This window comes from Apium graveolens, chromosome 5 (genome assembly GCF_009905375.1).
Source record: "Apium graveolens cultivar Ventura chromosome 5, ASM990537v1, whole genome shotgun sequence".
Classification (NCBI taxonomy): Eukaryota; Viridiplantae; Streptophyta; class Magnoliopsida; order Apiales; family Apiaceae; genus Apium; species Apium graveolens.
In genome coordinates this window covers 35,535,134-35,607,222 of record NC_133651.1, presented here as the reverse complement: position 1 = coordinate 35,607,222, position 72,089 = coordinate 35,535,134, and the positions used below count along the sequence as shown (strand labels likewise).

General features: G+C 34.1%; 2 protein-coding genes across 3 annotated transcripts; both read right to left on the bottom strand.

The window, feature by feature from the left end:
- Nucleotides 1–38,701: 38,701 nt before the first annotated feature.
- LOC141723825 (D-glycerate 3-kinase, chloroplastic) lies at nucleotides 38,702–42,218 on the bottom strand. The gene is made up of 12 exons (XM_074525740.1): nucleotides 41,900–42,218; nucleotides 40,588–40,973; nucleotides 40,363–40,442; nucleotides 40,196–40,247; nucleotides 40,078–40,119; nucleotides 39,902–39,980; nucleotides 39,784–39,815; nucleotides 39,632–39,700; nucleotides 39,448–39,522; nucleotides 39,234–39,350; nucleotides 39,095–39,145; nucleotides 38,702–39,009 (listed from the first exon to the last, which is right to left on the bottom strand). The coding sequence occupies exons 1-12, from the start codon at nucleotides 42,144–42,146 to the stop codon at nucleotides 38,866–38,868; spliced, it is 1,374 nt and encodes a 457-aa protein (XP_074381841.1). The 5' UTR covers nucleotides 42,147–42,218; the 3' UTR covers nucleotides 38,702–38,865.
- Nucleotides 42,219–42,632: 414 nt separating this feature from the next.
- Nucleotides 42,633–49,217, bottom strand: LOC141723824 (cyclin-A2-4-like). Of its 2 annotated transcripts, none has more exons than XM_074525738.1 (12): nucleotides 49,061–49,217; nucleotides 47,473–47,820; nucleotides 46,757–47,012; nucleotides 46,266–46,399; nucleotides 45,520–45,612; nucleotides 45,115–45,248; nucleotides 44,678–44,753; nucleotides 43,764–43,840; nucleotides 43,652–43,685; nucleotides 43,394–43,543; nucleotides 43,172–43,306; nucleotides 42,633–43,068 (listed from the first exon to the last, which is right to left on the bottom strand). In XM_074525738.1, exons 2-12 carry the CDS (start codon nucleotides 47,758–47,760, stop codon nucleotides 43,015–43,017), a joined length of 1,431 nt encoding a protein of 476 aa, XP_074381839.1. In that variant the 5' UTR covers nucleotides 47,761–47,820; nucleotides 49,061–49,217; the 3' UTR covers nucleotides 42,633–43,014. The 2 variants fall into 2 exon arrangements, with proteins under 2 accessions (XP_074381839.1, XP_074381840.1); XM_074525739.1 differs by having other exon boundaries at nucleotides 46,266–46,396.
- Between the last annotated feature and the right edge of the window lie 22,872 nt (nucleotides 49,218–72,089).

Below are 72,089 nucleotides of genomic sequence, written 5' to 3'. Positions count from 1 at the left end.
TGTTGAGAAAAGGTTAGATATATGAGATCACCTTGCAACGATATTTTTATACATTTATAAACTGGAACTCTGTGTATATTATGCCTGGCAGAGTATTTCAAAGATTTTGAAAAGTATTTATGTATATGCTGAATATTTTGCGACTTGGTCGCGTTAAGATATCAACTTGGTTCATTTCTTCTTAACCAAGACCTTATTGAGTACTATGAGAATGCTCATATATTGTAAATTATTATACATACTATTTCGGTGGGCTTGTTGCTCACCCTTGCTTTCTTCTTTCATCACACAACATCAGATAGACAAGATGAACAGGACCAAGCTCCCAATTCGCGAGCGGATAGGAAACGTTCCGCAATTTCCTATAGGCGTTGATGTCGCTGTAGCTGAGGTAGGAACTACCAATAGGCTAGGCTTTCAACTTTTGATGTACCAGACTTATGTATCTTTATGAATTGTAATAATGGCAAAGAAATGTAAATTTATTCATAAACCCTTTTAAGGTGTAATGGCATATAATTGTGGAATAAAATGACTCGTGTTAATTTTGGATATTCATCTCTGAGACTATAACTTGTGGTGTGTGTGTTTATTGTGGGGTCACAGTACGGAGTAGTTGATTGTTTATTAAGATTGGGTGTTATTAAGGGAAATGGAACTCGTGACAACCCGGATCCCCGACCCCGGATTTCTCGGTCAGGTGGTAATCCTGGTAAGTTCTCTGGAAATACATCCTCGAATTCATTTACTACGGGTATGTCCTGTATATTAGGGACTTCCTTCTTGGTATCTATCACATAAGCCAAATAAACCTCGTTACCTTTCCTTAACAATCTTTTTGCCTGTAGCATGGTTAGAAATTTCCGAATCTGTCGTTGACCTTTAAACATTACTTATTTTTTCATTTTGCAATCTTATCTTTACTCTCTTCCATTCACAATCTATTTGCGTTCCGTTATTGGATAACCAATCCATTCCTAAGATAACATCAAATTCTCCTAACGTAAATGGGATTAGGTCAACCTCGAAGATCTTCCCTTCTAACTTCAACTTGCACTTAGGGTGTACTTGATTTACAGGAATTATTTCTTTGTTTGTTATTTCCACTCGTAATATCTCACGTAAGGGTATGGCATTAAGTTTTAACTTTTTAGCAAAATCTTGAGATATAAAAGACTTGGTTGCTCCAGAATCAAATAGGACATTTGCATGTTCGGAATTTAAGAAAAGGGCATGCTATCACGTCAGTGTTTCGGACAGCATCTTGAACAGTCATGTTGAAGGTCCTAGTAGCTGGGGGTCGGTTGGATGTATCTCTGCTCATACCTGAGACTGGGGGCTTCATTATCAGGCAATCATTCCTCATATGTCCTACTTTCCCACACTGGAAACATGTCTTGCTATATTGGGGACAGTTGTTGGCAAGGTGTCCGGGTTGGTCGCACCTGTAACATTTCAGAGGGGCTCTTGCCTGATTACATATCCCAAGGTGTCTTCTCTTACAGGTCTGGCACTCTAGTATTGGGGCACGGGATTGGCTATGAAATGTGGCCCTAGATTGTCTGCCGCCCTGGCCAACACTCTCACTCGGGGCCTTTCTGAATCTGGGGCCTCGTGCAGGTTGGGACACCATTCCCCTGACGAACCTGCTCGGAAGGCTCCTGTTTCTGGTTCCTATTCCTTGGCTTCCTATCTTCCTTTCCTATTTTCCTTCTCCTTCACACTCTGCTCACTGCCAGCTTCAACAATCGAGGCTTTCTGTACTAAGGTGGCATAGTCTGTCAGCTCTAACACTGCCACTCGGTTCTGTATCCACTATTTCAGACCAAGCTGAAACCTTCGCGCTTTCTTCTCTTCGGTGTTCACAAATTCAGGCACAAATCTCGACAACTCATTAAATTTGGCCTCATATTCTGCTACAGTCATCTTATCTTGTTTCAACTCCAGAAACTTAATCTCCATCTGGGTTTCCATAAACCTAGGGAAATAATTGTCTAAGAACAGTCGAGTAAATCTATCCCATGGAATCATAGCATCAATTTCTAGGTTTCGTTTAGACTCCCACCAGTAGTTAGCTTCTCCTTTCAGCATGTAAGAAGCGAAAATGGTCTTATGTCGTTCCTTAGCTCCTCGTATCTCGAAGGACTTTTCTATCTCCTTGAGCCAGGTCCGTGCTTCAACGGGGTTGGCAGATCCTAGAAACTCTGGGGGTTTGAGAGATTTGAAGGCTCTAAAGGCAGTGGCTGCAGTCTGTTGGGCAGCATGTGGTTGTGGTGGAATAGGCTGTTGGTTCAGATTTGCTCTTGACAGTTCCATAAATTCATTCATGGGGTTTCCGCCCTGATGGGTATCCTCAACCTCTTCTTCTACATATTCTTCCTCATCATATTCATTATAGTCTAGGTCTTCTTCACTTTCCTCATTCAGTACAGGGTCAGGTTCACCTCGTTGTTGGTTAACAGATTCTGCAGGCTGTGCTCTGGTTCCTCTTCTACGGGGTGGCATTGTTCTGATATTGAAAATTGATCAATAATTGTAATTATAACAGTTGGAATATTTTATTCATATGCAAGCATATCATTTATTACTTAGCAGGTTTTTATAAAGTGCAATAATATAGACATCATTTCTTAATAACTGCTTAGATATATATTAATAAGATCTCCCATTTATATCTTGGGGGACGAAACAACTAGCTGAGTTCATACATGCCTGATTATAATACATCACTAGTAGTCCTGAATACTGAAATGAAAATACATAAGTCGTGTACCTTGAAGGGCTAGGAACGCTATCTACTACTAGCTATCCTATCAAAATTGGTGACAAGTCACCTAGCCTTCTTCAAGGTCCATATCTCGTCACTAGTCTCTCAGTCACTATCACTGCGAGTGAGGTCACGCACCCTCCTCATCGCTCCTGCAATCATCATCTCTGCATCAACTACCGGGATGTATCTTCCCACCACTGTCATCCTCATCTGAACCCTGGTACGGTGCTCGATCCCATCGATCTCTCTGCGGGCTATGGCTGGGGAAGCAGCTCTGAAATCTCATGGGTATCCTAGTCGGGTGGCTCTCTCAACTGTTAGTGCCTGACGTAACTCCGCAATGCGAGCAGATGCCGCAGTGATCTCAGCATTAAGCTGACCCACTATCCAGCCGTGTATGGCTACATGCATGGTCGCCGGTGGTGGTAGAGGTGAATCTGGGTCGCTAGAGGAAATGTCATGAACTTCGTGGAACTGTGCATGTATCGCCTCCTCCTCATCATCATCAGTATAGGGCATAGGGCTCTGAATCCCTAGGGGTGGTGTAGGAGAGCGAATAGGCGGGTGAGGGTACATCTCTACATCTCTCCAGACTACGCCATTAGCTATGGGGACAGGAAGTTCATTATCCTCCTCTAGGACATCCTCAGTAGGGTCATCATCTGAATCATCAATGGGTGGGCTCTCTGGCTCAGGAATAGGGTCACGCTCAGGGACCATGACATCATCAACAGGATCAATCTCCCCTCCTAGGCTCCACTGGTACCTGACACAATAGGCAAGGTATTACTAACTTAGAGTCGGAATTCCCTTGAGGGTAAAATAGTCAAGACTACCCGTGTAGCCCGACGACGAACTCGACTTGAGTTCTAATTGATTATTTTATTATTCCTATGTCTACGTATTTTATATCCTATCGTTTCTAAGATTTGATAACCTAAGGCTCTGATACCATTTATGTGGCGCCCCAAAACCCGGGGTCAGGAGTCTCGGAGGCCACGCCATCTAAACTCACATAATTCACACTACAGTATATAAATATTCACGCTTCATGACCCCACACTTATCACACACACACACTTACAGGTTATTGTCTTGGAAACGAACCATCATAACTAGAGTAATTGTCAACCATCAAGTGATATTTATTACAACCCAAAAGTAATTAACCTTACCGGGGAGTGACCTTTAGGTAAGGCTAGTCCGCCGGCCAAATATAAGTTTCTTGTTTCTTACCTTACATAAGTCATACTTATAAATAAGCTGAACTATAAACAACGGAAAACTAATCCAGCTTATTCTGACTACCTGTGGTACAACACCAAACAATCTACGGAACATCTGGCCATTTCCTACCCGTTTCCTGGTTCTCATGGCAGGCATCTTGATTCATTGTTATGTTGTGTCAATTTAAGAAAATAAGCGTGAGCTATAATGCCCAGCATAATAATGTACAGTATGAAAATGACTGTATGATAACATCATATATGATAATTATGTTTTATTCGAAAATAGTTTTCCTTGGTGATACACACCTTCTTATGAAAACAATTCTTTAAGGGATTTTAATATCATGTGAATACCTTAATAGTAATCCCAGCACCTAGGCTTGGGTTACGGTATTGCATCTCAATTCCAATTGGAAGAATTAGGACATTCGTTGGAGCCACCGCATACGATGATCAGTCATACTGCGATAAAAGTAACCTTTTATACTGGTAGAGGGACGACACCTTTACATCTCGGTTATCACCCTTGCCGCATACGGGCTATGTGTCCTCATTTCGGGTGTACACACACTTCGCAGGTCCATAGGTACATATTGTACCGTCTCCTACGGTACCAGTAGTCTATCCAATACACGAAGTACTTGGATCCTACCCCTCCCTTGTCCTTTAGGAAATCCTATCATATCTCGAGAACTCGAACCACATCGAATTTCCTCCAAGCATTTTGCTTGTTGATAGGCATAGCTTTACTGTATATATATATATATATATATATATGTACTTCCGAAAGTCTCGGAGGAAGTACTAAGGATGTGAGTTGACCGTTGTCAACAGATAATTAAATAAGGGGAAAACTTTCTCCTTAAAACTATATTCAAAATATTAAATAAGTCGGGATAATATTCCCCGACGATCTGAAATTACTCGGATGATTTCCCGAAATCAGAAAGTATGTTTTAAATCAGGATCTATGATTTTAAATCAAAATAAACTCTTTAATTAAATAATAAATAATTAAATAATAATCGATATAAAATTAAACCTCGAATGAGTTTACTCTTCAAAAGAGTATTTAAAATAATATTCCTGAACTAGTTTATGTTTACGCAATTAATAATCTCTAATGATTAATCAGGTTTGAAATAAATAATTGATGGGGTATACTATGCCCATGATAAAAGAATAAGTATATAGTATTTATTATTCGAATCAATAAAATATAGTTGAGGAAATATGATCGTTGGGAAATCGTTTTAATAAAAGTTCGAGGGGTTTTAATGTTTCGTAAGTGGACGTTGAGTCCCTTTTAAAATGTACTACTATGTACTTATAACCGTCCTATAATATCACCGGAATGATTCCAGGGTTTTATCTTAAATCCCGACCGACTCTCGGTCTCATATAATATGTCACTCTTAAAGCGAAATAAACATTTCACGATATATACTTATCGTACAACATCGCTACATTATACGAAAATTCAACAACTATGTATCATGGCAAGCATGGTATTTATGCAATGATAGTAAAACAATCCTTTCACAACACAACAGTAAAATGGAGTTAATTTCGTAAACTTGCCTGGATATCTCGAGGTGGAGGATGCTGTAGGTTCCGCTCGAAAATCTATAACCATAAACATATTTCATTTCGTTGGGTTCCGTTCTAATTTACGGCAACTCGCACTCACTCTACTTATTATGCACCCTCTCAGCTTATATTACCCTTATTATCCTTTTAAGTCCTTATTCACATCTTAGGTTCATTCTTATTATCGTCGTCGGCTCCGCTTATGGATTCTTACGGTTTCTACTCGCGCGGTCTCGGCTCCGATATTTTTATAAAATTGAAAAATAATTATTTTCACTTAAAATTTTTATGGAATTTAGGAAACTCAATATGTTACTCTCTGTAAAAATTTCATGATTTATGAACACTTTCAAGTCGATCCTTTATATTTTGAAAATTCGTAATTTGTAGCAGTTTTTGTCGCGTAAATCACTTTTAGTAAAACGGCCATAACTTTTGATCCGTAAATCGGAATCAAGCGATTCAAGCGCCTAAACGATCCTTATAAAATTGTCTATAATAAACAAGGGTTATTTTTCAAGAAACTAAAGTTTATAACTTCGGGACTTTCTGCAGAAACTTAAAATTACGATTTATTGGTTTTAACGAAGTTACATTTACGATCGGGGTTTCGTTTACGCCCTAACTCTTAACACAACCACCAACAATCATCATTCCATCATCAACACACAAACTCCTCTCAAGAAAATCATGTTCTTGAGGCAACAACAATCAACCTTAAATCTACTTAACTTAAACACCAAGATTTCATCAATACCACTCATTAAACTAGGTTCACTACCACATACTAAATGGATCTTAAAAATGAATCTTAAATAAAGTTGGGAAAAAGATTTTTACCTTTCTTAAAATCTTGAGATGTGTTCTTGAGGATGGTAGAGGCTTGGAAGTGCTTGGTATGATTTTTGGAACCTAAAACCACCATTGAAATCAAGAAACCAAAGAGAGGTTATTATTCATACTATTCACTAGTGAGTTTCTTGATTTTATTTCACCCATCAAACCTTGATAAAAAGAGATGAAAGAATTTTATTACCTTAGTTTAATTTCTAGGAGGCTTGAAAATTAATGGGAGAATTTAACAAGGGCTAGAACTTTGAGTTTTGAATTTGAATTCCCCTTCTTTTTCATCAATGGCCGAATGGAAGCATCAAGGGGGTATTTATACTTCTCTTGGTTGCTTAGCTTGGTTGATTTGATAGATTGCTTCTAGGAAGATGGGATGATATCTTTCCTTGATCTTTATTCTTCCTAGTATAGCATTCTAGGTTTATTCTTTGTAGCAAATCTTGGGGACAAATCTTAATAGCTTGCTAGGTTACAAGCTAAACTACATGGTTAGCTTCCTTAGCACACTATTTTGCTAGCTAGCTTGATCATCCTATGGTTAGATCACTATTTGATGAAGTAACCATTGTTACTTACTTACTATGGTTTAGTTAGTGCGTTATGTTTATTTAATTGTTTACGCGTTCGCTCGGTTGCTTAAACGTTTATGTAATACTTACTCGTAAATGGTTCGCGACGTAATTCCTTTCGTATTCATTCCTTATATTTTTAATTATCCTACTTGAATATAAATCCGTAGGGATTTAATCTCATAATTATATTGTGATTCCCATAATCCTCGATGAGTCGTAAATACGGTCGTTTTTTAAAGTTCGTTTTCTTTGAAAACTAATAGCGTTTACATACACTCATTTGATACGTATAATCGTAATATCAACTCCGAAACTCATTTTCTCATGCACTACATAGTGTGGGCTCAAAAGTTTTTCCCGTCCGTCAGGGTTACTATTCATTTAAACAAATTTTACAAGATCTCAAAAATTCGAGTTATTACAGTTAGGATAATCAATAAATTATTTTGGCATATACTCACTGTCACACTACTATCCCCAAACTGTTGATCATTTGTATAGCCTTGATAAGTCATATCAGGCAATCCTTTTAGTTCTCTACTTTGAACTTCTGATATGACCATCTTGAATAGTCTTTCTCCGCATCAGAACTTGTTCAATTCCTTTAGTTAATCCATGAACTTTCATTCATAGATTATGAACTTCTTGTTCGGCTCAGAGCTATTTACACTTTATTTCATTTATCCAAGGGATTTTTAATAAATTTTCCTTAAGTCATTGATGAATATTCATAATGAGTATATTTATTTGATTCTTCTTTCATACTTACTCTTTTCGGGCGAGATTGTAAATATTTAACAAATTATTAAAAACATTGATGATCTAATATCCATAGATTCCTCGGGAATCCTTTTCTTCGATTCGGGATGAAATTGTATATTGAACTTTGAAATCATAGTAAGGGTATCAATTTGATATTGGTATTCTAAATTCAATTCTATTTGAGAATATGATAAAGTATGTGAACAAGGGCACTTCTGAGTGTACCATTTTATTAGCAAGAAATATTTTATAAGAGGCTATCGATCGTTCTGATGCCAAGACCACTCGATATAGAGTTATAATTGTCTTTCTCGGCCCAAATTTGAAAACTCTTTATTTCAAAATCGTCATCCGGGTAGCCACAAATTTTCTCAGTGGTTACGATGTTGAGATTTATTTTTACAAACAAAATGAAATATGCTTAGTTGCATATGTTCTCATGAATGACTAGTTAATTGTCCTAACTAGTAAAAATTTTAATTAATACGACGGAAGCCTGGCTAATCATCCTAGCTAGTTGCCATGGGCCAAACCAGTTGAGCCGGCCATTTTCTTAGCCGGTTGATAATATTGCTTGATATGGACTAGTTATTATTTTTCTAGTTCCATTTCCAATCAAATTTTTTGTTATACACGATGCATTATATATGCAAGAATAATTGTTGATGAAATTTTCAAAGAATGATTTAATTGAGACCTAACTAGGTCACCCACTCAAACGAGAATTCATATTCAGTTTTATCAAATATTTTATTCATGAAATATTCTATTCTTTCATTAATATAATGAATATCAAATTAAAATCCTAAAGTGATTGAAGAACAATATACTTCCTTATTTGTTAATCATTGAATAAATTTCCTTCTTTCGAAATAGCATCTCTTTGAAACCTCAATGGTTAACTTTTGGTTGAGGATGTTATTTCAAATTTCCTTCATTATTCGAAAAAAAAATATTCTTTCAATGGGGAAATCTTACAAGTATCATTCGTATGATGTTATTATTCAGAAATCATTGCTTTCAAGGGATATTCTCTGTGACGTCCTCCAAACCCGGGGTCTAGATTTGGGGGTCACTTGCCACTAAACTGTAATAAAATAGTCACAGCGGAATAATATAATAAATACGACCCCTTTACCTGCACTGGATCGATCACAGGTTATAGTATGGAACAGGCACTAATACAAACCAACTGTTATTACAGACCATAAGTCTAATTAGTTTTACAAATTATTCAAATTTTATTACAAACCTCTAGACTATCCAAGCGTCCCAAAACAGTCTACCTGGAATACACACCACTATTTACAAGCACTCGACTTCTGACCAAACCTGGATCTCAAGCCTGCTCTGGCTTAGCTGAAAGATTAGATTGATAAACAAGTATGAGCGAAAGAAATGCTCAGCAAGCAATATAAAATGTACTTGAAATGATAAACCACATTCTGATAATAACTGAACAAAAGGGATGAAAGCAGTAATATTTGATCAATAATAAAGCTTCACAAGCTATCAACAATAAATGATAATTTTTAGATTGGAATCTAACTCCGACGGACATACTATCACATGCTGATCAGCCCGTGTGATAGCACAAGGTCATGATTCATAGAAACATGTCCCCAAAATACGAGTACTCAAATAAAAAGGCAATATACCTACCTGTGGCAAAAATAGTGTCATAATATTTCATACAACACATAGAAATAGCCCTCCGCAGGACCGTCCGTCCCGGTCACTTACGCACTCATCCAACCCATAAAATATTTTGATCAAAGGAGCCGAATCAAAGGACATCCTTAACCATATAACTCCCCATTTCTCATGGTCCAGAGTTATCTCGACAATCGATGGCGAAATAACTAGAACAATTAGTTATTCGCTAATCTCAATTCAATGTTCTACTGTATAGAGTAATTTATAGCGAAATATAAAACGTTGAACTATTCTGAACTTAGAATAGTATGGAAATTGAAAGAATAAAGTTCAGAGTCAATTCCAATGGAATGATAAATGAAGATAGAGATACTTGCATAATATGATTCAAAATAACCGTCACTTGAACAATAAGTGAAGTTAGGGGTACTTGCCTGGTATGCTTGATAACTTCTTACTATAACTCAGCTTATAACTGATGGCTACTATCTCCGTCTAACACTTGACTGCACTCCTTGCTACTCGATTCTATAAACAAAAGAACTATCTTAATTGACAGAACCAAACTCAATCGACGTAATTATACGTCTGGACATCTATCCGATCGTTTATAACTAGCATGGCATTTTAAAACTGTAAACAGATAGCATGCATATCATGCAACACCTAGTCATGGCATTCATATAACACATAATCACATATTTCATGTAACACATAAGTCAGATCATTAAAAGATACATTCTAAGGCGTTCAGAATTAAAATCAGGTCAATATTAGCATTTATCGATCAAATACCGACTCAAACTGATGCACAAATCAAATGACATTGCAATACAAAAGAAATTAGGTCTTAAAAGTATTTTTATTGGAAGCGCAACATTTTTCTGAGTCTGTACGCGTTTGCTTCATATTAAACGGACAAACGGTTGATTTATTATGAATTTTTGAACATTTTTCGGAATAAAACGGGTCTCCGAATCATTTAATAATTAAATAATAAGGCTCGAACACTCGAAAATAGTTTTATAAAAATTATCGAGCTTGGAAAATAATTTAAAATAATATTTTAAAGCTCGAATTTATTTTTCGGAATTTTTAAATCAATTTTAAATCATTAAATCTAATTATTAAATCAATTAAGATCAATTAATAATTAAATTAATTAATTAATCAATTAATTATAAATTAATCGATTAATTAAAATAATTAAAATTAATTAAAATTAATTAATAAAATAATTTTGATTTATTTTTGAATAAATAAATAATTAAAATAATTTTCTGAATTAAATAAATAATTTTTTTCTAATTTTTAAAATAATAAACTATCATTTCTTAAATATTTTTAAACAGAAATCTAATTTTTGTAATATTTTAAAACAGAAATCCATGCTTTGCAAGATTAGCAAAAATACAGGTACCAACCTGCATTTTTGCCATCTTCCCCGTCCCCGTCGCCGGTTGCCGGCGATCGCCATTAACGGCGATCCCGAGCTTTTCCGGCGAGTCAAAACCGACCCAGAAATACACCAAATCAATAGGGATTGTTCACTACGTTGCCAGGAACTCATTTACACAGCCAGAATTTTCAATACATCAACGAAACAGCCGGAATCATTGCCTGAAAATTCCGCCGCCGTTTCGACCCGTTTTCCGATCACCACCTTCCCGACACCGTCTGTTAAAACCAGTGGTACCATTCGATTCGTTGCACAACGATCTACTTAACCATGCAATCAATTTAAACAAATAACCCCCACAGCAAAAACGCCTAAATCCAATTAAGAACATTCAAAGCTTCAAAACCCTAATTTTCATATCCGAGAATCAAAGTCACTTTTCTACATGATGCAGAACTCAAAATCTGACATATTATATACCAAATTGACCAGAAAAACATACTCTACAACATGGAAGCATCAAATCACATTAACAACATCAAGAACAAATTTTCATAATTTAATTATCAAATAATTCGAATATAAATAATTAAATAAGAAAATTACTGTGATTTCTGGGCAGAAACTGATGATTGATTCAGAAACAAGATTTCGAGAGCTTCGTTTTGATATGCTGCACGCCCGAATCGGAGTTCGATAACGCCTTCGTTCGTGTTTTTGATTCTCGTGAACGTATCGGTTTCTCGGGTTTTTCTCTGTATTTACGGTATTTTAACTGGTTGCAAATGAATAAACGGAATAAACGAAATAATAAATAGGCTATTTATATTTATGAAATATTGGATCGTTTTGGATCGTTAAATTAGTTGCTTAGCCGCTAAGTAACTGTAAAAACGATACAATTCAATACCAGAATTGGATAATTATCAAAACTGGGCTTTTTATAAAACACCATATACGAAAATAACATAAAAATATCCCGTCTTTTAAGAATACGGGTTTTGTTGATTACCGAAATGATTAGCGTATTGAAAATATTGCGTCGGGCCGTGCACGGGTCAAACCGTAATCCGGATCGAAAAAGTCAAAACACGGAAAATGTCCGGAATTACCAGATTAGGTTAGGAAGGAGTTTTCGGAAGAGTTTCGGGTGGTAAAAACGCAAAACGGTTGAAGTTGGAAGATTCCCGGCTCTATAAAATAATTTTATAATTATTCTGAAAATAATTAATAATTCATAAATCATTATAAAATCATATAACACTCCAAAAATTACCAGAAAAATACCACAATTATCTATATTTTATTTTGGACATATAAAAATTCAAATATTCAAATAATGTCACATATAAACATTCAGATATCAATTCCACTTTTCAGATAATTCACCAAAATTCACATAAAATCACATAAACAATTCTGAATAATAATAATAATATTTGAAAATATATGGGATATTACATTCTCTATAAAATCATAATATAAAATTCTAAGGACATGGAAGGATAATCTTTGTTGTATTCTTTCTTCCAAGTTATTTGAGTGTTGCGACTCTTTTATTCAGAAGTCATTATTTCTTCAGATTTAGATTTTGAAATCTTGCTAAGATTGTCTAAATAACATTGATATCGTGAAAATCATTCTTCCAAGGATGATTGCCTTCCGAACAAAGAGAGTTTTAGTTGAGAACCGAATGTTGTAATATGAGACTGAAAAATCAGTGCTATGTTGGTCCAATCGAAACATCGTAATGAGTAAGTTGTTTTAAAAAGGGAATAACATGTTTAATTATTATCATAAGGATCTTTAACATGGTTATAGAAGAATGATAATAGATATACCAACTTGATTAGTGACGTACACTTCTATGAAACATTATCGAGATAGGTACTAATGAATTCGGGAAAGACCAAGCATGTATGAATTCGAGGAATAAGATTTTCAAAAAGTGAAGGTAAGATTAATAACAACCCCGTGTTAGAAATGCTCGACGATAAAAAGAGGATTTTGTGTGAAGTATAATGATATGTCTATGCGTCTTAAGGATCGTGACACAAGGTGTTCTAATAATAATCTAGAATAATCGCAATAAGGTTCGCACTGAAAGGGACAAAGAGTTTAACTTATGACGAAATTTTGGAATTTTTTTTTCTTACACTGAACACGAGATAGAGGCTATAGTCAAATTCATCAAGGGCTGTGATTGAGAAATCTATTATCATCAAGGAAAGACCAATATGGTGGCCGACACTTTAAGTAGGAAAAGATATATTGAGGATGAAATATTTCAGAATAACTGATGAGAATGATCGAATGAATGAATTTTAAAGTTAAGACAATGTGAAGAGAACCCTTTATTATGTAATGGGAAGGATTAAAGACAACTAGAAACTTAAGAGGATACTAGTCATGACCGAATATGAAAAGGGATGTCATTGAGTAGGTAAGTAAGTACTCGACATGGTTGAAAATGAAAACAGAATGGCGAGGATTAAATTTTTTAGCGATTGTGACTTGTAAATGACCCAAATGGGAGTAAGAGTTTATTATAATAAATTCCGGAGTTGCATTATCAAGAACCAAGTAAGCCATCGTGCTAGTTTAGGATTTTGAGTAATGGGTTAAATAAGACCGCTTATTTTATAATGCAAATGATAGATCTCCGCTTTATAAAATTGTTATGAACGCGTAAGAGATAATTGGTGATAGAGAGACCCCGTGATATCGCGCCACGCAAGGACCCAAGAATTAATTTCACAACCGGATTATTTCCCAAGATATTTTGCGAGAAAGGATGAATAGAGGCACGACTTAGAATTTTCAAGTCGACAAGAAGGGCGAGAGAACTATCCAGACCGTTGAAGATGCGTCTAGCGACCTGCCTTTTATTTGGAACGGTTAGGAGAATCGCCAATCGTTGACATAAAATTTGTGTAGATATACTTACCACGCTAGCATAAGTAAAATAACCGTTGATATCCCTTACGAAGGACAACGTGGAAGAATGAAGGATGTCATTTTCAGAGCTGATAGAAGGCAAAGAAGATCGTAGACGCCCTTTAAAAGGCCACTAGTAATAGTTCCCAATAAACACGAATACGTATAATGCGCTAGCGAGAATAATGAATACGACCCATAAGGTATCGTAGTACTATAAATATTATACGGGGAATGATTAAAGAAGTCTGGCCGATAACGGAAGCTGAGTGTTCCACGATTCTAAAGCGTATCAATCAATTACGTATGAAATGGTGCTTCCTTCAAGATGGCAATAGGACCCGATGTCCCTTACGTTACTACAGGAAGAAATGTTAAATTTGGAGCTAAGCATGTAGCAGGAGATGAGCGTGTAAAAATGCAAGGAGAACTTCTTACATAAAATAATCGACAGAGATTATGCGCCGAAATGAGCAAACGTTAAGGAACAAAACTCTAGCACTAGTAAGAGTGATGGAGGGGAAATGAATAAGTTGAAGGAGCATTCCAAACACTAGAAGATGCGCTAATAGTCCATATTATATATTTTTAAGGAAGATGAAGTGACCAATTGACGTAAATCGAATTACCGACAATAACAAGTTATCATGCGGGAACGGCTACAAAGCTTTGTACGGAAGAAAGAATTGTTCTCCTTTAGATTGGGAAGAAGTTGGTAAGTGGAGGATACTTAGACCATAGTTAAGTCAACAGACCAAAGGAATTTCTAGAACTTATCAGAACCCGGCTAGTGGCAGCCTAGGATGAATAATAGAGATATGCGGACCAGAACTATAAAGACAGAAAGTACGAAGTTACAGACCAAGTATTGCTGAAAGTGCCTCCCGGGGAGGGAGTGATGAGATTCGAAAGAGAAAGAAATGTTGAACCCAAGGTTTATTGGACCGGTTGAAATCTTTAAAGGACTAAGAGATTTGGCTTATAAATTTGCACCATCGTCGAACAGTCGCCAAGTTTAGAACGAGTACCACAAATCGATGTTAGGAAATTTAACCGACAACACCAGATATATGATTGGAAGTGATAGGTCTACAGGAACGAGTACTCTGAAATATATTTGACGGATGAGTGAAAATTTTATGAAGAGATCAAATACTACAAAGTCAATGTGAGAACTCGAGGTTGTCATGTGAGAAGCATATCTCTGCCTGTTTCTAGAATGATTCCGAGAGGAAATCCTTTTAAGGGGGGGAGACTGTAAAAACCCAATTTTTTGGCATCAGTAAAAGACCTTTATGAATAGTAACCTTGCGGTTTAATAAAAACTTTTGCAACCACACCTTATACGAGTTTTTAATTTAAGATTCTGAGTTGATATTGTGATTATACGTACCAAATGAGTGGACGTAAACACTATTAGTTTTCGAAGAAAGCGAACTTTGAAAAACGACCGTATCTATGAACCATCAAGGATTACGAGAATCACAATATAATTAAAAATTTAAAATCCTACAAATTCAAATCCAAGTATGATACTTCAAAACATAAAGAATGTACAAAAAAGGATTTACACAACGAACCGTTTACGAGAATTTATTACGAAAACAAATAAGCGACCGAGCGAACACGTAAACGAATAAATAAACGTATCAAACCAAGCTAACTATACTAGCTAACTATGGTAAGAAACTAACCATGGTCAAGTAACCAAATAGTAACCTAGACTAGATAGAATGATAACCTAAAGGCTAGTAATAGTAAACCTAAAGTCTAAACTAAGTAGAATAGCTTGCAAACCTAGGATGCTAGCCAAAATATTTATTGATTTAGTAGTACTAGGATATATACTAAATCATATCTCACAAATCTTCCGAGAGAAGTGTAATATCCGGAACATGACGTGTAATTATCTTTATCAATAAATATTTTTTATGTGATTTTATGTGATTTTTGGTGAATTATTTGATGATTGGTGTGGTCATGTGGATGTTTATATGTGGTAAAGTCTAGGTTGTTAATTTTCTTATGTCCAGAATAAAATATAGATAATTAAGGTATATTTCTGGTAATTTTTGGAGTATTATATGATTTTATATTAATTTATGAATTTATTAATTATTTTCTTAATAATTACAAAATTATTATATAAAGCCGGGAATCGTCCAACCTCAACCGTTTTTACATTTTTACAACCCAAAATTCTTCTAAAAACTCCTTCTTAACCTGATCTGGTAATTCCGGACATTTTCCATGTTTTGACTTTTTCCATCCGGATTACGGTTTGACCCGTGCGCGGCCCGGCGCAATATTTTTGATACGCTAATCCTTTTCGATAACATTATCTTCGTACAATCATTTTATAAAAGCCCGGTTTTGATAATTATCTGAAATAGGATAATGTTTATCCAAAACAGGATAGTGCTTATCCAAAACAGGATAATGTTTATCCAAAAAGGATAATGTTTATCCAAAACGAACATATTTATCAATCCAACACGATCCAGAACGTGCTAATATTCCGTAAATATAAATAGCCCCTTCTTATTTCATTTTCACGCGTAAAATCATAATCAGACAGTACAAACCCCTGAAAACCAGAGAAAACCTTATTAAAATACTGTATTCTTGAAAATCAATCACACAAACGAAGGCGTTATCGAACTCCGATTTGGGCGTGCAATATATCAAAACGAAGCTCTCGAAAACCTCTTTCTGAATCCACCATCTCTATTTGTGCAAGAATCAAGGTTTTTTCTGATTTAATTATTTTAATTCGAATTATTTATGGATTAAATTAGGATTTTTTGTTTTTGATATGATTTGATGACATAATCATGTAGATCTTTTCTTCCTGGTCATTTTAGTATATTATATGTAAATAACCGAGTTCAATAACATGCTTAAAATGATGTTTGATTCTCTGATTGAAGAACTAGGGTTTATGTTCTTGAATGTTCTTGATTGAAAATTAGGCGTTTTTTCATTAGGGGTTATTATTCGATTTGGATGATTGGATTATGTTTCTTGCTAGATTTGGAATCGATTCATGTATATTTATGCAAAAAAACGATTCCTGGATATTGCTCGTTCAATTCTTGAATATTTCGTCGGAGTTCTTGGTCGATTTGACCAGCGCTTGAATTCCATGAATCAGTTGAGTGTTTGGTTGATGGATTTGAGTTCCTGTGAGAGTTTAAAATGAAAACCCCAATCGAATCGAGTCAAATAACCCTGATTTGGTCGAAAACGGAGCTTCGCCGGAGAATTTCTCGGCCGCCGGTTTCTGCAGATTTCGGGTCGGGTTCCGGTGTTCTTCCCGACCCGTTTTTTTTATTTCCTGACCCGGTTTTGATTCATTTGATTGCAAAAATATTTCTGAAATGTTGTTTTTACAGTTTAGCCCTCAAGGTTTCTGTATTTTTGCAAAATCAAACTCATGTTTTCATAATTTACAAAAGTTATATTCTCTTTTTACAAATTAATTTCAGAAAATGTTTTTATTTATTTAAAAATCCAAAAATCAATATTTTTAATTCTGAAAATTATTTTTATTCTAAAGTACATCTTAATTATTTAATTAATTACTATTAGTTAATAATTAATTATTTAATTAGTGAATTAATTTAAATATTAATTGATTAATTAATTTAATTAGTTATTAATTAATTTTAATTGATTATTTAATTGGATTTAATTATTTAAAAATTGATTTAAAATTCCGAAAAATAGTTTTGACTTTTAAAATATTATTTTAAATTATTTTTAAGGCTCGATAATTATTATAAAATTATTTTAAAGTCATATTCGGGTGTTCGGACCATATTATTTAATTATAAAATGATTCGGAGTCTAATTTTAATTCCGTAAAATATTCAAAAATTCGTATTTAATACCTGGAAAATCAGTTTGACCCTGAATTTTCTTTGAAAAAATATTTGGATTGAATATCTCACATGCTACGTGTTATACGTGACCTGATTGCTGTATAAAATGATTGTTTGTGCATTGCTTGATTATTTTGTTGTAACTTTCAATCCGTACGTCGGATTTGGGTGAAAGGAAAGGTAGATAGAAGCTTGTATCGAATAGATGGAGTTGAGAAGTAGTGTTGATGAGTATATATGATGTCTAATAGAGGAAGCGAGACGTAGAAAAGGAAAGCAAGTGATTAGTGAGTGGGAACCAATTGACAAGTGTTAGTGAAGTGAACGCGAATTGATAAGGCAGGTGTCCCTGAACTTTCTTGTAGTATACTTGCGAATACTTTTGAACTCCTTTGATTATGTTACAATTATTCCCGGTAATTCCTGTTCTATATTGCAAGTACTTTGAAGTACTTAACCCTAAACCTTGATTCTTATTGATCTTGAGCTGCAAGCCTGATTTCTTGTAAACCACTGATTATTGAATTCTAGGATACAAACCACACATATCCGATACTACTCCACAAATACATATATACCATATACTGATCTTTGATATGAGATTTCGTATCAGACAATCATTTATGCCTTATATAACAAAAGACTATTCTTTGTAACCTTTGCATCCTTGGTCTTCTACACTTTGATTCCTTCCCTAAATTGAAAGTCAATCTTCTTGTTTACCTTGTTATACCTTCATGGTATTGTGAATCACCTTATGCTTCAAGATAAATATTGTTTATGATTCAGTTTATTAAATTACATTGTTTATCATGTTAGTATTATAGAATTGGATTGTTTTTAAATATGGACCAGATTCATGGTCGGACCAGATTCGTGGTCATAATAGGCCAATATGTGCCTTGGAACCAGTATATAGAGCAAAGATGGGAGCCTTGATCGGGGTTAGTGCGTGACTAATCAGCAGCCTAACCTTGGTTTTTAAAATAAAAGTGAATATCCAATTCTTATCATTGTTTATCAGGAAACTTGATTCCCTATATCATCTCAATTGATCATTATTTAATCTCAGTGTTGTCATTATGACTTGCTGAGCTAGTTAGCTCACTCTTGTGAATTTGTTTATATTCTTTTCCAGTTAAGAAGGAAACTGGTAATGGCGAGGATCCCCAGTCGAGTGTGCCATCTAGGTTTTCAAGTTGAAATGTAATAAGCTAGCGGAAGTTGTGTGACTTGGTGTGTGCTAAAAAGTTGTAATAAAGTTTGACTTCAGATGTAAGATAAATAAATTTGGGTTTTGGTACGTTTGTAATAAATAAGATTGTGGCTTGTGGACATACTTTAAACTGTTGCGATCCATGGATATGGTAAGTAGGGTCATTGCACATATTATTATATTCATAAATAGGTTTAAATATGGTGTGTGTGTGTGTGTGTTGTGGACCCCAAACTTCTGACCCAGGTTTGGAGGGCGCCACAGGTTTGGCATTAGAGCTAAGGTTTAAAGTCACTGTCACAAGCCTAGATTGTCGGGAATAGGTAGAGGATTAAGATTAGTATTAGAAAATAAAGAAATAGAACGTCGAGAGGTTGAGTGATTATATAGTAGGTTTTAGTATGATTCGTGGCGAGATTCGAGATTCTTATCTAGAAGCGTAATTTTCAGATAGCGACGATGGCAGATTTCTTTATTTAGATCTCATCTGATCACTCGAAGCCGTCAGTGGAGAACCATCAGCTGATCCACGCCCTGCTCTTCCACCGGTGTCAGCTATAGTACCAGTTGTGATGGTTGCACCATTACAAGCTATTTCACTTCTTAGCGTGAGACCACCTATTCGAGGACCCCCACATGCTGATTCTGACTCTACCAGACTCTCGATGGCGGGTGCATCTTTTCAGTTTACTCCACACCCTGTTCCCTACTATAAGTATAAGGCTATTCTATTAGAACGAGAGGCATTGTAGGCCCAGATTCAGGAATTACAGCATATCATAAGAACTATAGATGTTAACAGGAAAGTAAAGGAGCTTCGGAATGAGATTCAGGTGACTCGTAAAATACTTGAGGCTAGACTTCATGGAGCTACTTGTGAGTATGCAGCCCCAGATGCTCTTATGGGGTGGGCTAGAGAAGCATTGGAGGATTTTGAAAGACTTGGTGGACCAGAGTTTTCATAACGCTAAATGACAGGAATGATGTGATAAGTGATATATATATATAATAGTGTATAGTGTGTATTATCAGACTTTTGTTAGGAGTGTGAATAAACTAGACCTGCTGAATAAGGAATAGGCATGTTGTACCTTTGCCTTTAATAAAATGTTTTGTGCTTGTACCACCAAACTTTGATATATATTAGTACCCTTCCTTTCCAGCATTGTCATTTACTTTACCATACATGTTTTATCTTACTGCACCAGTTATGAAACTCTTGTGATAACATGTACCCTATTCCCTTAACTGTTTACATTCTGTAAAGAAGCATGCAATTTACTTAGTTCAACTATTGAAAATGTTTTCAAAAAGAGATATTTCTGTTTTACAAAATCTTTTCATAAAAAAAGATTTTGTTTTAAAGGCTAAATAAATTGTTTGATTTTTTACAGAAAATGTCTACCAGAAGAAATACCCGTTCCACCAACGAGAATGAAAAAACCAACAACAACAACAACACCCAAGACAGCAACAACCAGAATGCCAACCCAGGTCCCATAGACCCAACTGTAGCCCAGATTCTTCAGATCTTGGCTCAACAAACAGTTCACCTGACTCAACAACAGCAAAGGCAGACCAACCCTCAGGTAACCTTTAAGACCTTTCAGGCGATGAATCCACCAGAGTTTAAGGGTATGTAGGTCCTATTAAGGCAAGAGTCTGGTTGAAGGAAATTGAGAAGGCGTTTGCCTTAGTCAAAGTGAGAGAGCAGCAGAAGACTGGGTTTGCAAGTTACTACCTGAAGAATGAAGCCACCTACTTGTGGGAAACTGTTAAGATGTTGGAAGGTACAGATGATGTTACGTGGGATAGATTAAAGGAGCTGTTTTTAGATTCTTTATGATGCTTGTTAACCATCTTATCGAGAATATTGATGTTGAGAATCCAACCAACAAACTGAATTGTTGGGTTCAAAAAAGGAGAATCATTGCTGATCTCAATAGGGCAAGTCACCACAAAGAAGTGCCCCTCTTCTACTTTCCAATCATATGGGACCTCAGGTAAGTGAGGTAAGAACTACTGTCTCCACTCTTCCACCTCACACATTTCTTTGCCTTCAAGTGTAGCAAGGGCATCTGTGTCAATGAACCAACAGATGCCTACACAAGCTACCAAAACAACAATTTCTAAATTCAAAGCTAAGAAAGCCCCCTCTGGTTTCTCTCAAAATAAATCAGTTGCAAAATATACTAAACACAAAGAGGGGAGTGTGAAGGAGAGTGAGCAAGGTGAGGGACAGAGTGAAATCAAGAAAACCCTAAGGATAAGGCTGGTGAGTTTAGTTTACCCAAGCCTAGTCACACCACAGTTTCCCAACAAACTGTGGTTGTTAATAAGGATATAAGCTCAATTCTAGTATCATCCTCCCAAAAGGATGTTACTATTAAAACAAGCTCCCAACCAGGAGCACACGTCAAGAGGGTTAGGGACACAAGTTTACCACAGACTTATGCTAGAAAGAAAATATCAAAAACCCTTGGGGATGCACAGGGAACACACACAGTGCAAACTGGTGCTAAAGACCCAGTCACTGCACCATCTCAAAATCAAATTGATGTGGCTCCAATAAATGTAGAGTCACAGCCAAAATTATTAATAATTGAAGCACCTGAAACACCAAATTCACCCACACACTAACTGGATGTTGACATGATCAATACATCTCTTCCAAATTCTCCATCTTTAACTCTATTGGAGAAGCCAAAAATCCAAACAAGTGAGCATCATCTTTTAGATGATTTGTTGGCTCACTTGCCAATTCTTTCTGAGTCTGTTGAGACATTTGTGCCTAAATTTTCATCAATCTGCACAGAGTCTACAATAGTCTCCACTCCAAACTAATTTATTTCTTCTATCCAGTTGGATATTCTTCATCCATCGAGTAGTGATTGTATCCCGATGGATGTGCCTAACAACAGTCATCGGTCGGCTAGCCAAACTACTATCCTGATGAATTTTCATCATCCGTCGGGAGTCTCTGCATAACTTAAAATTTCTTCAATTGTCACAAGTGTAGATGACTTAGTAGTAGTGCAATCACTCTTAGGACTGAGGGCAGGGAGTGAATTGAGTGAGAGGCTGGGTTGCTCCCAGGAAAAAGAAGAGAAAATGAATGAACCCATGCAGTCCATTTCTTCAGGACTGGCAAAAGTGAGTGAGGGGAGTCCCACCTTAGATGGTGAAGGTGAGGGTATGAGGGTGGGAAACCAAGGGGAGCCCTGGATGCAACAAAAGAGAGATTATGAGAGAAATACATGTACTGGAGAGATAAGGGTGGACATCATTACTAGTGAGTCAATGAATGTCAGTGATGCATAAAGGGAGAGACTATTTTAGCAAGAATATCAAGCTGTCATAGATTTTATCTCCCTGGATGCTGAGACATTTACTCATCCTGTTACAGCTTATCAAACTCTAGCTGTACAGAGCAATAAAGAGGCTGAAAAGATGCTCAACTTAATGCACACTACTCAATCTCTACAAAGAGCAAAGGATACAATCACTGCTATGCCTTCAACTACTGGCAGTGATTTTGAACTGGCTGAAGACTTATTTGGGGATGCTGGTGGGGATGATGAGGAAGACAGCATGAGCATAGGGGGGGATGCAGATATTCCTGCCTGGATGCTAACTAAAGAATGTTCCTACTCACATCTCCAATCCACACTATTCAAGCTCATTCATGACACCAAAACAGCCATTCAAGCATCTACAAATGCCAGCACAAAGAGACTACTTACAGCATATCTTGAAGCTCTTCAGCTGCATAAGATTCAAGCTCTCCAATACAGTCAAAGTGTGGATGAAATCAAGCAAGAAGTTTCTGAAGTAAAACAGGATTTCATAGCAAGGTTGGATGCTAGACTTCCTGGAACCACCATGACTGAGATAGCTCAGAAACTGAGGAAGGAAGCTGATCTCAATAGAAAGGTTGAGGCCATGGACTCTAGATTATCTGATGTGAAGAAGTCAATGGCCAAGATACTTTCTAATCAAGAAACTCAGACTGCTCTGCTATAACAGTTGGTGGCTGCTCAACTTCCTTCCACTCAACAACTTGATGCTAACAAAAAGGGGGAGAAAGGCTCATCAAGTGAGGGAGAGAAACAGCTCAACATTCAAGTCAGCAAAGTAAGTATGCCAACAATTGCTTTCACTAAGCTACCATCCATGGACAGCATTGACATCATCAATCTGGCAGCAGCAAAATTGGAATCAAATGACAAACTGCTAAAGATTGATGTAGCAGCAGCTGAGCTAAAAGAAAAATAGAGAAGAATATATGAAGAAATTTAACAGAAATTTGGACCAATTCAGAAACCAGACAAAGTCTTTAATCATCACTCTAAAGTCAAGCAGATTTATGTGAATGAGATGAGTTTGAATTATCTGGAAAAGGGTCAAACTTCTTGCATCAAATCTCCAAAGGTAAATCTAGTCATGAAGCCTAAAAGAAACTACTCAAAGTTTTCAGACAAAAATCCTATGGATATTGTGTATGAGACACCTAGGCCAGATGACAAGAAGTTGTTGGCTAGGTCAATTGCATTTTTCAAGGATCCAGCTGATTGAGTACTTAAAAGAAGAATTGCAAAGATCTACAGAAATAGTAATGAAATCTGTCTGGTGGCTGGACACCCTCAGTTTGTAGAAGCTAAAAAGGAAGAGAAGGAAATATTCAGGCTAGAAAAGAAGCAAGTTGCCTTAGATGCTAAGAAGCTCAAATAAAAGAAGGAGCAAGCAGTTATCTTAACCAAACTTTAATCTGTAAATAATACAACTGAGATTTATGTACAACCATCTGTGATTGCTGAACCTCAAGATCAGAAAATGTAACAGGAACCACAACAGAAAAGAAGATTCAGATACAAGCTACCCTCCAAAAGAAAATTGGAATTCAGTGATGAGCAAATGGAAGATTACATTCCCAAAAAGTCTACAACTTCAACTCCCACATCAAAACCCTCAATGGTATTTGAAGAATTCAAGGTGGTGGATCCAACTAGGAATATTCATGGTGAGCCCATAATCCCAAAGGATGAGCCAGTAGACTGGGATAGTTTGCCAATTCTTGAACTAAACTTTTCTATCTTCAATAAGCCAAAGAAAATAAAGACTAGAGCAATCAAGAAAGTGAAGCCTGTGACTCTTAGATCCAAGACCCTAACCAAATCTCAACCCACAGTCAACAAGGAAGATATCTTATACATCTCTGACATCAAGTAGTTCTCTGAAATAAACTCTACTTGGAAGAATTGGAAGAAGTAAGAGGGATTGATGCTTACATACATCTTCCTGAAAGGCTAGTGTTCAAGTACAATGGAGGGAAAGAGATCACATGGCCACTTCACAGGATTCTTCAAGAAAGCCAATCTGTACTGATAAAGGTCTATTCATCCTTCAAAAAGAATTTTGGCTTTAATGTGACTGTAAGAAGAATAGTCCTAAAGAAAATAGAGGAGCTGAGGAGTAATAGAGCCAAAGATGCACTTCCAAAAATTCTGTCTATTCCCTTCACAGGAAAGAGAGTGCATTTGAGGCCTTATTGGCTGATGGAATTCATGGATGATACAGGAGTTAGAAGATTCTTTAGACTGGATGACCAACTGAGCATCTCTACTAATGAGACTCTTTTGGAAATGCAAGAAATGTTGGATTTATCTGAAGCTGATGAACTTGAATTTCACAGACAACTCCAGAATCAGATAGAAGAGAACAATAGGAGGCTTGGGAAGAAATCCAGAAAATCAAGGAAATAGATTTATCTGCTCATACTAGAGGAGCACCTTGATAATGATTGTGAGCAACTCTTTGTACACTTTGCTTTGTTCAATTTTTAGTAAATTTTGTAGCACTTATCAGTTTTATCTACTATTTTTCAATCTGTGTTTGTAGGGTGTTTTGTTATCATCAAGTTTCTCTTAATTTATGGCTACAATTCCAATAGACATAAAGTGGGGGAGATTGTTAGGAATATGTTGTGAACTTGATGATAAGTTAAACAAATCACCTTAGTAGATTTAACTTAGTGAATTTTGTAGCACTCGATGGATGATCTAATATAGTCCTAATGGATAAACCTTACAGTCCCGACGGATGACAGATTAACATCCATCGAGTGAGTAGCTTATGTAATAATAAGAATTATAGCACATTTCTGCAAATAACTTTGTGTAGAGTGTAGGAGTATATGAGTCATGTTGACTACTAGTGGATATGCAGAATAGGTTGATTAATTATAAATATGAGATGTCTTGTAATTCTGTATAAGTGAAATGGAGTTAAGTGACAAATAGCTACCCGATGGATGATCAACAAAGCTACCCGACGGATGATCAACAAAGCTTCCCGACGGATGACAAACATACACCCGACGGATGATCAAATTCAAATATCTGTTGACATTGACAACACAGTCACATGCGTTGGGTGTTTGCAAAAGGAATGTGGCAGTCTGTTAAGCAGGAATTTGAGAATAAAGAAGCATTACCATTTCCATGCAATTGTGAAGATATTCAAAGATGCTGGAATAGAGTAGTGAAGTTGCATGGAATAAGACTAGATATATTTTATTTTATTATCTTGTCTTATTATCATGTAAACTTGGTGATATATAAACCAAGTGTAACTAGTAGAACATTCAACTAAGCAAACACATTTTCAAAGAGGGATAGAAAAAGCTGTACTTGTCAAGAATTTCTCTGTAGTTTGTTTGTTCTACTTGTAAAGCAGTTGTAAGCCATTTTAAGCTACACAGAGTTCTTTTTTGTAATATAATTTTTTAATTTTTTTTCTTTATTTATTAATTATTCTGTTATGTTATAATTTGAATTAAAAAAATTGAAAGTTTTTTGTTTCCCTACAAAAGAGATAACAAAAAAATTGAATATGATTAAAAATTAAGTTTGATAATAATTTGTAGAGTTTGTTGTTATATCAAATACACAATTTAATTTTTTTAACGAAATTATATTTGCTTGAATTTTATTTTAGAAGATGTTAATATATTTGGGTCAAGTGAAATTCATTTTTTTTCTTTTCATTAAAAAACATGGCTGAGGAGTGCAAGTTTTCTCGATTTTGCTCTCTTACTAGTTTTTTTCTCGTTAAACGCATTCACATATTTTAATGTACTAGCCTATAATTTGTACGACTAATTATTATTTTATTATTTTACAAAAATAATTTATTAAAAATATTAGTTATATATTATTGAGATTAATGAAGTTAAAATATTTACGTAATATTTTGTGTGTATTATATTATTGAATAATTTAAAATTTAGATATTTATAAAATTTTAAAATGTCCTCCTATCGCTTCGCTAGCAGAGCAAATGTGGGAATCTTCAATAGGTGTATGTGGATGATTTGAGATTATTTTTTAAAATATTATTTTTTAATTTTTTTCATGATTTATTAATTATTTTAGTTATATTATAATTTGAATTACTACAATTAATTTTGGAAGGGTTTTGTTTCCCTACAAAGAGATAAAAAATAAGTTGAGTGCGATTATAAATTAAATTGGGATAATAATTCATAAAATTTGTAGTTATATTAGATAAATAATTTAATTTTTTAATAATTTATAAAAGATAATAATTATATAATATTGAGATAAATGAAGTTAAAATATTTACATATTATCTTAAATGTATTATATTATGAATGATTCAAAATTTAGATAGTTAAAATTTTAAAATGTCCTCGTGCTATAACTAATGGTGCGAGACTATAAAAAAACGGGAGTTTTAAATAGCAATTGTGTGGATGATTTAGTATTGTGTTTTTGTAATATAGTTTCTTTTTTTTTTCTTTATTTGTTAATTATTTTGTTATATTTATAATTTGAATTAAAAAAAATTGAAACGTTTTTGTTTCCCTACAAAATAGATAACAAAGAAGAAGTTAAGTGCAATTAAAAATAAAGTTGAATAATATTCGTAGAATTTATTGTTATATCATATACATGATTTAATTCTTTTAACAAAATTATATTTGTTTAAATTTTTTTTTTGAGAGATGTTAATATATTTGGATCAAGTGAAATTCATTTTTTTTTCTTTTCATAAAAAAACTTGGCAGGGTTTGCAAGTTTCCTCAACACAATTGTGAGAGGATGCAAGTTTGAAATAGTTTTCTTGATTTAATTTATAGTAAAGGTACATTTTCTCTATTTTGCTCTCTTGTTTTTTTCTGGTTAAACCCATTCATACATATTTTAATGTACTAACCTATAATTGGTGCTACTAATTATATATTTATTATTTTATTATTTTATAAAAATAATTTATTAAAAATATTAATTATATATTAGTGAGATTAATAAAACTAAAATATTTACGTAATATTTTGTGTGTATCATATTATTGAATGATTTAAAATTTAGATATTTATAAAATTTTAAAATGTCCTCATATCGCTTCGCTACGCGGGTGCAGAGCAGAATATTCAATAGCGTGTATGTGGATGATTTGATATTATTTTTTTAATATTTTTTTTAAATTTTTTCATGATTTATTAATTATTTTTGTTATATTATAATTTGAATTACTAAATGTTAGATATATTTGATAATGTCATGTCTAATATGTTTTATGTTTAGTTTTCAGATCTTACTTAAACAGGACAAATCAGTACTTAATTGAAATCAGCACTTATACTGAAGTCAGAACTTAAGTCATCAGTACTTAAGGTTCAGGAGATATTTATCAGAAGATAATATCAGGACTTAAAGGAAATGTTCAGATAAGGAAGGCAGCTGATTTACAGGAAGAGAAGATCGAGACAAACATAAGAAGAGATATGCATGAAGAAGGAATTCTATGAAGAATAGAATACTTGGAAGAAAAGACATAGGGTTTACACTATAAGTGTTATTATCGAGAAGATTATTCATTGTAACCCTAATAGCTCTCGTGATATTTGTTCATCATTGAGAGAGGACAGTTCCATAATGCAACCGAGTTTATTGTTTGGAATAAAGTTTGTTTTCTGTTACTTGAGTTATTAAAGTTCGATTTGATTGTGCTATACACTGTATTCACCCCCCTCTACAGTGTGTGTGACCTACCAAAACTGAAGAACCTCCAAAGACACAAATCCAAAGCCGATATGAGACAATTAGAGTTCCCATATTGAGACCATCTGAATATCCCATATGGAAGGTAAGGATGACCATGTTTCTTGAAGCTACAGATCCAGAATATCTTGACAGAATCAAGGAAGGGCCTCACAAATCAACCAAGCTTACTGTTGCAGTTGCAGGTGAAGCAGCAAAATCTGTACCAAAGGAGAAGAGTGATTACACTGCTGAAGACATCGCCTCAATTGCTAAGGATGCGAAGGTACGACACTTACTACATAGTTCCATTGATAATGTAATGTCAAACAGGGTAATAAACTGCAAGACTGCAAAGGAGATATGGGATGCCTTGGAAACAAGATGTCAGGGAACTGATATGATTAAGAAGAACAGGAAGACAATACTTACTCAAGAGTATGAACACTTTGACTCAAATGCTAATGAGTCATTGATTGATTTATATGATAGATTTGTCAAACTCTTGAATGATTTGACACTGGTTGATAAGGAGTATGATCTTGAAGACTCAAACCTTAAATTCCTGTTGGCTTTTTCTGAAAGCTGGGATTTGAAGGCAACAACAATAAGAGACAACTATAATCTTGATGAAACGACTCTTGATGAAATTTATGGGATGCTCAAGACTCATGAACTTGAGATGGAACAAAGAAGCAAGAGTAAAGGAGGAAAGTCAAGAACAGTTGCTCATAAGGCTGAAGAAGAATCCCCCAAGGCAGCTACCTCAAGAAAAGGCAAGAATAAAGCTCTCTTCACAAAGTCTGATACTGAGTCATCAAGTTCTGATAGTGATGATGACTCAGAATCTGAAAGCTTTCCTGAGATGGATGCTGATGAAGAGATGATGAAGCTGTGTGCTCTTATGGTGAAAGGAATCACGAAGATTGCACACAGAAAGTTCAGGAAGGGAAATAAGTTTTCCAGGAAAGGTGCAAGTTATGATAAGAAGAATTTCAGAAAATCTGAGGGCAAAGGAGGAAAGTCTGACAGAGGAGATTATACAAATGTCAAATGCTACAACTGTGGTGAGAAAGGTCACATATCTCCTGATTGCAAGAAAGTGAAGAGTGACAAAGGCAAGGCTCTTGTCACAAAGAACAAAAGCTGGACAGACACCTCAGATTCTGAAAGTGAGGAAAATTATGCCTTGATGGCAAATGCTGATATGGCAAGTGCTGAAAGCAGTTCAGAAGCTGCTGAGTTAAAGGTACCTCAAACTACTTATGCCTTTCATAATGATGATATTAATGAGTTGAGAAGATATCTTAAAACCATGTTCATTAGCTATAGAGATCAAACTTTAACATGTGAAAGATTAACTTCTGAAAATCTTGTTTGCAAAAAGAGGAATGATTATTTAGAAAAAAAGTTAGTCATGTTCCATCAAACTCAGAAAGATAGAGATGATGCTTTCTATGTTAGAGATGAAGTGCTTAAAATGAATGAATCTCTAAAAGCTGAGTTAGAAAAGGAAAGAGAGATTATCAGGACTTGGACTAACTCTGGCAGAACAACTCAGAATTTGTTAAGTAGTGAAAACTGGAAAGAGGGCTTAGGTTATGGAGAGGATAAGAATGATAAAGGAACTGTAGATATTAAGCCTATAGTTGTTAAACAAAAGCCAAAGTTAAAACCTGTTAAGTTTGTAGCTGTAAAGTCTGATACTGAGAAATCAGAAGTTAAAAAGAAATTAACTTCTGACAAACTAAAATAGGAAAAGACAACTGAAGTAAACGTAGGCTTAATGACAAAGAAGCAGCTTAAGCATAAGCTGAAAGATGTTAAGAATACAAACAAGGTAAAATCACCTAGGAAAAAATAGAAATGGAAAGGAAGGTGTGAATAAAAGCAATGATTATAAGCCTGTTCCTGATGCTCCTAGAAAAACATGTCATAACTGTGAAAGTTCTAAACGTCTAGCTTCTTTTTGCAGGAAGAATAAGAACATAAACTCCTTACCTTCAAAGTCAGGAGTTAAGAGTCAGTCTGTTAGATATAAGCCATAAAATCCTTGTTTTCATTGTGATAGTTTATGGCATTCCATTTATACTTGTAAGGAATATCATAGTCTGTACTATGATTATTATCAAATAAAACCTTCTTTAAAGAAAGTTAGCATTGTTCCTTCTAGTGTAAGTTCTGATTCAAAGTCTGATAGTGTAAATTCTGATAAGAAAAATGTTAACATAAACTCTGATGCTAAATCCGCTGCAAATGTTAACAAACTTAATAAGGCCAAAGGATCCAAGCAAGTCTGAGTCCTTAAAACTAATCATTAGTGGTCTTTGTGATTGTAGGGCAACGGGAAAAACATCCTAATTCTGGACATTGGATGTTCAGGACATATGACTGGAAATAAAGCCCTGCTATCAGACTTTGTGGAGAAGGCTGGCCCAAGTGTGTCTTATGGAGATGGCAACATTGGAAAAACATTGGGATATGACAATATTAATCTTGGGAATGTCATCATTAAAGAAGTAGCTCTGGTCTCAAGACTTAAATACAATCTGCTAAGTGTCAGTCAAATCTGTGATAGAGGTTATCATGTGGATTTTTTTGAAGAACACTGTGAAGTTGTAAGTAAATCTACAGGCAAAGTTGTTCTGAAAGGATACAGGCGTGGTAACATTTATGAAGCCAAGCTTTCAACAAGTACTGATGGTTCTGCAATCTGTCTGATGAGTAGAGCATCAATTGAAGAAAACTTGAGAACAAGAGTGGTCATGGAATCTATCAATGTCTCTTTTGATGATAAGAAGATTACTGGACTTGAAGATTTCAATGATCATGATCAGCTGAGATTTGAAAATGAAGACTTAAATTCTGATACTAAAAATCCTGACAGTCTAAATCCTGATACTGCAAACTCTGAATTAAACTCTGATGTTATTGAAACTGTGGTGACTACGCCAAAGGAAGATGCACCTATGCAGGGGGGGCATACTCAATATACAACCACATCTCAAGAAGCATCAGAACATACATCTGGCTCTTCAAGTTCTGATTCATCAAGTTCTGATAAGCCAAGTTCTTATAATTCTCAAAACTTAAATTCTGAAGAATCCAACTCAGAGAGCATAGTTTCAGGGGGAGCATCAGAAAATGTTGATGAAGATAGCATGGATCATGGGGGAGCATCCAATTCTAGAGAAAACCTTCCATCTGCAAGGAAGTGGACTAAATCACATACACCTGACTTAATAATTGGAAATCCTGATGCAGGTGTCAGAACTAGAACAGCTACTTCAAGTGAATGTCTTTACAATTCTTTTCTTTCTCAGACTGAACCAAAGAAAGTGGAAGAAGCTCTTCAAGATGCTGATTGGGTGCAAGCAATGCAGGAAGAGTTAAATGAATTTGAAAGAAACAAAGTCTGGACCCTAGTGTCAAGACCAAAGAACAGATCAGTTGTTGGTACAAAGTGGGTATTCAGAAACAAAACTGATAGTGATGGCATAATTACAAGAAATAAGGCAAGGTTGGTTGCAAAAGGATATTCTCAACAGGAGGGAATTGACTATGATGAAACATTTACACCAGTTGCTAGATTGGAAGCCATAAGGATATTTTTGGCTTATGATGCTCACAAAAAGTTTACTGTCTTTCAAATGGATGTGAAAAGTGTTTTTCTCAATGGAGAATTGGAGGAGGAAGTATATGTTGAACAACCTCCAGGCTTTTTAGATCCCAAATATCCTAATCATGTCTACAGGCTTGATAAAGCACTTTATGGCCTTAAGCAAGCTCCAAGAGCATGGTATGAGACTTTAGCTCAGTTTTTTCTGGAAAGTGGATTTAAAAGAGGAACTATAGACAAAACACTGTTCTACCTCAACCATGGAACGGACTTACTTCTGGCCCAGATATATGTTGATGATATCATCTTTGGTTCTACAAATGACAGACTTTGCAAGAAGGTTGCCAAACTGATGTAGTCAAGATATCAAATGAGTATGATGGGGGAACTTAGCTATTTTCTGGGCCTTCAAGTCAAGCAGAATGAAGAAGGCACTTTTATTTGTCAAACCAAGTACACCAGAAATTTGCTGAAGAAATTTTGAATGCAAGATTGTTCAAGTGCATCCACTCCCATGGCCGCTGCAACAAAACTAGATAAGGATACTGGTAAATCATTAGATATTACTGATTACAGAGGTATGATTGGCCCTCTACTCTATCTAACTGCTAGTAGACCTGATATCATGTATGCTACCTGTCTTTGTGCTAGATTTCAAGCAGATCCAAGAGAACCTCACTTAACAGCTGTGAAAAGAATTTTCAAGTATCTTAAGGGAACAGCTGATCTGGGATTGTGGTATCCCAGAAAATCAGATTTTAAACTAATAGGTTACTCAGATGCAGATTTTGCAGGTTGCAAAATTGATAGGAAAAGCACAAGTGGAAGCTACCAATTTCTTGGAGGCAGATTGGTTTCTTGGTTTAGCAAGAAACAAAAGTCAATTTCCACATCAACTGCAGAAGCAGAGTACATTACTGCAGGAAGCTGTTGTGCACAGATTCTTTGGATGAAGAATCAGTTACTGGATTATGGGTTAACATATTTTAAGATCCCTATATACTGTGATAATCAAAGTGCTATTGCTATAACAGGTAATCCAGTTCAACACTCAATGATAAAACACATCAGCATTAGGTACCACTTCATAACGGAACATGTGGATGAAGGTACAGTGGAATTGCACTTTGTTCCAACAGATCAACAACTAGCAGATATCTTCACAAAACCACTGTGTGAAGCTACTTTTACAAGATTGGTAAATGAACTTGGAATGGTTTCAGGTTCTTTCTCTAAATCTGCCTAGCTTTTGTTCTGATGCATCAGACTCTATGATCAATATTTACAGAAATTACTCTCTTTGTGTATTATGTGCTTAATTGAACATTGCTTAAGTACTGATTGTTGTCTGATGTGTATTTCTAAACTCTGATAGTGATATGACTGTTTATGTGACTATTCAATCCTATGAAGATAACTGTGTTTGATGCTGACCTAGTAGTCTTCAATATACTAGAAATCCCATGTTATAAGTAATTATTTATGTGGAAATCTATTGACACAAGCAAATTCTGATATTGAGCTTAGTTCAGTTTACTTTGTTTATCTAATTACTAAGTCAAAAACTAGAATCATGCTTCTCATCTGTTAAGATCTGATGTCAGTAAATCTGATGAATGTACTAAGTGTTAATAAACCTCACTCATCAAAAGAAAAAGTAAAAGAAAAAGAAATAAAAATAAAAATCAGGTAATCCTTTGAGGTCTAGAGTAAAAATGTGGAAGGGACGACCCAAGTGCATTGCTGGTATTAAGTAATATGCATCAGAAAAGCAAATAATTATTTTTCTTGGTGACTTTTCACACTCTGTGATTACTGGAGAAATACTCTGTTAATAGCATAAATTATGATAAGCAGTCGTGCCTCACTTACACTAAGAAGCCACTGTAAAATGGAATTTCAAAAGATGCATAAAATAAGCACAAAACAGTTGAGGTGGACTCATGCATGAACTCATTCAATAGTAGGCTTCAGAATAATGACAGATTTTAAGTAAAGTTTTAGTTATGCCTTATTTCTAAGATGTACTGAAGTGAATTATACCTTACTCTTTATCTGATATTTAGCTTAATGCACACACTAACACTCCATATGAATGATGAAAATTACTGTGGTGATAAATGTTGTTTTAGATGAACAGTTTATGTGTCAGATTGCATAAATTCTGAGGACAAATTCTGATGGAAGTTCTGATAAATAAGTTTTGAAGAACCGAACTCAGAATTTGTGTGATGAATCACAAAGATAGGCATTCATTTTTCGAGTTAAGAAATCATGTTCTGATGACTGTTAAGTTCTGATATAAGTCTAAGTGCTATTATTAAATTCTGATCCTCTACTTGACTTATTTGTGGTTAAATCTGAAACAGTCTTATTTTTACTCAGAATATGAACGGGTAAGATATTAACAGTCAATACAATTAGGGTTAGTAAAACACGTACATGCACAGTAATTTTTTTACTTGTTTGTTGTGCGCATTAAACCCTGTTTTACTTTTCCAATGACTGTTTTTCTTCTTCCCAGTCTAGGGAGATGAGGTAGAATTATTTCTACCTGTCAGCATTAAATTTCCTTGCGTCTCCTGGCATTCTCTTGCCTATATAAACCAACACCTCAACTCAGCCTACACATCATTTCTTTTCTCACACACTCACTCTCCTTTCCTTCATACCAACACAAACATGGTCAACTACAATATGTTTTTGAACTATGAGACCTTCAACATGGAGCTGAGTTGTGAGGATTGGCAGCAGGAATGGCACGTAACTGTCATTCCTGATGAGATTTGGGACTGGTTCCCCAGGAGGTTCTCACACACCTCCTGTTCTTTTACATGGACTACCATCGCCATCTGGAGCGATTGGAAGAAGAAAGGATGGAAGCTCTCCGCCACCAAGAGCGAATCATTCGACTCGTTATTCTTTTTATAGAGAGTCGGAAGAAGAAATAATTTGTTTTCTTCTTCCTGTTTTTCTTCATCGTCAGCTTTGACCGGCTTCTTAGCCAAGGACAAAAGCTGTTGATGTTAGGTTTAGAAGCTTAGGACAGTCTTGTAATGCTCTGATGTAATTTCAATTTCATGGATGTATTCTCTTAATATATTAATGGAATTTCTTATTTTTGCAAGATTCTGTTTCTGAGATGTTTGCAATTTTACCGCACTGTTAAATCCTGATATATCCATATTCTGATGACCATTTTTAATATTTTATTTAAATTAAGTTCTGATTTTAAAATATCAGTACTTGTTTACTTGATTTATTTATTTTGGTCATTCTCACACTTGATTTTTTTTCTTCAGAATATTGATTTTGCAGTAAAAATAATTAAATAAGTGGGAACAGTTTAAATTTTGAATTAAAACTGACTTACCTCAATTAATGGGCTTACTGGGTAAGTGGAACGGTTTTTCCTTGAAAAACTGCATGTGATAAGTAATGATTAATGTTTTCCCGTGCCCATTAACTATTCATTATTGCTGCATGTCTGACAGGTGTCCAACGGTTATTTTTTTTAACCAAGTATAAGTAAGAGAGAGAGAAGATTATACAATCTTTTATTTACTTTTACAGTTTATCTCTCTTTCTTTGCTTTTACTCTCTCTCATCTCCTGACGTTGGTTTTTCATACAGACATTTTATCAAACACCTTACAGACAATCTTAATTTTCAATTTTTCTCATGGTTCCTAAGGATTTGATCATCGATGGAGCCAAGTTCGTTCCCAACAACTATGCTGCAATTCTAAATCATGATGAAGCTCCGTCTGAGTTACATTTTGTGCAAGATCTTCTTGCACACAGTGAAATTGGGTATGCATTGACCCAGTCCATCTTTTCAAGCCAACAAGTTCTGACATTTTGGCGGACTAGACATTTTGATAATGGTGGTGCAACTGGTACTCCCAGCATTGTTTTTGAAGTCAATGATGATGAGCATGTGGTAACTCCTGGAACAGTTCGAAAGGCTTTACATTTACCAGAAGGCTGCATTTTCTCAACACCGGAGGAACCAGCACTACAGCAGCTCATGGCCAATTTGGGGTATGAGCAGAGTTTGGCTAAGCTTGGACAGTTGAAACGAGCACATATCAAAAAGGAATGGAGCTTTTTCTTCGACTGCATCACTAAAGCCTTCGGGGATAAGTGTTCCAACTTTGATGCCATTCTAATAATGAGTCAGCACATCGAGTATGCTATTATCAACCAAACTCATATTGATTTTGCAAGTGTTGTGATAGGTTTTATTGGGGATAGGATGACAGAGGATAGGAATGTTGTCTACTTTGCTAGATTTTGTCAGCTTATATATAATTTCTGTTGTGCTGATGAACCCCAACCTACCACTGACTTATACCCTCCCTTTAAAATTGTTAAACGAGCCTTTAATGACTTGGTAAATGCTGACCTTAAGAAAACGGTGGTTAGACCTTTAGAGATTCCTCAGTCTGTAAAACAGATCCTGGTAAATGCTGATCCTCAAACCTATAGATCTGTTTATCCTGATGTGCAAAATTTTCAGCTGAAATTTTCCCATAAATATTATTATTATTATCCCATTTATTATTCTCATTAATAATTAAAATACCTTTTAATCATTAATCCTTTTTCTAAACACTTTAGAAATAATTCTCTCTCTTGATTTAATTTCCAAAAATTAAATCCTTAATTCATAATATTAAGAACTTTTCTTAATTAATTTATAATCAATTAAATCTCATTTAATCAATTATTAAATTTGCCAATTAATTATTTATTTCATAAATAAACAATTATTAGCCATTATTAATTAATTCCTCCACCATTAAATTATTCTCTTTTTATGGTGTGACCCTGTAGGTTCAATATTAAACCTAACAGGATTCACCAAAACCAAACAGACTCAACCTTTGAAGACTGCTGCAAGTGGTTTTGAAGCAAGAGTGGTTACTGGAAAGAAAGCAAGCGATAAAACTGGATTGGGAAGTGCTGATGAAAGAAGAATACATAACACAACCAATGATCCAACTTCCTTAAGTGAACCAGGTATTGGAGCAACTCCTGAAAGATTGAATCAACTAGAATATGTACAGATGGTTTATCATACCTACTTGAAAGAACACATCTTGTTGTACTTCATGACAGATGGTAGGGTTTATCATACAAGGGAAAATGCCATTCCACTGAAGTATTTTGAAGAATTGGAACATGTATTATACTTACTTCAAGTGAATGACAAAATAACAGAAAGTGCTGCAAACTATTTGAAGAGTCAAATTCAGAGACAGAAAAGGCTTTATTCTGTTAAGTCTGACAGCACATATCTTCCAAAGTACAGAGATCACAAGGGTGATATTGTTGAGATGAAGCCTAACTCTGCTAAGATTATAACTACCTTTATGGGTTACAAGGCTGTGGAATTCAATCTTGAGTCTGACAAGGCGTATTTGATCAGACTGGATCAGGACATAAAGAAAGCTAAAATTAATGATCTCAGGGCTGCAATCTTTCAAACTGGTGAAGATTCTGCAGAACTTAAAGATGCTAAAAGGAGGATGATTGATGAACTCAGATATGCTGAGAGATGTTTGTTAAAGAATTATCTCAGGACAACTCCTGACATCAGAGAGATCAGAAAATGAAGCCAAGTTAAGATCTACAACTGCTCAATTCCTGATATGAATACAGACTGAAGTTGTTATCAGAAGTTAAAGTTGGTAAAGCTTTAAGGACTGTAAGTTGTAGTTATCTAGTCAAATTCTCATGCATTTGTACTTAATGTTTTTGACATCATCAAATATTTGTTAACTTGTATATTATGCTAATTTACAAGTTGGGGGAGATTGTTAGATATATTTGATAATGTCATGTCTAATATGTTTTATGTTTACTTTTCAGATCTTACTTAAACAGGACAAATCAGTATTTAACTGAAATCAGCACTTATACTGAAGTCAGAACTTAAGTCATCAGTACTTAAGGTTCAGGAGATATTTATCAGAAGATAATATCAGGACTTAAAGGAAACGTTCAGATAAGGAAGGCAGCTGATTTACAGGAAGAGAAGATCGAGATAAATATAAGAAGAGATATGCATGAAGAAGGAATTCTATGAAGAATAGAATACTTGGAAGAAAAGATATCTGATTGATATATTTTAGGAAGCAGAATTATATTCCATATCAATTAGCGATTATCTTGTAATTGTATAGTATATAAACACAGACATAGGGTTTACACTATAAGTGTTATTATCGAGAAGATTATTCATTGTAACCCTAACAGCTCTCGTGATATTTGTTCATCACTGAGAGAGGACAGTTCCATATTGTAACAGAGTTTATTGTTTTGAATAAAGTTTGTTTTCTGTTACTTGAATTATTAAACTTCGATTTGAGTGTGCTATACACTGTATTCACCCCATCTACAGTGTGTGTGACCTAACACTAAAATTAATTTTGGAAGGGTTTTGTTTTCCTAAAAAAAGATAAAAAAAGAAGTTGAGTGCGATTATAAATTAAGTTGGGATAATAATTCATAGAATTTGTAGTTATATTAGATATATGATTTAATTTTTTAATAATTTATATAAGATAATAGTTATATATTATTGAGATTAATGAAATTAAAATATTTACGTGTTATCTTAAATGTACTATATTATGAATGATTCAAAATTTAGATAGATTCAAAATTTAGATAGTTAAAATTTTAAAATGTCCTCCTACGCTAATGGTGCAAGACTATAGAAAAGTGGGAGTTTTAAATAACAATTGTGTGGATGATTTAGTATTGTGTTTTTGTAATATAATTTTTTTCTTTATTTGGTAATTATTTTGTTATATTTATAATTTGAATTAAAAAAAATTGAAACGTTTTTGTTTCCCTACAAAATAGATAACAAAGAAGTTGAGTGCAATTAGAAATAAAGTTGAATAATAATTAATAGAGTTTGTTGTTATATCATATACTTGATTTAATTTTTTTAACAAAATTATATTTATTTAAATTTTATTTTAGGAGATGTTAATATGTTTTTTAGAAAGGTGTTAACCGATAAAAGAAAGCCATGTGTAGCTAGTATAATATAGAAGCGCCTCTCAGAACAAATTGATTGTATCTACAGCATACTAAGCATCCATCTGATAATCGTTGCTAAGAACAACAAAAAGACATGGGAAAAAACTTTTTAGAATAAAGAATTACAATTACAAATAAGTTTATTTACTTAAATCCTATCTAAGAGTACATATGCATCTTTCGTGACTGGCATATCTTAGCTCGTTTTACATACAAGGGAACATGATGCATAAACCTTCTGTCTGAACTATCTCATCACTTAACCTGCAAGAATAGGATTCCGACCTTCATCAATTTCAATAACAAGTAGGTGATCTGGATCTGAACCACTAGGTCCTTCTTTGTATAGTGAAGGGAGATAGGCCTTGTATGCTGGCAAGTACCGTGAAACAAAATCCATAACCTGAAAACATGGAGATTCAAATTTTATCAAGAAGTACAATATTATACAATCTCATCTCTTTCATTGTAAGAGTAACAAATTGCACCTCTTCATCGGTCATTCCAGGCTTTCCGTCATCCCTCATAGCAATCTCTGCCTGCATCTCTCACGTGTGTACTAACTTGAGTATTTTAAACAATAACAAATTTTGTGGATAAAGAACAAAAGATGAAATTAAGGAAAACCTGCAAACGCCACTGGTACACACAACTTGGGTCTGTGATTTTAATAACTATCCATGAGTTTATAAACTTGTACCATGCGTCAAAATATAGCTCCAAGTACTTGTTAACTGTTTCCAGCTGCAAATTAAGGTTCATATTAACGACCTATATCAAAGATCAACATATTGATTTTGCATGAAAAAGTGCCACTAAACTGGCTTGATGACTCTCTAACCTGTGGATCTACAGCTTTAACAACGTCAACAGGCTGGGGTTTAAACCCAAGCATCCAACCCTCAAACAGAATAACCTACTCAGTTCGAAATAAGAATCTATAAGAGCTGGGTCTTCTGCATCATAAGCTAATTGAAACCAAGTATCTCAAAGATATTTTGAACTAAGCAAAAAAAATCACATACAGTTAGAGGCCCTTCAACTTCCGGCCATGTCGACGGATCAGCTCTGTCACCCCTACCATTGTACGCAGACTGCATAGAGAGATTTTTCAAACTCATACATAACGAGGATAGGAACTCAACCAAAAAAATGTGAATTATCTTTTTGATCATACCTTATCATACCGTGGTAGTTTCATTTTTGTACCTGAACAGATTTTACACAATTTTATATTCAACTTTAAATTGTCTATAACTGGTGATGTGCAGGAAAGAGGATGGGAAAGCTAACACCTTCTTTACTCAATTTAGTCAGAGCTGTCAATGTCTCGATTGAAAATGATAAATCATGACTTCCAGCATTTCCACGAAACTGGGCAAACAGGAAGTGCATGATTAAAATAATTTCACAAGTGCTACCTACACTCTTGGATTAATTTATTTTCTAAGAAGCAGGTGATCAGGACTACCTCTAAAAGTGCGTTCTCTGGATTGCTGTCTCTCAGCTTAGCCTGACACCCATCAGCATTAGAACCAATTCTATAAACAAAAGAAGAATACAGTAAAAAGAAGTCATATAAATATTACCTGATTTTTGGCTGTCAAATAGAAATCATCTATCGATATGGTTGCAGCCTTCCTGTAATCATATTTGTCAGCAAATATAAACTTCTGTTCTCAAGTTTAAGAGTTTAACTGCTACGAGCACTAATATTGCTTCTAGGTAATAAACAACAATCACACTGCACTCCTACCTCTTTGTGACCTTAAAAAGGTATTCTAGCGCATACACAAGTGTAGTTTTCCCACAACCTTGGGGTGCACTAAATCCAATCTGTCATCAAGAAATCCGGGTATCAATTCCTATGGCATTGGATCAGTAAACTCTAAATTTGATATATGCACCATGTCCATGAAAAGATACATAAGCAACCACCTAATTCAAAACAATGAAGAGGACTTAATAGACGTAAGCATACCACTATAGGAGGGATATCATCACCATCATTATATTTGGACCTATGATCAGAAATTTGCTGTTCACACCATAAGAAAACTGGAATGTAATAGTGAAAAATTCTTGCTTTCTGAGGCGTTGTAAGGGCTAGTTCATTGAGTTTAAACAATTTAGATATGCGTGATCCATACTCTATCCACTTATCAATGGACTCGGCAACCATATCTGGTGTTAGGCCCAATTTTTCTATCAAGGGGCCCGAGCATATAAACTCAAAGAGATCCTTTACTGAAGAAACTTGTGCCGGTGAAGTTGTGAAAACAGAATGTATTGGACCCTGTCTGCTTCCCATTTTGGCAACAGTTTCATCATCTATGGAGTTGTCTTGAATCCATGAACATCCACAGCCTGCACGGAAGAAATTGAGTTAAGAAATAAAAACTGCTCAACAAAAGCTAAGTATGGAGCATAGGCAAATTCCAAACTGTAACTGCAACAGCATTCCGCTCCAAATATAAGAAATAGGTACACTAGGTTGAAGTGGATTCTACATTATATCTAGAAATAAGTAACACCAATGTTATCCTGTATATCAGTAGAGAACCATTTCCGGACAATCCCATCAGCAATCAAAAGTGTTTGCTTGGCTTTTTTATCTCTCTTCTGCTAACAAAGATTTAGAATATCTGAAAATTAGTAAATTATCGTAGTCAAACAATGCCAAATCACTGAGGGTTATGTCAATCAATTCTCTTCTTTAAAGTGCCCATATATAATGTCATAGGGCACCATTCTATCTGCTTTTAAAGCATTTCCTTTTTGTCTTTAAAAGTTGTCGGATACCTTAGGAATGTAACAAGAGTTCACTAACTTCAGGCTTGGATCATTATGTGTTTAGCAAGATAAGTTTTGCAACTCAACAGACACATATATCACAAAAATGTTAATTCTAAACAATATATCAATCAAATCAAGAAACATAATCACTACACCTTGTTTCACTTTAAATAAAATTCCAACAAAAACCCTTTTCACTAATTCTTTCTAGATTAACAAAACAACACAATCTTTTCATTAATCCCTTTGATCACACTTTCATATAGGTGGGGACCACATGAATGAACTATTACATGCCAACCTCAAAAAAATAAAAAGAAAAAAACTTATACTTACGAGTTACAATACAACAATGATAACACACAGAAAACAACATACATATAATATATAAATAATTATCCAATGTGTTCTAGTTCATACATGTCATATAAATGTAATAAAAAAACATATGATGTATATAATAATGAAGAAAATGGAGAGATTTTTGGAGAAGATACCTGATTTAAGGAGATGGGTTTGCAGTGAAGAGACAGCAGAAGATTTGCAGCTTCTTGTAAGAGAGAAATGGTGACGATGGAAGTGATGATGAAGATTAAAGAATGTATTATAATTATTGTTACTAATTTTATTATTATAAGTGTGATTATTAAAGTAATGATGATAAAATAATTTATCATCGAAATTTGATGTCATGAAGCTTGGCTTCATCGACTGAGTTGAGAAATTCAACATTGCCATCGTCATCTCTCTCTCCTCTTCCTCTCTCTCTCCTCTGTCTTTCTCTGGCAATATTTTAGTTTATGTTCTATCCCACTATCGACTTGGGTTGGCTCAGATTACCAGACAATATTTTCTGTTGTGAAATTACTAGTTTGCCCTTACATTTTATTGGCCATGAATATTGTAGTACTTGTGTACATGAGACAATTTATGAATTCCTAATGTTTCAAGAAAAAAATTATGAAATTCTAATAATAATTTTGTTTATATGATCTTATGTATTAAAAGGTAAATAATAAACACCTTGTTCAAGTATATTTTGGCATGTAAGTATTTTTCACAAAATATGTATATTTTGTTATAAAAAGGCCAATACACAATTAATTTTTCTTGTTTATTCGTACAGTAGACCAAATTTTATAACCGCATTTAAAAAACTAAATATTCATACTAGTAACAGTTATGAAAATAATGCACCTTTGTATCAAATTAGCTCAAAAACAATAGAACTGAGCATAGAAATGTGTAATGTCAATTGCACATTTCAAATAAGAACTGAGATACCAACTTGCCAAGTTACAATTCCCTAATTATAAAAGGCTTGCTGTGATCAACCAATTTATAATGGTTCCAGCATTACAAAAGGGTAACAAGACAGGTTTGTGAGGACCAAACCAGAAACTCTAAAGTTGCAAAGACTTTATGAACATAGATGAATCAACTCCACAAGAGGATTAAACCAACTTACAAGTGCAGCAGCATACAAAAGATTATACAGCTTAGCTCTTTTTAGGTACAGCTACTAATTCGAGGAGGAAACGCAGAAATCAGTAGACATCATTCTTGCGCAGTACAGTAAGATATGTGCATCTGTTAGCACTCCATAACATTATTAGAAGAGGGTCTCTAGCAGTTTCGGAGAAGACAAACCCGCAACAGATTTGAACTGCTATCACGGAAAAATATCAATTACGAAACAAGTTGTCAGATAATATTAAACATTGCACGATACTGACTGTAGAATCCATTGTTTATTACAGGAATGTTACCTTGTCATGTCTGTATTTGGTACGTATAGCATTGAGAGGACAATTGCTGGTGTTTAATTGCAAGCTTTGCAACTCAAGAACCGCGGGTTTGAGATCTGATGCCATGTAACAAGTGTAGTGCTCTAATGTTGGATTCTGCAAGGTTTAGATGTTCAAGTCATTATTCCCGATAACAAAGAACACCAAAGCAAGTTAAAAGAAATGGAAGGTTCAGAAGTAAACCCATGGGTGACTTGACTGATCTAAAGTCCATTTGGCAAGAAATACAGCAGATGCTGCGACAATTGACGGGATAAATTTCAGGAAGTTGTTATCAATCAGTGTCAGTTCTGCTAGATAATTGGACAAGTACTCCAACTCAAGACTTGGGCTCTGCAAATAAGAGTTCCAAGTTATTCACTTATTCGTTGTTCTAAAACAGTTGCCAATAATAGTCAGCAAGTAAGCCTCCATCTTGCAAACTCAACTTATCGATATTACCTTGTAACAAGCTTGTGCTGCTCTCAAATATCTCCTGTAGACATGAATAGTTGATCAGATAGTTTACTAGAATTTTGTAAAACCAGAAGAAATTCAAGTGACTCGGTAATACCTTAAAAAAGTTTTTGCAGTAGGTGTAGTGAGTTGAAACCTCAATGAATTCAAAACTTTGCTCTCCATTGAAAGGACCTGCAAAAATTTGCTTATTAGCTATGGCAACCGTTACTTTTAATATTTAGTTACAAGTAAAAATGCGTTTAGTGACTGCAACCGCAGTAGCTAATGTTGAGAAGAATTACATCAGAAACTTCAAGATTATTGTATGTCATCATATGTATCAAGATTTACATGAAATAGGAAATATCAAATCAAGATTTTACTGAAAAACCCAAAACAAGGTTTTATGTACTACTGCCCATAAGTTCTCAGTTTAAAGCCTACAAGTGGATTTAACGTTCAAAACCTTAGCAATACTATATCAGGGCCAATTTGCATCATCTTGTAAACCTTAAAGCTGTAAAGCTTGAGGAAACATGCTGTAGTAAATGTTTTTGCTGTTAATATTCAATATAAACAAATTCCCATTATAAAATTCAACAGTCTTGGGGAAAAATGTTAGTACCAAAGATATTACCAAGTCTTCAGAAGTTCAACTTCGAACCCAACAGCTAAATCTGTTTCCAGACACTTTCAGTATGTGTATTGACCCATGCATTATATAACAAACTTATCATTATGAAGCATCTATCATATCTATGCAGTTATTCATTCTCTCACTTGATAATCATATACACGTCTTATTTCTTCATATTGATCTTATCTGAATGAGGCAAATAACTTATAGATACAAATAGATTACTAGGTGTGTGAGAATTAGTATTGATAAAACCTGCATGTCAACCTATTGTGGACAAAGATTAATATAATTTAATCGGACGCCAAAGACCAAGATCAATGTGAACTTCAAATACCGAACATTTCAATACTCAAAAGGCCAAAACATGGGAACTTAGGCAGATCACAAACCTCTGTCTTGGTGTAAGTATTGTCGGTGATAAAACAGAATTCCTCAGCGCGTGGTGCACAAATTTCTTCATATTTCCTTCAAACCACGGAAAGGAAATGATATTAGTGGCCTTGTGATATGTGGATGAGGGATTACATCACAGAATGCATAAGAGGGAAACAGCACAATAACCAAGACATGTATTAGTACTGCATTGGTGAATAGCTATAAAATATTAAATCAAAATATAATACTGTATCTCAAATGAGTAGATGGTGTATGTTTATTTAGTAAAAAAAAGAGTAGATGGTGTATTATTTATTAGCTATGAGTGTGGGTAACAATTTGGAAAATTTTGTGCCAAAACATCAGCAAAATTATATGGGTAACATCTTGAAGATTTTGACACGTGGTTAAGAAGTAATCACTTAATGCGTATACAAGTTAAAGATCTTACGAAGCAATTAACATGCAAGTTATGCCCAACAGTTGAAGTGTTTTCCTTTCAATGTAGTACTCGGAAAGAAACAAATCAATGAGATGCACTGTGAGATAAAGTGTGTCTGGCACCAATTGATACTCCTCAGACACCTGAAAGAAATACGTATAGTCATGAGCATACTATTCTTTAACACATCGTATGTCCACAATCCAGTTAGATGCACGTGATAGAGTAGGATAGTGGAACTTGAGCATTCATGTACAGACAATAAACTGAATAGGGAAGAGACAAAAAAGTAAAGTATATGGGATGTATTATAAGAATGGCATACAGATGAACTATATAGTTTTAGCAACTCGTATCTTGAATAAGCAAAGGTTAATTAGACCAATATGTATAAGAGTCAACAGCCTTACAAACCTCCACAAGCCAATCAACCAGAATTCCTCGCATACCCTTAGTGACATCTTGTTGAACAATCTCCATAGAATTAGAATCTGGTCTTCGCATGAGCTGCAGAAAGAGGAATCCAACTAATTAAGAATGGTGTGAGGAGGAAAGTGAGAGAGTTGCAGTGACCACCTTTTGTATTAGGAAAGTAAAAACACATACACCTACACAGATATATGTAATAAGTAATACATGAATTTTATATATACCAAGCCAGCACATATATTTGTGATACAGTTGCAAGATTACAGCTTTTGTGCAAGATAAAACATCATACCACACGATCTTTAAAGTTTCCCCAATTTGACCACCTAAAAGTTAAATGTAAAAAATTCCAACTGAAATTTAAGTTCATGTTACTGTATCATATGTCTACATATGTGTAACGTCAATGACCAAGTAAAAAAGATCATTAGTGCAAGTAGCACACAGAACAATAAACCCACTTTATGCCCATCAACGATCATAATTGGGTGACATAAATGTCATAATTCATGCTACACAGGCATTTCCAGTTTTCAACAATATATCAACTACAATAAAATATGACATTACAGAGTTCTTGCTGTCATAAAAGAATACAGGAATGTGAATTTATAAATTGATTTTACTGTTGTGGTTGAAGCTGAAGAAGAGCTAGCTTAAAAAATCAAACTTGTACTAATATAACTATGAACTACAAGAAAGAGAGAAGCAATAACAGGTTGAACACAAACCTCAGCAACTCGTAAATTGTTATATATTTCTGGGGCATAACAACTGCACAACTGAGGATCCTTATGATCAGAATCGATATCTGTATATTCTGCCTTTAAAGAGCTTGGCAACAGCAGAAGACATGTATTCTCTGCTGCATCCAACAAAAAAGATATTCATATGAACAAAGTACAACTTAAAATATCACAACTCTAACTAAAGATAAGTAAGAAAATTCCACCCCTCTTGGTGTAGCTTTTAGTATTCCACAAACAGATAGGATAAGCACTTATTTGTCAAGCAGATGTAGATAAACATAGTAATCCTGCTACTAGAAACATAGTTTGAACTTTAAACTGTATGACTGTCAAGAATCTAAACAAGAAAATAATCAATTTCTAAACAGCTCATGACATCTAAGGTTTTGAAGCCTTTGTACCACATAGCATTTCACTCATACATCGTTTGGAAGGAGTATTATATTCCTTGAGTAATATTGATAAAAACTAACCCTTCTTTGGATGAACTCCAGCATCTGACATATCATGCAGCGGAATGTCATTGAGAGGATCTTCCACAGCAATTGGCTTAGTATCTGCATTCTCGTCCAACGAACATGAACCTTCTACTGATACAGTTTCTGCTTCCGACAATGCAGATCCTTCAACAGTTTTGTTTTTTGAAGTTTGTTGGATCTTCACTGCAACAGAAGGTGCTTTCTGGGAAACATGCACTAATCCTTTTTTAATCAGGTTTGCATTCTTTTTCTGGTATCATGAAAAACAACGGCGTAAGAATTACGATCTAGCCAACTAAAAGAATATCACAAGGGTATGTAGTTATGGGGATAATTTATTTACACGAAACTATAAAGCCAAGCATACAGTAATATTAAGCAGGGGTTACCATCAAGGTTACTTTTTAATATGAACCGATCAAAATAAGGGTTGATATCCAGGCACAACTTTTGTTCAATATAACAAATTAACAATGCATAATGTAGGATGATATAATATCCAGGCTCAACTTTTGCTCAATATAACAATCCATGTTGTAGGATAGAAAATAGCTGATACATTAACGGAAAAATTGAACCAGCTCTATACTCTGTACCTTCTTAAGCAGTTAAATAAGAAAGTTAAATACAAGGAGGATAGAGGTACATGTTCACTTCTCATATATATATATATATGAACAGAAGGTACAAAAATCAGATGAATCTATTACCATAAGTTTAGTTGGATTTACGCAGTTTCTGTACGAATCATCACGGCAAATGTTTGTTACATCCTTGAACACTGCCCTCCTTTTATGCTGATTAGTAGGAGCACAACTATTGTTTTCATCCAAAGCTACTCTTTTTGAGTTTTTCCGTAACCCGTGCTTCTGGAGTTGCTGCTTTGATGCATCCAAAATATGCAGTCCTTCAGATGATTGAGAGGCAGCAGCTCGAGCTCTTGTCACTCGAGCTGTTGGATCTCTAACAACAGCAGCTAAAAGATTTTCATTCTTCATTTCTCAAGCCTATGGGAAGAGCAAAGAAGGCTTCCTAATATGAAATATTAGCCTTGCTACCTGTAATAATACAGAACATGATTACTACCGAAAAATATAAAATAATCATAATCATACGGTTCAAAGCCCATAAAAAATATTAGTAATATATAAGTAACTTATGTGAGCTCCATAAAGGAATATATAAGTAAATTGGGTTATAACCCGAATATCAGAATCAAATTAAAGGGCAATGATAAATGATGCAACAAGTAAGATAAAAATCTAAACAATATTTACATTAGGGGAAAATAACACGAATCAGTGCAAATTACAATAAGAATGCATAAATCCTGCCAAAAAAATATGACAAACAGGAACTTAATAAAAGTGTTGCAAACAGATTTACAATGACATACAAAAATCTGTTATCTTCAACCTAAATGATATTTAAGTTCAAAACAATGGCGACTCATCAATCTGAAAAAATAAATTACAAAAAATACAAATCAAACTTTAAACATAATTTTAACAGAAATATACCAAAATTAAAAAAAAAATGAAAACAACCCTTTGTTTAGTAAAAAAAAATCATTATAAACATCACAAGTTAAATCACATTACCAAGAAATTTTTGCCAATTACATTAATCCCACAAATTTTCAAGATTTCTCGGGTAATTAACAGAAGAAACAATAAATTTGTGTTTCTCTCTCCACCTAAACAAGAACTACACATATCTGAAAACCCCACATACATATCTCATCTTATAAACACAATGCAGGTTTCAAATTTCATCAAAATTGTATATCTTTCATCAGATTACCGAGAAACACACATATCTGAAAACCCCATATAAAAATTTCATCTATGGACACAATTCATATTTCAAATTTCATCAAAAATGTATATCTTTCATCACATTATCAAGAAACACACATATCTTAAAGCCCACAAACACATCTCATCTTATACACACAATTCAGCTTTAATATTTCATTCAAATATAATCTTTTTCATCACATTATCAAAAAACACCCATATCTAAAACCCCACAAACACATCTCATCTTAAACACACAATCCAGCTTTCAAATTCCATAAAAATTGAATCTTTTTCACCACATTATCAAGAAACACACACATCCAAAAACCCCACATGAAAAACCCAACAAAAACACAACATTCAATTCCAAGATTTCCAAAAATTCAAACTTTAGAACAAACCATACAAAACCCACACTGGATCTTGCAAAAAAGACTGATCCAGATGAACAAAATGTGTAAAGATTGAATCTTTAAAGCCAAATTATAAAAAATACCTCTATTTAAGCTCCAAGAAAAAGAACAATAACTCAATCTGAGACATTCAAAGTAAAGAGAGAAGAAAGCCCATCACACTATTCAAGAGCGGGACTGTGGAAAGTTCAAATTCAGATAAAAATACACACACAATACACACAATAGTTTAATAGTATAATATTATAAAATATTTGTAATATTTGTAAGGTAGTAGCTTTGTTGACAGTGATGGCTCTTTGGGTTTGACTTACGTTGATTAGTGTGAAACTTCCGTTTAGTCAAGCTTACTTATGTTATTTCCATGTATAATTAACCTTTTTATTACACTTTAAGTGGAGTTTTATTAAATTTAATTGCCCTTTTGTTGGTTTCATTTGATGCATTCTAAGTGCTGTTTGGTGATTGTAATAATAGATTTTTTAATTAAGGGAGCGTACTTTTAATTTTGACAATTTTTTATATTCCAAATTCCTTCTTTTTTAAGTGAAAATTGGAGCTAGTGAAACGCCTATTCTTTACTGCACCATGTACCGGAAAAATCCATGTCTTGACAAAAAAATTATATTAATAGTGTTTTAGAAATTGTTTATAAATTTTACATTTATTTTTAAAACATATTTGATTAATTCGAATTTTAAGATATGTTTAATACTTGATGGCATATTATATTATAGATAAGATAAATATATTATATATAATTAAATAAAAGATTTATTGGATTTTTATTTCGATTTATCATCCCAGTAAATTTATCAATTTACCAGTAAATCGTTAACCTGTATCTCATAAATTATAAATCCTGAATTCCAAAATCTAATACCATAATTCAAGTCTTATTAAAATATATTGTCAATTTCTTTAGGAAAAATAATTGTTACTCCCAAAATAGGGGTTAATAAGCTAGAACGGGGGTTGAATAACTTATAACCTTTTTAAATTTTAGAACTTGGCGTTTTCAAATTCTTTACCGTTTAAAGTTTGTTACTTGTAAACAAGTAAGCTGAGTGCGGAAAGATAAAATGGTAAAGATATAGAGTGCGAAACAGTCGATTTTATCCTGGTTCGCGGTGGCTGACTATCACAAATGGAGTCCACTCACCCCTAGTCCAGTCCCCGAGATCCTCCCCGAACTCGAGATTTTCTCTACTATAAAGAAACTCCTTTATAGCAGGCGGAGTAACCTTTACAACACTATGTATTTATCTCGGATCTTAACTACCCGCTAATTTCTCAAAATATAATAGCAAAACCTATTAGACTAATCTTGGAACGTAACTCCCCATTACCTCCTCGCAATCTAAGTAGAACCCTTGCAAACTTGTCTTGGAGCGTAACTCCTCGCTACCTCCTTAAAACTATGCAACCCTTTGCGTAGACTTCGTATCTACACCCTTTGCCGGTCTTGGATCTTAAATCGGGTCTTTGATCTTTCCTCATCTTCACGGTGCGTAGACACCCAACTCCCCGTTAGCGTGTCTAAGACTTGGGTCTTAGAGCGAGAATTACCTCAATTCACTTCATCTCACGTCAAAGAATATAATACAAGCACTATGACTTATAAAATCCCTTTAGTAAGAAAGAAGGTTGGATTAGTATATAATAATACTAAACCGAGAAATAATCCAATATCTTAAATAATATGCAAATTATAAAACACAACAGGGGTGTTTTAAATACAAGCACTATTAAGATATTAAATATAAGACCAAATATAATGTAAGGCTGAATATTAATTACTTAAATAAAATTCGAGTGTATCTTAGTTTAAAAAGCTTCGGGAGAAATATACGAAATAGTTATAATGGCTTTTTAACAAACTAAGATAAACCACTTAATATCGTATATTAAATTATACGAATATTTCTCAACTCGGAATTAAGGTTGGTTTCAACTTCAAGAACAATGTAAGTAAGGCTCGTGTATATCTCTAATTAAAGTAGATGAGATTTATACGAGTAACATTGAACTTAATGTTCGAATTTATTTTAACTTATTTAAATCAACGAGGAAGTTTTGCTCATATCTCTAAATAATATAGTGAGATTTATACAAGTTGGGTTCAACTAGGATTCGAAGTTGTAACAAACTTACTAATAATCAACAAGAGATGTTTTACTTATGCCTCTTATAATTATAACGAGATTTATACAAAAATTCGTAACCTCGGAATTTAGTTAGTTTAAGTCTCTTTTTATTTCAAACAAGGAAGTATTTGTTTATATCGTAGTATATCGACTTATACAAATTTTACTTCAACTTGGAAATAAAACGGACTAACTTGCAAATATTCAACAAGGAAGCGTTTTGCTTATATCTCTTATAATTATAATGAGATTTATACAAATAGCTTCTAACTCGGAATAAGAGCGAGTCTTTAAGTTACTTTCTATTTCGGACGAAAATTTTATTATTTATGTGGTTACTTTCGACTTATACAAATCAACTTCAACTCGGAAATAAAAAAAACCGTTTAGTAAATATTTGACAAGGAAGCTTTCGTTTATATCTCTATATGAGATTTATACGAAGTGCTTCTAACTCGGAATATGAACTTCTTACTTACTTTAACACAACAAGGAGGTTATTTGTTTATATCGTATATCGACTTATACAAAATCTCCTCGACTCGGAATTTAAGTAAATCGGAGTTGAATTTTATTCCGGATAAAGATCTACGGAATATTAACAACTAATTTAGGAGAGAGTGGATGAGGTATAAGCTCTACTAAATATGTTTACAAATTATGTGTACTAACAAGATTTAACTAGTTTAGCATGAATACACAAAAATATAAACTAACGGAATATTTGTGCAAAAGATCGAACAATTAAGCACTAATACAAATATTAACTAACTTATCACTCTTGACCTTCCAAAGGATAAAACCCCTCTTAAATTAAAGATTGAGTTACAAGAGATACGAGTTAGGATCGAAACCGAAAAACACACCAAAACGAACCCGAAAAGTTACCGGAGAGTGGCCGAAAAAATGGCCGGATAATTGGCCGGAGTAAGGACAATAAAAACCAACTTTTGGATGGTTTTTGGGACACTTAGAGGATGCAAGAAAGTGTTATTTAAGTTGCCTAAGTAAGTGTTACAAGGTGTGAGAGATTTGAGCAAGAAAGGGGCCAAAACAAGCTTTTAAAGGTATGAAACTTAAGAATTAAAAAGGCTTGTTTGCTAGAACTTTGGAGAGGTTTTTGCTACTGAAAATGAGAGGTTTTAGAATGGCAGAGCTCCAGCATTTTTCTTGCTCAAAGTGGCTTAGGGAATGCATATGAGGAGGGGTGTATAAATAGGACAAAATGTGGCAAAAAATGGGAACAAGCTTCCTTAAATTAAGGAAAATGTTGGTTGACCTTTGCAAGCATCCAAGAGCTGTTGTATAACATATTTTATGATTTAAAAACGTTCCTCATATTTTACATTGTTAGATATATTTGTGATTTCATGTCTAATATGATTTGTGTTTGTTTTTCAGATCTTACTTAACAGGATAAATCATGACTTAACTGAAAATCAGTACTTATAATAAAGTCAGGACTTAAGATATCAGAACTTAAGTTATCAGGAGATATTTATCAAGAGATAATATCAGGACTTAAGGAGACTTTCAGATAAGGAAGGCGGTTGATTGAAACAAAAGAAGATCAAGACAAACATAAGAAGAGATATGCATGGAGAAGAATTCTATGAAGAATAGAATACTTGGAAGAGAAGATAACTGATTGATATATATTAGGAAGCAGAATCATATTCGATATCAATTAGAGATTATCTTGCAACTGTGTAGTATATAAACACAGACATAGGGTTTACACTATATATGTTATCTTAATTGAAATTATTATTCATTGTAACACTAGCAGCTCTCGTGATAATTTGTTCATCACTGAGAGAGAACAGTTCTTTGTAAAAAAGTTTATTGTGTTGAATAAAATCTGTGTTTTGTTACTTGAGTTCTTATATTCGATTTGATTGAGTAAACACTGTATTCAACCCCCTTCTACAATGTGTGTGACCTAACAAGTGGTATCAGAGCAATCTGTTAACATACATACAGTAAAGATCCAAAAACAATCATGTCTGAAGAATCACAAACTCCAACCAAGCCCACCAAAACTGAAGAAACTCCAAAGACTCAAATCTATAATCGATATGAGACTATTAGGGTTCCCATACTGAAACCTTCTGAGTATCCCATATGGAAGGTGAGGATGTCTATGTTTCTGGAAGCTATAGATCCAGAATACCTTGACAGAATTAATGAAGGACCACATAAACCAACCAAGCTCTCTGTTGTAGTTGCAGATCAGCCAGCACAGACTGTACCAAAGGAGAAAAGTGAATATACAGCTGAAGATATCTCATTTATTGCAAAGGATGCAAAGGTAAGACATTTGCTGCACAGTGCCATTGATAATGTCATGTCAAACAGGGTAATTAACTGCAAGACTGCAAAGGAGATATGGGATGCCTTGGAGACAAGATGCCAGGGAATTGATTCAATTAAGAAGAACATGATGATTATACTCACTCAAGAGTATGAGCACTTTGACTCAAAACCTGATGAGTCATTAACTGGTTTATATGATAGATTTGTCAAACTCTTGAATGATCTATCACTGGTGGATAAAGAATATGATCTTGAAGATACTAATCTCAAATTCCTTTTAGCTCTTCCTGAAAGTTGGGATTTGAAGGCCACAACTATAAGAGACAACTATGCTCTTGATGAAACTACTCTTGATGAAATTTATGGTATGCTCAAAACTCATGAACTTGAGATGGATCAAAGAAGCAAGAGGCATGGGAGAAAGTCAAGGACAGTTGCTCTTAGGGCTGAGGAGGAATCCCCTAAAGTGGCTGTCTCAAAGAAAGGTAAAGGAAAGGCTCTCATCACAAAGTCTGATACTGAGTCATCAAGTTCTGACAGTGATGAGGATTCAGAAATTGAAAGTCTATCTGAGATGGACCCTGATGAAGAGATGATGAAGCTGTGTGCTCTTATGGTGAAAGGAATCACAAAGATTGCATACAGGAAATTCAGAAGGGGAAAGAAGTTTTCCAGGAAAGGTGCAAGTTCTGATAAGAAAGGTTTCAGAAAATCTGAAGGCAAAGGAGGAAAGTCTGACAGAGGAGTTCACTCAAATGTCAAATGCTACAACTGTGATAAGAAAGACCACATATCTCCTGATTGCAAGAAAGGAAAAAGTGACAAAGGCAAGGCTCTTGTCACAAAGAAGAAAAGCTGGACAAACACTTCATATTCTGAAAGTGAGGTGAACTATGCCTTGATTGCAAATGCTGATAGCAGTTCTGAAGCTGCTGAGTTAAAGGTACCTCAAACAACTTATGATTTTCATACTGATGATATTACTGAGTTGAGAAGATATCTTAAAACCATGTTCATTAGTAACAGAGATCAAACTTTAACATGTGAAAGATTAACTTCTGAAAATCTTGCTTATAAAAAGAGGAATGATTATTTAGAAAAAGAGTTAGTTATGTCCCATCAAACTCAGAAAGATAGAGATGATGCTTTCTATGTTAGAGATGAAGTGCTTAAAATGAATGAATCTCTAAAAATTGAGTTGGAAAAGGAAAGAGAGATTATCAGGACTTGGACTAACTCTGACAGAACAACTCAGAATTTGTTAAGTAGTGGAAATTAGAAAGAGGGCTTAGGTTATGGAGATGATAAGAATAATAAAGGAACTGTAGAAATTGAGCCTATAGTTATTAAACAAAAGCCAAAGGTAAATCCTGTTAAGTTTGTAGCTGTAAAGTTTGATATTGATAAATCAGAAGTTAAAGAGAAATTAGCTTCTGACAAACCAAAACAGGATAAGCCAACTAAAGTTAACATAGGCTTAATGACAAAAAAGCAGCTTAAGCATAAGCTGAAAGATATTAAGAATGTAAACAAGGTAAAGCCACCTAGGAAAAATAGGAATGGAAAGGAAGGTGTGAATAAAAGCAATGATTATATGCCTGTTCCTAATGCTCCTACAAAGAAATGTTATAACTGTGGAAATTCTAACCATCTGGCTTCTTTTTGCAGGAAGAATAAGAACATAAACTCCTTACCTTCAAAATCAGGAGTTAAGAGTCAGTCTGTTAGATATAGGCCACAAAATCTTTTTTTTCATTGTGGTAGTTTATGGCATTCCATTTATACTTGGAAGGAATATCATAGTTTGTACTATGATTATTATCAAATTAAACCTTTTTTAAAGAAAGTTAGCATCGTTCCTTCTAGTGTAAGTTCTGATACAAAGTCTGATACTGTAAATTCTTATAAGAAAAATGTTAACATAAAATCTGATGTTAAATCCGCTGCAAATGTTAACAAACTTAATAAGGCCAAAGGATCCAAGCAAGTTTGGGTCCTTAAAACTAATCATTAGTAGTCTTTGTGATTGTAGGGCAACAGGAAAAACATCCTAGTTCTGGATAGTAGATGTTCAGGACATATGACTGGAAATAAAGCCCTGCTATCAGACTTTGTGGAGAAAGCTGGCCCTGGTGTTTCTTATGGAGATGGCAATATTGGAAAAATTCTGGGATATGGCAATATCAATATTGGGAATGTCATCATTGAAAAAGTAGCTCTAGTCTCAGGACTTAAACACAATTTACTGAGTGTTAGTCAAATCTTTGACAAAGGTTATCATGTGGATTTCTTTGAAGAACAATGTGAAGTTGTAAGCAAATCTACAGGCAAAGTTGTTCTGAAAGGATACATGCATGGTAACATTTATGAAGCTAAGATTTCAACAAGTACTGATGGTTCTGCAATCTGTCTGTTAAGTAGAGCATCAATTGAAGAAAGCCGGGATTGGCACAAGAAACTCTCTCATTTAAATTTCAGCAATATAAATGAACTAGTCAAGAAAGATCTTGTGAGAGGACTGCCAAAATCAATATTTGCTCCTGATGGCCTTTGTGATTCATGTCAAAAGGCAAAACAAAGAAAATCTTCAATCAAGAGCAAGACTGAATCTTCAATTCTTGAGCCTTATCACCTACTACATGTTGATCTATTTGGTCCAGTGAATGTCATGTCTATTGCAAAGAAGAAATATGTTATGGTCATAGTGGATGAGTTCACCAGATACGCATGGGTGTATTTCTTGCACATAAAAAGTGAAACTGCATATATCTTGATTGATCATGTCAAACAACTGGATAAATTGGTTAAAGACTCTGTGAAAATCATAAGAAGTGATAATGGCACTGAGTTCAAGAATTTGATTATAGAAGAGTTCTGCAAAGACCATGGAATAAAGCAGGAATTCTCTGCTCCTGGAACTCCACAGCAAAATGGAGTTGTTGAAAAAAAGAATAGAACTCTTATTGAAGTTGCACGAACTATGCTTGATGAAGCAAAGTTACCAACCTACTTTTGGGCTAAAGCTATGCAAACTGCTTGTTTTACTCAGAATGCAACACTTATCAACAAGCATAAAAAGAAACCATATGAGATGGTGAAGAAAAATAAGCCAAATCTGAAGTATTTTCATGTATTTGGATGCAAGTGTTTTGTTCTTAAGACTCATCCTGAACAACTATCCAAATTTGATCTAAAAACTGATGAAGGAATTTGTGTTGGATATCCACTTTCCACAAAAGCCTTCAGAGTCTACAATTTAAGAAGAAGGGTTGTCATGGAATTTATCAATGTCTCTTTTGATGACAAGAAGATTACAGGACTTAAAGATTTCAATGATCATGATCAGCTGAGATTTGAGAATGAAGTTTTAAATTCTGATTCTGTAACTCCTGACAGTCTAAATCCTGACAGTCTAAATCCTGACAGTCTAAATCCTGATACTGCAAACTCTGATGGATTAAACTCTGATGTTATTGAAACTGGGGTAACTACGCCAAAGGAAAATGCACCTGTGCAGGAGGAGCATATTGAAGATACTACCACTTCTCAAGAAGCATCAGAATCTAGAACAGGTTTTTCAAGTTCTGATTCATCAAGTTCTGATGGGCCAAGTTCTGATAATTCTGGAAACTCAAATACTGATAATTCTGGAAACTCAAATACTGATAATTCTGGAAACTCAAATTCTGAAGGATCCAACTCAGAGAGCATAATTTCAGGGGGAGCATCAGAAAATATTGATGGAGACAACATGGATCATGGGGGAGCATCCAGTTCTAGAGATAACCTTCCATCTGCAAGGAAGTGGACAAAAGCATATACACCTGACTTAATTATTGGAAATCCTGATGCAGGTGTCAAAACTAGAAAAGCTACATCAAATGAATGTCTCTATCACACTTTTCTTTCTCAGGCTGAACCAAAGAAAGTGGAAGAAGCTTTTCAAGATGCTGACTGGATGCAAGCAATACAGGAAGAGTTAAATGAATTTGAAAGAAACAAAGTCTGGACCCTAGTGCCAAGACCAAAGAACATATCAGTTGTTGGTACAAAGTGGGTGTTCAGAAATAAAACTGATAGTGATGGCATAATTACAAGGAATAAAGCAAGACTGGTTGCAAAAGGATATTCTCAACAGGAGGGAATTGATTATGATGAAACATTTGCACCAGTTGCTAGATTGGAAGTCATAAGGATATTTTTGGCTTATGCTGCTCACAAAAAGTTTACAGTCTTTCAAATAGATGTAAAAAGTGCTTTTCTTAATGGAGAATTGGAAGAAGAAGTATATGTTGAACAACCTCCAGGTTTTGTAGATTCAAAATTTCCTCATCATGTCTACAGACTTGATAAAGCACTTTATGGCCTTAAGCAAGCTCCAAGAGCATGGTATGAGACATTAGCCCAGTTTCTTCTGGAAAGTGGATTTAACAGAGGGACTATTGACAAAACCTTATTCTCTCTCAACAATGGAAAGGACTTTCTTTTGGTGCAGATATATGTTGATGATATCATTATTGGTTCTACAAATGACAGACTTTGTAAAAGGTTTTCCAAGCTAATGCAGTCAAGATATCAAATGAGTATGATGGGAGAACTTAGCTATTTTCTGGGCCTTCAAGTCAAGCAGAATGAAGAAGGAACTTTTATTTGTCAATCTAAGTACACCAGAAATTTGTTGAAGAAATTTGGAATGCAAGATTGTTCAAGTGCATCCACTCCTATGGCCACTGCAACAAAATTAAATAAGGATACTGGTACATCAGTAGATATTACTAATTACAGAGGTATGATTGGCTCACTACTCTATCTAACTGCAAGTAGACCTGATATCATGTATGTTACCTGTCTCTGTGTAAGATTTCAAGCAGATCCAAGAGAACCTCACTTAACAGCTGTAAAAAGAATTTTCAAGTACCTTAAGGGTACAGCTGATCTGGGATTGTTGTATCCTAGAGAATCTAACTTTAAGCTAATAGGTTACTCAGATGCAGATTTTGCAGGATGCAAAATTGACAGGAAAAGCACAAGTGGAAGCTGCCAATTTCTTGGAGGCAGATTGGTTTCTTGGTTTAGCAAGAAACAGAAGTCAATTTCCACATCAACTGCAGAAGTAGAATACATTGCCGCAGGAAGCTGTTGTGCACAGATTCTTTGGATGAAGAATCAGTTACTGGATTATGGGTTAACATATTCTAAAATCCCTATTTACTGTGATAATCAAAGTGCTATTGTTATGACAGGTAATCCAGTTCAACACTCAATGGCAAAACACATCAGCATAAGGTACCACTTCATAAGGGAACATATGGATGAAGGTACAGTGGAATTGCATTTTGTTCCAACAGATCAACAACTAGTAGATATCTTCAAAAACCCATTATGTGAAGCTACTTTTACTAGATTGGTAAATGAACTTGGAATAGTTTCAGGTTCTTTCTCTAAATATGCTTAGTTTATGTTCTGATATATCAGACTTTATGATCAGTATTTACTGATATTACTATCTTTGTGTATTCTGTGCTTAAATTGAAATTTTCTAAGTGCTGATTGTTGTCTAATGAGAATTTCTAAACTCTGATAGTGATATGAATGTTTCTGTGACTATTCAATCCAATGAGGAAAATTGTGCTAGATGCTGACCTAGTAGTCTTTAAATATACTAAAGATCCCATGTTTGAAGTAATTGTTTATGTGAAAATCTTTTGACACAAGCAAATTCTGATACTGAGCTTAGTTATGTTTACTTTGTGTATCTTATTAATAAGTCAAAAACTAGAATAGTGCGTCTTATCTCTTAAGTTCTGATGTTGGTAAATCTTATGAATGTACTAAGTGCTGATAAGCCTCACTTATCAAAAGAAAAAGAAAAGAAATAAATATCAGGTACTCATTTGAGATCTAGAGAAAAATATATGTGAAAGGGAAGACCCAAGTGCATTGCTGGTATTAAGTAATGTGCATTAGAAAAGCAAATAAAATTTTCTTGGTGACTTTTCACATTCTCTGATTACTGGAGAAATACTCTGATAATAACATAAATTTTGATAAGCAGTCGTGACTCACTTACACTGAGAAACCACTGTAAAATGGAATTTCAAAAGATGCATAAAATGAGCACAAAACAGTTGAGGTGGACTCATGCATGAACTCATTCTATAGTAGACTTCAGAATAGTGACAGATTTTGAGCAAAGTTCTTAGTTATGCCTTATTTCTAAGATGTACTGAAGTGAATCAGACTTTACTCTTTGTCTGATATTTAGCTTATTGCACATACATACACTCCATATGAATGATGAAAATTACTGTGGTGATAAATGTTGTTTTAGATGAACAGTTTAAGTGTCAGTTGCATAAATTCTGAGGACAAGTTCTGTTGGAAGTTCTAATGATTAAGTTCTGATGAAACCAAATCAGTATTTGTGTGAAGAATTACATGAATAAAACATTCACTTTTCGAGTTAAGGAGCCATATTTTGATGACTTTTAAATTCTGATGATAATCAAGTTCTGATGCTGACGTGGCAGTATTTATTTACTTGGTTGATTTTTGGTCATTACTTGTATGGTTATATTTTCTCAGAATATTGGTTTATGTGAGATAAAATAGTCAAAATCATTATGGGTTAGTGGTTAGCATGTATGTCTTGAAAACCTACATGTGCACAATAATTGTTATTATTTCCCGTGCCCATTAACTCTGGCTTTAGATCGTTTAATGACTGTTATAAGTACACATTGGTTTAGGGAGACGAGGTATCATTACTTTTACCTGTAACTATTAAATACTCCTTGCGTCTCTTGGTATTCTATTGGTTATTTAAACCAACTATTCATTCCAGCCAATACATCTTCCATTTTCTCACAAACTCACTCTTTTTACATACTCATCAAAAACATGGTTCATTTCAACTTGCTCCTGAACTATGATACTTTTAATATCGAGTTGAGTAATGATGATTGGCGACAGGAGTGGCATGTAACTGTCATTCCTGAAGAGATCTGGAACTCAGTTCCACAAGAGGTTCACACAGACCTCTTATTCTTTTATATAGACTATTATCTCCATTGTGATCGTCTGGAAGAGGAAAGGAGAGAAGCTCTCCATCAGCAAGAACGAATCATTCGTCTTGCAGTGCTCTTCGTCAACAGCAGAAGAATCTAGTCGTTAGGTCTTCTTAGACTAGGACTAAGGCTGTTGATGTTAAGATTTTAAGATTAGTTCTATCTTGTACTTTTTGCATGTAATTGATAAATTTTATCAAATGTAATCATCTGATATGTGAATGAAATTTTATTTAATTGCAATATTTGATCTTTGTTTCTCAAATTCTGTGATTGGGCATGTTTTAATTACAATTTATTAATCTTTACTTCATCAATTTTAAATTTTATCCTGTGATAAATGTTTTGATTTAATAATGGTCAATAATAAATTTTGATGATTTGAGAAAGCAATGGAGGTACAGGTTCAACCTATCAGAACCTGTTGTTGTAGAAACTGAGAAGATCACTTCTCAGAAAGATACTGAAATTGGGAGTTCTAGGCCCCTCAAAAGGCTTAGAAAGATAAATTCTAATGATAAAGCTCCCACAGTGTCTCCTCCCTTGAAGAAAGTGAAGAAACAAAGAGCTCACAGGGACACAGTTGAGTCAGATTCAGAAGATGAGAAAGAAGCAGCTAAGGAAGGGGGTCAGGAATCTCTGATCCCGACAGAACCAATTGTGATTGAATCTCTTCCTTCTGAACAACTAGAATTTGCTGAAGCCACTGAATCTACACCACCACTGTCTGTGTCTCCTATAGTTGATCCAGTACATACTGAAGACCCAGGTACAAGTGCTGAAATAGACATACATAACTTGGTTGTGCCTGAGGTTCTGTACTTGAAAGCTCCACCAACTCAACTCACTCCACCAACAACACCAATTTTGGATGCTGATTTCAATGCAAATATTCCAACAACACCAATTCTGAATCTAGATGATGAAGATCAGATTTTAGGTGGGCATCAAAATTTGGATGTTGATCAGAACTTAGTTGCATATCAGAATTTAGAGGATGATATTGAAGTCTCTATAGCCTCACATATTGTTATTTTATCAGAGGATGCTGATACTGCAGGCTCTGTAAGTTCTGATGCTGATAATGTTGAATCTACTGGTGAAGCTGCTACTAATCTAGATGCTAATGCAGCTGGTCCTTCAGGACATGCACCTCAACAAATAGTTAACAAAGCTGATTTGATCAAGAAGTTTGTTAGAGAGGATGCACCATTACCTTGGAGTGAAACTCCTAGAGGAAAGGAGTGGAATAAGGAATGGAATACAGTTAGTTTTGTTCCTACTGAAAAAATTATTGCTGAGCACCTTGCTAAGGCTGATCAAATGCTGATAAATGATGACTTCAAGGCACAACTAAGAGTTACTGCATTGAGTACAAGGCACATTCAAGGTCAACACTCAATAACTCATGACTAGGTGAATAAAATTCAAGAATCTATGATCCAGCAAGATATGAATATAAAATAGGAAAAGAATAGATTTTTCAATCCAGCATTTGACCGAATTGGGTATATTGAAAAGACTAAGGAGAAGTAACAAGATCAGATTTCTGAAATTCTAAAGAATCAAGCTTCTCAGCAAACTCAACTCAATGAGATCCAATCCTCAGTGGAATTGCTTGTCTCTCTTCTTTTACCTGCTGATGCCAAAAAGGGGGAGAAAGTGATTAAGTCCAAATACAAATCTAGTCAAGTACTGAAGGGTAAGGATGATGGAAATGATGACCAGGGAAACTCTGGAATGGGTAGAGGTCATGGTTAAGGCAAAGGTTTTTCATCAAGTAAAGCTGGAATTACAAGTCAAAGAACAAGTTCTGATACTGGGAGAAGAATAAGTTTTGATACTGGTAAAAGGATAAGTTCTAGTGAACATCTGGAACTTGATGAAGAGATTTCCAAAAGGTTATTCCTAAAAGACAATCCAGGCATGGATATTGAAAGTCTAAAGGAAAAAGAAGCCAGACTTAAAGCAAAAAATGTCAAGTCAAAGTCCAAAGCTCAAGTCATGGAAAAGAAGCCACCTAAGCCTAAGGGCATTGTGATAAAAGAAAAGACAAATTCTGAGGCAACCAAAGCCAAATCACAAGTGGAGGTAGATCCTAGATCCAAGGGCAAAGAAAAAATTGGTGAACCTGTAAAGGTATATATGCCAGTCATGGATCTGGAAGAAAAATCTGATGAAGATGCTAGTCTGATTTTGAAGAAAAGGAATATTCAAACAACCTCTGACAGAGCTCATGTTGTTCAAGATCAGGACTTAGTAAATTATGATATTTTAGTGAAGCAAGCAATCTCTGACATAGCTCAAGTTGGCTTGATATCAGAAGATAAGGAAAAGGAAACCTCTGATATTGCTCATGTTAAACCTTCAAAGATGCTACTACCATGATTTACAAAAGCTCAACAGACTCAACTTTTTAAGACTACATCAAGTGGTTTTGAAGCAAGAGTTGTTACAGGAAAGGAAGCAAGAGACAAATCAGGATTGGGTAGTTCTAAAGAAAGGAGAGTACACAACACTACCAATGATCCAACTTCCTTGAGTGAACCAGGAGTAGGAGCAACTCCTGAGAGATTGAATCAACTTGAATATGTACAAATGGTTTACCACTCTATTTTGAAAGAAGATATCATGTTATATTTTATGACATATGGGAGGGTATTCCAAATCAGGGAGAATGCTATTCCATTGAAGTATTTTGAAGAACTGGAACATGTTCTATTTCTACTTAAAGTGAAAAACAGATCAACAGATGGTGTTGCAGGTTATTTAAAATCAAATATTCAAAGACAGAAGAAGCTTTACTCGGTAAAGTCTGACAGCCCATATTGTCCTAAGTACATATCTCACAGTGGAGATATTGTTGAAATGAAGCCTAATACCGCCAAAATCATCACTACATTTTCTGGTATTAAGGGACTTGAATTCAATCTAGAGTCTGATAACGCCTATATTATCAGACTAGATCAGGATATAAGGAAAGCTAAGATAAATGATCTCAGGGCTGCTATTTTTCAAACTGGTGAAGATACAGTTGAACTAAAGAATGCTAAAAGGAGGATGGTCAATGAACTTGAATATTCTGAGAGATGTATGTTGAAGAACTATCTCAGAACAACTCCTGACATCAAAGAGATCAGAAATTGAAGCCAAGTCAAAGATCTACAACTGCTTAAATTCTGAAGGATATACAGACTGAAGCTGAAATCAAACTTTAAGGATGGTAAAGCTACAAGGACTATAAGTTGTAGTTATCTAGTCAAATTCTCATGCATTTGTACTATTTGTACTTAATATTTTTGACATCATCAAATATCTGTTAAACTTGTATATTATGCTAATTTACAAGTTGGGGGAGATTGTTAGATATATTTGTGATGTCATGTCTAATATGATTTGTGTTTAGTTTTCAGATCTTACTTAACAGGATAAATCGGGACTTAACTGGAAATCAGTACTTATATTGAAGTCAGGACTTAAGATATCAGAACTTAAGTTATCAGGAGATATTTATCAAGAGATAATATCAGGACTTAAGGAGACTTTCAGATAAGGAAGGCGGATGATTGAAAGGAAAGAAGATCAAGACAAACATAAGAAGAGATATGCATGAAGAAGATTTCTATGAAGAATAGAATACTTGGAAGAGAAGATAACTGATTGATATATATTAGGAAGCAGAATCATATTTGATATCAATTAGAAGATTATCTTGTAATTGTGTAGTATATAAACACAGACATAGGGTTTATACTATATGTGTTATCTTAATTGAAATTATTATTCATTGTAACCCTAGCAGCTCTCGTGATAATTTGTTCATCACTGAGAGAGAACAATTCTTTGTAACAGAGTTTATTGTGTTGAATAAAATCTGTGTTTTGTTACTTGAGTTCTTATATTCGATTTGATTGTAGTAAACACTGTATTCAACCCCCTTCTACAGTGTGTGTGATCTAACATACATATTTATACATCTCAAAATAAAGCGAATAAATGCGAGAAAGACAAATAAAAATACATTTTTGTATTAAATTGAGAAATCACTCAAAAAATATGAAATTTGGGGGATCCTCTAGAAATAATCCCAGGGGATCATGGTAAAAATTTCACCTTAAAATCATTTAACCATATATGACTTTTAAGCGGCCGATAAATCAGTTACGAACTGATTTTAGGGGTCCCGGAAAAAAGTAATGAAAAAATAATGAAATTCCTACCAATATTAGAAATAAATATATTTATGTCAAATCCAAAGTTTCAATTCATAAATATATTTTTAAGTATTGTTTCGGATTTTTCGAATATTAAAACGGCCTTCCGGAACGACCGAAAAAGTCATTTGTCTTTACCGACAATTCAGAAAAAAGTTTTGACTTGATATATATATTCAAACATAATATTCATTAAATAATAATGACTATGAGGTCCAAGGAATAATTATATCTGAATTTATATTTATTTTATCCGGATAAATAAGCATATCAGGGTTCTTCGGAATAAAATCTGTATTTGACCTGTTGACACGACTTTTGACAAGATAATTTGATATTTATATATATCAAATATATATGAGAGTAAATCATTTAAGATCAACACGCTTTTAAATAATTTTGACAATTGAAACTCGTAAAAGTGGTATTTTGAATATTCTCGATTTTTGTGTGTTTAGCTGTTGCCTGTTATTTCTTTGACGGAAACAACTTAGATTAGAGCATATCATCAAGTTGATATATCTATCCCAAATTATGTCATTTAAGTTTTGTCGGAAAATATTTTAGGGATAAAAGTATGGATAAACTGATATTGACTTGATTCTCGGAAAATGCTACAAATACAAACCTAGGGGAGGATTACTATCTGTTTTAGTTACTTCCTAGATTACTAATTTAATTTCACACTTAATTATTTTAAACAAAATAATCAAAACCTACGAAAAAGACTGTATCTCACAATCTTCCCATTTTGATATTTTGTTAAAACTACGAGTATAAAATTAAATACGTGTGTGAACAATTACTTCCCCTACGTGTATGCATCTATCTATATGCAGTTTATAGATTTTAGAAATCTAATTGACACTTCCCCTAAAGTGATAAAAGTATTTTTTTTTCATTTTTGAAAACATGTGTCATTTAAACAAACAAGTATGTAATTTTGCGTTAATTAAAATCATACAGGGTTAGAAATATTTTACCCATTTTGATAAGTGTACCATACTTATCAATATCCTTTTGTTTGATCCATTATATAATAAGTATTGAATTTTAAGAATTTCAATTTCTCAACCTTGAATATCATTTCCATTCGAATTGAACTAGGGGGTGCACATGGGTTGACGAAACCGATCAAACCAACCCAAACCGACCCTATTTTCGGCCGATTAAACCGAGCCGTTATATCCCGATATTAGGTTGGGTTAAAAATACGTCAACCCGACTTTGATGGGTTGGATATGAGTTTTAAGTTATTTTTAACCAACCCAACCCAACCCGATTTTTTAATTTATTCGTATAAATATATAGTATATACATTTCTATTTTATACATGTGGTATCACTATGCTGGCAAATTAGCTAATATTTACTTGGTTTCTTTGACTAACAAGTATTTATTAATCAAAGTATTCAGCATTGCGCTAACATTTTTTAGTGCATTTGATGTGCATGTAATTTGGCCAATCCTATATAAACATCCATATTCATTTACTTTACATGCACTGTTTTAACAAACTTCATATACTATTGTTAATGTAACAGTTGAGATTTTACCTAATGTAACTGGTGAACTTCTAAAAACCCGTTTAACCCAACCCAAACCGAACCAACCCGACATATAAGAGGTAGGGTTGGGTCGTGTTTTTATTTTTTATGGGTCGGGTTAATAATTTTCAAACCGATTTAATTGGGTCGGGTTGCTAAAATGTCTCCAACCCGGCCAACCCGACCCATGTGCATCCCTAAATTGAACAATTCGATTTTCTTCAAAATTTTATACATGTTAGTTTTGAGAATTGTATAACTTGTTATAAATTGATTCTATTTTAGAAGTTATTCTGAAAATTTTGTTAAAAAAAATTTGGCATGTTGTATTCGAAAAAAATCAAAAATTTTCCTTTTAAACAAATAATTTCTACAATTTACACTATAATCTCTTCCTCTTTTTGATAAAATATCAAAACAGAAACTCCAACAAATAAAACCTGTTAAAAACAAATACAAGGGGAGGGGGAAATAGGGGTGGTGACCCTAAATGTCACTTGGGAGTTAATAATGGCCCTAAATGTCACTTCAAAACGGTATATCGTGTACCGTTTATGCAAAAAATCTAAAACGGTACTTCGTGTAATATTTTGGCATTTTGAATTTTTTTTATGCGCAAAACGGTAGATAAAGTTCCGTTTTGATACAAAACACTATATGATGTGCCGTTTTGAGCTAAAATGCTACTTCAACTAACGTTTTGCACATTATAAATTTTTTTTAAAACAAATAATAAAGTACCAAAACGGCACACTATGTACAGTTTTGCATTAAAAAAATAAAACGGAAGACGAAATGCCGTTATGAAGTGACATTTCGGACCATTATTTTCAAAAGTGACATTTTGGACCATTTAGCACTTAGAAATGACATTTTGGTCCATTGATTTTAGAAGTTATTATGAAAATTTTGTTAAAAAGAAATTTGGCATGTTGTATTGGAAAAAAATCAAAATTTTTCCTGTTAAACAAATAATTTCTACAATTTACACTATAATCTCTTCCTCTTTTTGATAAAATATCAAAACAAAAACTCCAACAAATAAAACCTGTTAAAAACAAATACAAGGGGATGGGGGAATAGTTCGACCAAAAAGGAAAAAAGGGGGGCGTGTCAACCATTTGACACAACAACAAGTTTAAGTATACAAAACAAATTTACTGTACTCATGTCCAAGACAATATTTCAGCAAATAAAAAATACAGTGAGAGAGATATAAATTTGATATACTAAATTATTTAACAACCAAAAGAACTTCAATCTTAAGGTCTTGTACCTTTAGAATCAGATTTCCTGCAGAATTTGAAACAATAACAATCATTAGTGTAGTGCATTTGTTTAATAAATCCGGAAAATGGAATTTGCAAAGTAATGCAGAACTAACAAAATGAACTTCATTCATTTTAACATCAGAATTACATAGATGATTAAACATTACAGTCAAGGATTATAACTTGCCAACTTAACTACTTGTAGTATCACTAACATGACCAATAAAACTGAAAATAGGTCAAGTTACATACTACCAATACTACCAGCCATCAACTATTACAAATCAACTAAAATACAAACATGAACACAGAAATTCAGTCAAGCCATTTAGGAAATGTAGAAAAACACAGAACTGCAATATTGCTACTTAGGGGATTACAGTAAACAACAAAAACACATAGCATATTGATCTCAAGCACTCCTTTCATCATCCTATATTTATTTTCGCAGGATTATAGAAATCAGATACTAAGATCCTTTAATCCATGGTCTTATAGGCAGGATTGTTGATAATTGAATTATCAACCAAATCAGTCTCCAATGCATTCTCACCATTTACCACTGACTCATCTTTATTCACAACTCCTATTACTGGTGAAGCCTCTAACTCAGACATGAGTGGCATAAATGGAATGTCTATCAACCCTAGTTGGACATTGACAAGCTGTGACAACCCATCTTCAATCTTACCAGCTCTAGACACAGTATTGCTCAGAATGTCAACTGGAACACCTACTTTGGCCTCAGTGACTTGTACCTTTTCTACAACTTTCTTAAAGACATCTTGAAGGGACTGAAACATTGCATCAAGTTCCTCATGGGCCTCTTTCAGTTTAGCAAACTCCTTCTCAAAACTGATTTGAGAAGAATGCACAACTGGTGCAAGTTTGGTGACAGAAGTAAAGATATTAGCAACTTTGGGAGTCTCAATCTCGTTAACTATCTTGATAATTTAACAATATAACAAATAATCTATTCAAGATTGTAGGGAATATTAACGAAACTCGCAACAATGGGACAATTATATAACACAAATTAACAAGACCAAACAAATAAAATCAAATAACAAAACAATCACGAAGATCGAAACAAGTTATAATCAACAACTATATAAAAATGAGAAATGAGGAAATCACTTAGCTATATGATACTTTATCAAAATTTGCGAATCTACTAAGTCTCCAAGCCCTCGAGGAGACTTGACTGTTCTTGAAAAGATTATTGCCCCGCTTACGCTGTGATGAGTTGTCACAATATCACTTTCAGGATAAAACATCTCAGAGCGATCCGTTCACAAATACGAGAAGGCTCAACAACGAGAACAACTACCTGCACCTCAATTCACCAAAAAAACTTATGTATCTTGTATGTATATGTGAGAGAGAGAAAGATGAGAGACCGGGATTTGCTGTTTTCTCTTCTTTTCTTGAAAAAGTAACGTAACCCCCCCAATTGTATATCTCTATCTATCATATTCATGTCACAATAGTCAATTATTATTATTATTATTATAAAAATAATAATAATAAAAATCCTCATTTAGATATCAATATTAAATATAATATGCAGCAAGCTTATTCATAAAAATTCATGAAATTAGTTTTAGTATAGAGTTGCCCATAAGCTTGATATAGTGTCATATAGCTCAAGACCTGAGCAAAGTCATGAGCGCTAGAGGGAGTTCCAATTTTCAGACTCATAAGTCTGAGTCTATGCTCATGTCCCATGAGATCAGCCTCACAAGTCCCGAGTTTACATTTAAGTCTCCTGAGTATGTCAAGAGAAATCAGAACTCTTGTCGACTAAAACTAAAACAACATTTATATAAATAAGCAACTTTGCTCTCATTTCTTCGTGAATTATATTAAAAAAATGTCTTAGTTCCAAACCTGAAAGGTTACATTCTTATGAAAAGGAACAATCTTTATTTGTTAGTTTTCGTTAATTTCATCAAGAGTACACCTGATTAGTGTCTTGAACTTTACAATTTTCTAACAATATACACGTGTGCGAAGCATCAACTGGTGAACACCTGTCGGGATCATTTTCGTTTGCTGAAAGTCGTAAATAAAATGTGTTGATAGTGGCAAGTAATCATTTTCATCATCATTCGACGTAGACGAAAATTTATGGAAAATGTTTACTGTAGTTCTCTCCGGTAACCTACTTTAGTAAGTATTATTTGATGATGACCGGCTAGCTCTATTCTATTATAAATTTGTGTATCAATTTGTGATAAATTAAAATAATAAATATTAATTTAATACTTGTTTTAAGATCAAAGTTAATTGAATACCTTTTTTAGTTGTCTTATTTTAATTGATAAAAATCATTGTTCATGTGAACAATATCGATTGTAATTTAAATTTACTAAATTAAAAATCGTATAAGTTTAATATAATAAAAAAATTATTCAAACATTACTAACTTAAAAATTAAAATCAGAAAAGATACTTTGGTTAACTTCAAGTTTCTAGTTAAATTTGTCAAATGGTCTTATAATCAAACATTATCTCCATAAAAATTAAAATTATAAAACATAACTTTAATTTACTTCAAGATTCTAACTAGCATTCGTGTATAAACTTGTCTACTTTTGAAGTTTCATTAAGCTTATTTACAAATTTTGCAAATTCTAATAATGAATCTGACATAAATTTTATTTACAAATAGTAAATAGGTATTGTGCTTTAAATTGTACACAATGTGGGAGAACAATATATTATTAAAAGATCGGATCGGTAAGCTGTTTGAACTTTGACCAACTTATATATCAATCTAAGGTAAAGTACACACACAAGTCTGACTACTAATATTAGGTTAAATATAAGTATAATTAAGCTTGAAATTTGAGTAAAAACTGAATTTAACATCAAAACTTGAGTCTCTTTCTTCTAAATGCAAAGTATAATATTTCAAATAAGTTCATTAAGATCTTCAAACTTCTACAATTATTTGAAAAGAAAGAGAAAGTTTGGATGCCATCAGCTAATACAAGTTTTATTATCCACTGCTGATGTGAATCACTTCATCAAGAGAAACAACATTTTCTACCACTTTGAGAAACCTGAGAAACATTTATGCACCAAAAAGTATAAATAAGAACATTTTCTATACACTTTTTAATACCTGCAAAACTAAACTTTCATATCTTAAAGAATCATTAATTTTTTTCTGGAGTTGATATGAAATAAAAATGTATTTATAATCAATCTTGTGAGGTATTTAGGCTATGGTGGATTCTCATTTTATACTCATCCAAGCACCAACGAGCCTTGAATTTATATCTTCTCGGTATCACTCTAAAGTCTAAAATAGTCGGGATAGAAAATGAAATGACCACTATAGCAATGTTAAAACATTAAAATATAGGAAAGATTGAAATTTTCAAACAATGTAAATTGGATAGTCTTCAACAATTAGATTAACCTTACAACTAAATGCAGTTAAAATAGTTATTTATGCATATATGTAAATTATATAAGATAACTGCATTCATGATTAATGTACAAGTGTATAACGTTCCCCTATCAGATAATGGCCAATATATAGATATAGAGTTTTTAAATCGAAAGAGCAATTTAGAATGATTAAATGCCTTAAATATCCGTACATCAGGTTTTTTGTGTGAACATGTCTTAATTCCGAAGCTATATTCTTTTAAATTGAAAACTCTTTTCCCGCAAGAAAAAGCTATCTAGCATCCACCAAAAACATAATCAGATTAAAGGGAAGATGTTTCAACCAAACCTACAGCCACTTCCAAATGGTAAAGACTTGGTTTATATTAAAATTTTCTATAACGAGCACTATATATATATATATAGACGAAATAAAGATGAGAGTTATCACAGCAAAACAGATTTATTGAGCTATAGTAATAACTTTATAGTGAGTTCATGTACCAAATATATAAATAAACCTCTATATCGCAGTCTGTTTTCCCTATACAAGATATACATATAGATATAATATCCACCTAGAGCATATCTTGGACATTCATTTCAAACAAACGGTATATATATACTTGTTTAAAATTTTGGGTAGATGCAGACCCTCAATAAAAATATGATGTTCAAGCTTAAACGATATAATGGGCAAAAACCTATAGCAAAAAGAAAGTACTAGAAAATACTATAGTGTCTACAAACTATTGCTCAGATCAAGTACATAAGGTAATAAAATAATAATGCCTAAATAAAGCACTTCTTAATTCAAGTTGTTGCTAGCTAGAGAGAGCTTGAAGGTCACGTGATTGTCTTGGTAGAGGTAGTTTTGTCATAAAAGCTCTCCTTTAAGAATTAATAGCTTAAGCATAGTGGTAACAATAAAAGATTATAAAAATAATTTAAAAATACATATATCTACGGGCACCCTACAAGTATGTAGAGTAACAATATAGAACATTGTCAGGTGACCTCTTATACGCGCAGAATTGTTGTGTTGCTTAGCCAGCCTCCGCTATCCACACACATCCTTAATTCTAGGTCTGCCGTTTCCATAGGAGGTTGTTCCATTTACCTGTGTAGCCATAATTGTCAGATTAGAC

What these genes read in the sequence shown, in the direction of transcription:
- LOC141723824 (XM_074525738.1), bottom strand. Translation starts at nt 47,760, where the DNA reads ATGAAGAATGAAAATCTTTTAGCTGCTGTTGTTAGAGATCCAACAGCT. An exon ending in TAAATCCAACTAAACTTATG is followed by an intron (nt 47,013 to 47,472) that starts GTAATAGATTCA and finishes TCATGATACCAG; the next exon opens with AAAAAGAATGCAAACCTGAT. An exon ending in CAGCACAAGCTTGTTACAAG is followed by an intron (nt 43,544 to 43,651) that starts GTAATATCGATA and finishes TCTTATTTGCAG; the next exon opens with AGCCCAAGTCTTGAGTTGGA.
- LOC141723825 (XM_074525740.1), bottom strand. Translation starts at nt 42,146, where the DNA reads ATGACGATGGCAATGTTGAATTTCTCAACTCAGTCGATGAAGCCAAGC. An exon ending in ATTTGACAGCCAAAAATCAG is followed by an intron (nt 40,120 to 40,195) that starts GTAATATTTATA and finishes GATGGGTGTCAG; the next exon opens with GCTAAGCTGAGAGACAGCAA. An exon ending in AAGTTGAAGGGCCTCTAACT is followed by an intron (nt 39,523 to 39,631) that starts GTATGTGATTTT and finishes CGAACTGAGTAG; the next exon opens with GTTATTCTGTTTGAGGGTTG.